Source organism: Serinus canaria, chromosome 1A (genome assembly GCF_022539315.1).
Source record: "Serinus canaria isolate serCan28SL12 chromosome 1A, serCan2020, whole genome shotgun sequence".
Classification (NCBI taxonomy): domain Eukaryota; kingdom Metazoa; phylum Chordata; class Aves; order Passeriformes; family Fringillidae; genus Serinus; species Serinus canaria.
The window spans coordinates 59,543,465-59,615,553 of record NC_066314.1 but is presented as its reverse complement, the minus strand read 5'-3'; the positions used below and the strand labels follow the sequence as shown (position 1 = coordinate 59,615,553).

Sequence of the window (72,089 nt, the reverse complement as noted above, 5' to 3'; positions counted from 1 at the left end):
TGGGTGGCGCAGGCGGGATTCGGCTACGAAGTACTAAAGCAAAGGAAGGAGGAGGGACGCCTGTATAAGTACCAAGGACCTTTTAATGTCCCTGCCCGATGGCTTCAGGTACAGGCGACAAAGACAGTGCTCCGGGGGACGCTGATAAAGGGAGTGGGTGTGAGAGGAGGAGACACAAAGCTTACCAATAGCGAGGACCCGGGGAGGAGCGTGAGTTATAGCTAAGCCACTGAGGATCACACAGGGGAGGGGAAAAACCACAGGGGCAAATCATACATCAAATTAAGGAATGACTGACACAGAGAATTCTCGAGCTGAGAGGGGAGGATCACACAGGGGAGGGGAAAAACCACAGGGGCAAATCATACATCAAATTAAGGAATTACTGACCCAGAGAATTCTAGAGATAAGGGGGGTGGTTACCCTGACAGGCAGGGGAGGGGGCGGGGGGGGGGGGGGGGGGGGGGAGGAGGGAGGGAGGGAGGGAGGGAGGGAGGGAGGGAGGGAGGGAGGGAGGGGGGGAGGGGGGGAGTGGGGGGAGGGGGGGAGAGGGGGAGAGGAGCGGGGGAGCGGGTGGAGCGGGAGGGAGCGGGGGGGAGCAGCCCCATAGGGAGAAACCATTGTGAGGGAAGTACATGGGGGGAACCGAGGACCGAACCATTATTGAGTTACAAAAGGAATAACTGATTCTAAAAACACACAATGCCACACCTGTGGACTTTGCTGGAAGGCTTTTCCCTTGGAGACAGATTTCTTCTTGTTCTTCAGAGCACAGAGGGAGGACAAGGAGCCCTACAGGAAGCCATTAGCATTTAGAGCTGCCCTGGAGTTCAGAGGGGAAGGTCACACACCTCTCATTTTGCTGAGGACTTGTTTTCCACAGGGATGCCACTGCTGATAAATTACTCAATAGCACTGTCCAAGCCCTTCCCTGTATCTCCTCAGTCTGGGGCTGTTTCTCTCTCTATAATTGTGCAGCCCCTGGGAGCCAGGGCTGGGAAGCTGAGGGAATGATCAGATAGATTACTGCAAGGCAAGGCGGGTGGAATTGGAAAAAGGCAGAGGGAGGAGGCAGAAAGACCTGAGCACATAGCTGTTCTTTCCAGCTACTGGCACAGTCCAGTTATTCTGTTCAAGGCCAAAATTACAGCTGAGGCAGAGTGTCCCAGGGAATCCATTATTACTGGAGAAAAGAGGAATTGGCATCAGCAACCTGCAGGCACTTGTGGGAGGGAAGTGAGGCTGGCTGATGACAGAATTCACCTGTGACCTGGCTGGAGAGAGGGACAGAGAATGCCAGGGACAGTGTGGAGCAGGCCTGGAAAAAAAAAGAAAAAAAAAAAAAAAAAAAAGAGAAAAGAATTAAGGAGGAAAAGAGACCAAAAGGGAGGGGTGGGAGAAGGAGTAAAACCACTTCAAAATCCCAAGTGTCTGTCCATTCAGAACAAGGGTACATTGCCTTCTGTCTGTACATACCCAGCTCTCACCTGAGAGGTACAGCAAGATAAGGCCATGTCCTTGGCAAATCCCTTTATTTGCTGTGTGTTGTCTGCTAGCTGGAGATGCCTGCTGGCTGTTCTTTTACCATGGGTCTTGTTTGCCTGACTAGGCTGTAAACTCTGAGGTGCTCATGCACCATGTCTTGCAGCAGTCATGGTCCCTGTGCCTCAGAGGAGCCCAAGGAGCTGCTGTAACACAGCAGTGCACGAGTTCCACTGAATGTCCTGGTGCCCTTCAGCTGCAGGAGCAGCAAGTCCAGCAGCATCCAGTGGGATGTTGCTGAGGCTGAGGATCCTCTGAAGCTGTTAATACCAAAGCAGGGGAGAAAACAAGAGAAGGAATAAGTGAACTTTCATCTTCATGAGTTCTCAGCAGGGAAGGAAGGAAGGAGGAAGAATGGACAAGCAGATAGAAGGAAGGAAGAAGAATGGACAAGCAGATAGAAGGAAGGGACAAGCAGATAAACAGCACTCACATGAACAAGGCACTATGATCTACCGAGGACAGGCAGATCCAGGCCCAGAAATCTGGAGTACAAATAATCAGCTATTTGGTGCTCCCAGAGCAGACCTCTGGAGCAGGTGCCCACACTTCTTGCACAGGCTTTGGTAATCTCAGAAGCTCTCTGTAATTCTTTTCCTTAAGGCCCTGTAATGAGGTGAGCATCACTACTTCCAGTTTACAGATGAGGAAACTGAGGCAGAAGGAGGAGAGGTGACTGAGCCAAATATGCAGCCTGGTCCAGCTACAAGCTTGCTCAAGCCCCTCTTATTATCTCTTCCAAGGAAAAGAGAGCATCATGCCATCCAGGAGTACACAGAACCCAACTTATTTACTTGGTTCATCAGCAACAAATACTGCAACGTCATCAGTTACTGCCAATCTTTTCTGAAAGTTATGGTTTGAAGGGATGGGTAAAATGTTTTCCAAAATCAACAGAGTGCACTAAGAAAGGAGAAAAGAAAATAAGATCTGCTACCAACAAATCTCACATCAGATGCAGAGCTAATGTTTCCTATGAGCTGGGAAGGGGCAGAGCACAATCCTGCTGAGCAGAGGGTGGAGTACAACCCTGCTGAGAGAAAGTCTTGTTATGATGTTTAGTTTAACAAAGAGAAATGGGAGGGGAGGTGTTTTCACATAGTCTGTGGTTTTATTCTGAAGCAATGCTAAGGATGTGGCAGTTGCCAAGCTTGTTCTGATCTCCCTGCAGAGTTGTGACTTAGTGATGGAGATCTGAGGGGTGAAGCACAGCTTTGTGCAGACTGTTTTTTCACAGATTCTGGGTGTTGCCATTCTCTGTTGTGCTGGTTGTTTGGTTTCACCTGCCTCTCTCTTATCAGAAGAGCACGATCTACTCTGGCAGACTGCATAAACAGAATCAGAGCCTTCACAAATAGTATTTTTGGTAATTTTTTTTTCTGGTATGCAAGCTGAAAAATACACATTTCTGACGTCTAGTGCAAGTCAGATGATTCAGAACTGAAGACAGACTTTAACTGGGACATTTAACCTTAAAACACCATTATATCAACGTCATATCATTGACCTAGGGAATTTTTCAGAATGGCTTGTGTTTTTGAAGAGGAGATAGATAGATAGATAGATAGATAGATAGATAGATAGATAGATAGATAGATAGATAGATAGATAGATAGATAGATAGATATCTGTATAAATGTACTTTCTTTTTTCTTAGAAGAGGTTCACTCTCCATACACTGCATGTATGTCAGGAAAAGCATAGTGAAGATGCAATAAGCTTAAATGTGTTGATAATAAGGATGTCACTGCTCGGGCTCCAATATTTAAAGCCAAGCTGGAAGAGAAATAAAATTTGTTTCCATGTAAATTTCGTGGAGCAGTAGAGGGAGTCTGATGTGAAAGGACTCTGGGAAGCAGCAGTAGTGGGCAGGGTGTTGGAAGGGCAAACTCTTGTGAAACCTCTCACCCTAAACCGCAATTGTTTTAATGCCTGTGACAGACCCTGCAGCCAGGACAGGAATTTACTCACTGTTCACGTGCCCTGAAGGTGCCGGTGCAAACAGCTCGTTCCGAAGTGGTTTGCACCCAAAAACATTTACCCTTGACTCAGAATGCTACTGACCCAACAGGAGAGAGACGTTTGGGTATTGACATGCTAATTCTGGTGTCCCACCGGGGAGCTGCTCAATCCATTTTGTAGGAAAACAAAGGGAGAGGTAGTTGCACAATATGCAAAGGCTTTTGTAATTTTCATTAAAGGCTGGAGAATCCCCAGGGTTTTATTGAAGCAGAGAAGCAGCGGACAAAGCTATTTCAAATGCACACCAGTGCCAGTGCAGAATGGGAAATCAACTAACCGTGGCTATAGGTCAGTGAAGGTTGAAACGCAAGGAAAAAAAAATAAAAAGGAAGACCAGATAATTATCCTTTCTTTCCTAATTAACCCTTGTTTTCAGTTTCTGCCTAGCTTTCCAGCCCTGAGGGAGAATGTGTTTGCGAGACAGATGCCAGGTGATCCAGTTCAAGGTGTCCCATCACTTCTGAAGCAGAAGCAAATTACCTGAACTTGAGAATAAGCTGGCAGCTACCACAAAACTTGCTGTCACTTTTTATTTTTAGATCAAGAAAACGAGATATGTGGCCACAAAGGAAACCCCACCTGCACGCTTCTAGTCTAAGGCTGAGGACATGGTTTTTTTCCTCTTAAAGGGCACCACTCCCCTATGTAAGGCAATTTTGACAGGCTTTCAGAAAGTCAGACTGCCCTCTGCAAACCTCTGCAAACTCTAGTGAGTAATACTGAAACAAATTTAGAAGCAGCTCTCTCTGGTCTTTATAAAAGAACCTGTAGAACTGTGCTTTTCTGTGCTTTTTAATGGCTCTGTGATCCTATTAATGGTCATATCTAGCAAGATCATGTTTGTTTGGTTTTTTGTTTTTTTTTTTTTTTTAATGACATAGAAAAGAATTTCTTCCTTGGCATTCTCTAAAAAAAAAAATTCTGGAGGAAAAGTAACAAGCTAATGTGACTCATAATTTTCCAAATCTATATTAGGGAGAAAGCACCTATCCTGCAGGAAGAGGAGTAGTCATAGGTTGACCTAATCCCCACTTATTCCAGACAGTGCATAAAATCTTCCAGCCCCTCCAGAGGTAGATCCTGAATCAGGAGAAAGAGGCGTTTACATGTTTTACACAGCCCCTGACTTCAAAGCATGGAAATAATTCTTCCATGTCACAGAAGATCATAAAGAATAGCTTGAACAGGACATGAAGCAATTACTGCTATGAGCTCTTTACAGCTCTCTGCTTCTCAATCACTCCTCCCAGCCACAGCCTCCTGGAAAAATTTACATTTCTTTTCCATAGCTCGGGCACATATTCTACAGAGCAGGAAGAATGATGGGAAAATTAAATCCACACATTAGACTAAAGTGCTTCCCTGCTCGAGTGAGATGTGCTACATCCACAGGAGAAGAAGAACAAGCAATTGATCACTGTGTCACAGGACAGGATGGAGCTGCTGAATTAGTATTGAGCTGGAGTGTTCCTTCTCTTAGGAAGCCAAGCTGCATTTCACAGATGTCATTTATAATGAAAGATAAGGTTTGTATTCATCTGCATGTTAGGTCTATAAGGAGATTCACTTGTCTGGCCTCTGAGTCACAGTGAAGTGACTCCAGCTCTCCAGCAGGCAGTGTATTAGCCCCAGCCCTGGACCTGCCAAACATCAAACACAAAATGCACAGCAAAGCACCCTCTTTGGTGCCCTTATCATCCCATATTCACCTGGGGCATGGCACCTCCTGTCACCCACAGAGCCATGGAAAGTGTGACACTGGAGCATGACCAAAAGGAGCTGCTGCCTCAGGGTCTATGTCTTTGAAAAGTGCCTAGGTCACCTGAAACCTCCCCTAGAGAAATAAATGGTGCTCCTAAAAGTACTGCCCAAGGGAGAGACATTTCTAAGATGAGGCTTTTCTTCTTTGCAAATGAGTTTGTTGCAAAATAAAACGAGTTAACAAAAAAAAGAGGGCAAAAAACCCCAACCCTGAACTAGATCATGTGTTTGTCGTTTGTGACCTAATCTAGGACTGAGTGTTAGAGAGATGTTAGTTTTTCTAGTGCTCCAGATGCAGGATTTTAGTCAGCACTTCAAATTAATGCAATAGGAAGCGTAATCCAAGCTGCACTTTCTCTTTCCTATTTTTTGAGTGATTTGACAATGTTCCTTAACTCTGTGTTTTGGGCCTCTGATTGAGTGTCTGAATGTGATGCCTGTTTGATGAATCCAAGCACTGTTTCTGACCCACACTTAGCTTGCCATCACTTTAATAACAGCACTTGAATAATTCATTGTGCACCTGCACAGAGGCTTCACATGATCTGCTTTGGAGGTGTCTCCCAGAATCACACAGCACAGCCCTCTCCTTTGCAAAAACCCTGGTGCTGGCCATCAGGAGCAGCAGGGTTGCTTGGCATTATCCTCAAAAAGTCAGAAGTTTTCACAGGCTCAGATGCTCAGCAGCTTTACAGTCTTCTCCTCAATCTGTCATACAAGCACCAGAGAAGGGAGTAGGACCAGAAAGCATGGGGCAGGAGAAGAAGCAGAATTATTGAGCCCTAAAGAAGACTATTTTGAGGTCTCATCATCAAAATCTCTGTCTCTTTCCATTTCAGTCCTTTGTGATGCATCCCAAAGCTCCTAGGTGTGACTTACAGATAAGGACAGTCAGGTTACCCAGAATGGTTTGAAGCTGGCTTTAAGTCATTCTCAAATATTTAATATTGCAGCTGATGACAATGGCTGCCCTCCAAGGGAATTTGATCCACTAATCCAAAATGCAAAGCAAGGAGACAGCAAAATGAAACTGATCACTTTTTTTTTTTTTTTGCCATAGCTGTTTGTGTTATTGCTGCTTATTACTAGAATTGGCTGAAATAAGGAGTGCTGAAATATATACAAAATAAGCTACACTATTTCTAGCCACACCAAAAATACTTGGAAAACCAAAGCTTACCATGCAACACTGTTCTCACTAAATACAGATGAAGATTAAAAGTCAGATTCAGCTTTTGGGAACTCTTACTAGTTCCCAAATTTCTAAGCTTAATAAGGTTTGCTCATTGTCAGATAGTCTACTTCAGCCATGGCAGTGGTGAAACTTCATGAAAAGGTAACCCAGGATTCAGCTTGCATGGAGTACATGGCTCTGCAAATAAGACAAATTCCTCTCCAGATCTAAACATGAGTTGCTTTAAATGTGAGATCACATTGTGAGATTCTTGTGGCTGTCCCATGCAGGGCCAGAGTTGGACTTTGATGGTCCTTGTGTGTCTCTTCCAACTCAGAGTATTCTGTGATTCTGTAATTCTGAAAGTTATTAACAGAGCCCACATGTTTTTTTCCAAGTCTGTTATGTAACAGACTTGTAGAAATAAAGTAAGATCCTGATTCTTTCATATACAGAAATTAAAAAAAATAAAAAATAAATTAATTCCCTAATAGTTAGGGGAAAAAATGACAAAACCATCATCTTTTCTCAATATTGCACCTTTCTAAAAGCAAGTAATGCTAAAGCTGTGAGGTTTTCTAAGGTTTCCTCTAGTCTTCCCCTCCTCCCCACTTGCTTCTTTTTATCTTAGTTATATAAAAAATGTCCATTTTAGCAGGCAGGAAAGTTTACCTTTCCCTAAAGCCTATTAACCAAGTGATCTTTTTATCCTTGAGGTGTAGGAGGTCCCTTCTTCAGTTTCAGTATCTGATGTCTTCTTGTGCCCCCACAGAGGCCTTCTGCAAAGGCAAACTAAATGTGTCCAAGTCACCAGGAAGCAAAAAACCTGGGATAAAAAAGGTGCCCATAGTACCTTTGAACTTTTCTCTGTGTATTTTTAAGAGAGCTCTCTAAAAATAAAAAGGGCAGATCTCATAATAGCTGAAACAAGGCTTCGGAGCCTGAAGACATTTAATATCTCAGCATTAACTATTCATTATGAGGCCATATGGATCGGTTCAATAAATGATGAAATAAGTTATTGAGAAGCCAAACCAAGAACACTGGAAAGAAACATTCTCTTACCCAGCTCAGCCACGGACTTACACATTTGTTGTTGAAGACCGAAATGCTCTTTGCTCACTGAAGCCTCTATGTGTCTATCTAGAGTCTCATAATCATTTTTCCCAGGTTGTGGGAAACAGGTTTCCCATTTTTCTCTTTTTCATTCCTTTTTTGGCCCTTGCTCTGATGATTGATCCCCCTCTCCTTTCTCATCCTCAGAATGACAAAATCTGTACTAAAAATGACACTGAGAGCTAGATGATTGAGATTGTGCACTGATGATTCAGATCAAACCATGTGTGGCATGGGACGTGTACACGAGAAACCTGCATTTTGTCACATCAAGAGATTATAGCTGTCCCAGGTGAGCATAGCACAGCAGATCATTTTTCCAGGAAGGAATATGTCATAGCAGCCATGCTGCTAGGTGCTGAAACAAGTGTTTTATGCGTTATCAGCTGACAAGCAAGGTGAGAACATCCTTAAAATTAGGTACAGTTAAAAGCCCTGCAGAGTCAAAGCTTTATCCCACTTCCAGATATTCTTAGAGCTATAATTATTTGTGTTTGTCTATTGTAACTCAATAAAAAACCTAGTAACTAGAGAAGAAAAAGCATGGATTTGTTTGCAGCACAGTAAAATTTAGAATTAAATATTTCCTTGCAAGTACAGTTGAAATCGCCTTCCTGATTATTTACAGCTCCTTGTTTTCTCCTTAATAATGTAGGACTGGCTCAAGGAAGCCACTTTTATGATTGATATGCTTTTGTGTCTTGGAGTCCTTTGAGATTATGATATTTCTTTGTAAGCAGGGCTGCTTTTCAGGTTTTTATATTGCCTCAAATGTGTTTGCTGTAGACCCTGGCGTTGCTGAAGGACAAGTGGTTTATTCAGTTATTATTTTGCACTGGGTGATTGGAATTTTGCACTGAGTAGTTTTCATATTGCACTAAGTGATTTGTTTGTATCACATGGTTTGTTCAGTTCTCCCCTGTCACTGTCATATTTTCAGAAAAATCCCGTTTGCCCAGGATTTCTTCTCCTGGGAAGCTGAGAAGCCTCAGAGAGAAATGAAAACAATAATTATCTGAATGCTTCTCCCTGTTTTGCTGCTTTGGAATGTGGTCTGGAGATTGTTTACCAGCAGGTGCATATTGATTGGTTTCATGTGAATTGTTTTTACTTAATGACCAATCACAGCCTGCTGTGTCAAGGCTCTGAGGAATCACGAGCTTTCATTATCATTCTTGTTAAGCCTTCTGTCTGTATCCTTTCTCTTTCTTTATTATAGTTTTAGTATAGCCTAATATAATATAATTATAATCATATCAAATCAGCCTTCTGAGAACATGGAGTCAGATTCTCATCTCTCACCTTGTCCTGGGGACCTCACAAACACCACACTCCTCTCTCCCCAAAGCCCTTGGTGGTGGTCTTGCCCCAGGATGGTTCCTTGCCTCGTCCCTCCCATCATTTGTACCCCATTGGCTGTGGCCCCTCTTTTCTGGCCCCCTTTCCCAAGTTTAAAATCTCCCACCATGAGAGATTCTTTATCTTTCTTTTCCTGGACCCCTCCTTCCCAGACTGTAGCAGGCACAGAGCCTGCAATGCCTTCCTGGCGTTCAGCAGCCTAAGATAGGAAATGCCTGGTCATGATGACTGGACCTCAGAAGTGCCTCTTCCACCCTCAGACCCTTGCTTATCTCCCTGTAAGCCTACAGTGTTGCAGTGTTGAGGGGTCCCCAGGATGAGGTAAGAGATGAGAATTTGACTCCAAGTTTTCAGAAGGCTGATTTATTATATTATGATATGATATGATATGAAAATGATATACTAAAACTGTACTAAAGAAAGAGAAAGGAGACATCAGAAGGCTAGACAAGAATGGTAAGAAAAACCAGTGACTGACCAGAGTCCCGACACTGCTGGACTGGGATTGGTCATTTGTGGTGGTTTTTTTGTCACTTGTGGTCACCAATTGTGACGGTGATCACAAGGGTCCCAGGATGAGGGAAGAGACAAGAATGTTGACTGAATGTTTCAGAAGGCTTGATTTATTATTTTGCTATATATATTATATTAAAAACTATACTAAAAGAATAGAAGAAAGGATTTCATCAGAAGGCTAGCTAAGAATAGAAAAAGAATTAATAACAAAGGCTCAGACTGACTGAGACAGTCTGGACACATGGACTGTGATTGGCCATTAATTAGAAACAACCACATGAGACCAATCACAGATCCACCTGTTGCTTTCCACAGCAGCAGATAATCATTGTTTACATTTTGTTCCTGAGGCCTCTCAGCTTCTCAGGAGAAAAAATCCCAAGGGAAGGATTTTTCATAAAACATGTCTGTGACAGCCATTAAGATAAAACAATTCACATGGAACCAATCAAAGATGCACCTGTTGGTAAGCAACTTTCCAACCACCAAACCACATTCCAAGCAAGCAGATAATTATTGTTTACATTTCTTTTCTGAGGCTCTCAGCTTTTCAGGAGAAAAATCCTGGTGAAGGGATTTTTCAGAAAATATCATGGTGACACTATAGGTCATATTCCCCTTGACCCTCACCATTGGATAATTTCCAAAACCCCTATACCCTATAAAAAGCCCAACTTCTGCCCAGTTCAGAAGAAGCTGTCGCTGAGAACCCTCACAGAAGCTGCCAATAAAGGACATCTCTGTGGAACCTCACACAGCACTTCTCCTCTCTCTCCCTGCTCTGCCAAAGGCACCTAGCAAGCTAAAGAGCTGAAATCACAAATTAACTGAGAATCACTAAGGAGGTGATATCACCTGGGAGCTGAGCTTGCTAAGGTTGCCTGTGGCTCTGGAGCCTGCCTGAGGGACCCAGACAGGTCGTGCTTAACTGGACCTCTCTGTCTTGGGCACCCACGGCAGCTGGGGTCGGGGAGACCCCAAAACGCCAGAGCCGCCTCACCAGTCCCTGGAGTGGTTCCACAATGTTATAAATGAATGCTCTGATTTAATAATTAAAGACATTTATTAAATGATCAAAAGTATAAATTTGGAAAAAGACACAAGTGATTCCACCCTGAACTGGGTGGTCGGTGTCAGGGAGATTCAGGACTTGGTCTCTCTAGCACCAGAGCCCCCATGGTCTCCAAGGGCCAGTTCTAAGGGGTCCATTTTTATACAGTCTCTTTGGAAGGAGATCTTCTTTAGCATATTATCATGTTTCCTGGAACCGGAACTGGTGAACAATTGCTAGAATCCTGTCAGGTGAAAAATTTTTGGGAATGTCTCCTGCTGGGGTTTGGTCAGATGAGAGAAATCCCTTGAAGTATACATTTCTGGAGACAGTGTCTTCTTGGTGTTCGAATCTTTATCACTTAGTCAGTTGCTAAAGCCTATCAAAAATGCCTCCTGCTGGGGTCTTGTCAGATGAAATGGGAATGTACATCTCTGGTGGCAGTGTCTTCCTGGTGTTTTGAATTTCTATCACTTAGCTTGCTTGTTGCCTGACACTGGTTTTAGTACACAAAATGCTGTGGTTTTTAATTTTCATTTAGCACAAATTATTTTATAACATATATTACATTATCACACACAATAACCTGTGGGACTTTTAGTCCTGAGAAGAAAGAGCCCCTGCAGTCCTTTGCCTTTGTCCCCATCGGTGGAGCCAGGGTCCAGAGCCAGCCAAACGGACCCCAGGAGGCTCTCAATCCCACAGCAGGACCACAGTTTCCATCATGACGCTTCTCCCTGTTATAAATGAATTAGCCAATTTGATTAATGAGAATTTATTCCATAATTAAAATACAGTTGTAAAAACGCCACAAGCAAAGATTAGATCGGTGCTGACCCAGGCTAACAGCGTCGGGTGAGACAAGGGAGGCACTCTGGCTCCTCTCCTCTGAGCATCATGGAGAGACAGCTCTCACAAAGTCTGTTTTATACATTTCCAAACTCTGAAAGTTGCTGGGAAGGGTTTCTTGGCTGGTTTTGTGTGGGGTTTTTTTGCTCAGGGTGATATCTGGACTGATGGAAAGCATGGTTTTCCTCCTGCAGCTGTGTTCACTCCTGCAGCATTTTTCTAGCATAACAAACTAGTGCTCCTGGTGATGTAGACATGGCCGGCAGCTAAAATGATCGTTTGGTCACACACTTGAAAAGCTCAAAGTCTGCATGCAGACCACGGTGCTTTCCTTTCATTTGCATATCATTTGCTACTAATAAAAAGACAATAATAACACCAGATTTGTAAGCACAAATGAATAATAGAAAATAAATTATCCTGAAATATTTTTCAAAACTCAGGGAATAGTAGCCTCATAGCAGAAAAGAAAAAGGCTTTTACAACCCCAAATGTGTTTATTAAAGGGTAAAACAATACCTCAGGCCATGTTTTTTCAAATTAAGGGGGCCTTTTAACACACATTTCTTGATATATCTTATTTGTGCTGAAGTTATATAGAGCTGTGAAGCATGGCCAGAAGTGGTACTCTGCAGAGAAGTCTCTGCTGGAGAAGCTTCAGAATTTTTGTAATTTCAATTAACTAAAATGAATGGGGGAAATCTCCAAAGCAAGTTGGCAAACGTTTTGTTTTTTTTTAAATCCCATTTTCCTGGAAATAAAGATTCATTAATCAGCAATGATGATTAGTTTAATGAAGGAAACTAAAACCTATTAAAAACAAAGAAACAAAAAAATCCTGTCCAGACTTGTAGACCTGTACAGCTAGAGAAGCACAGCCTTAGTTAGCACTGTAGATGTAGCTAAGCATGGCATGAGTGAAGAGAGGCCAGCGATGGCAGAAATCATATCTGAGTGGGAACAGAAATAAACTTTACTGCTAGAAGCTTTTTCACACTGGAGTACAAATACAGCCAGTGTGTAAAATAAATTATTACACTTTGAAATTAATTAATTACACCAGTACATAGCCTGTGGCTGTGTAAGGCATCAGAAGTGAACTTTGATCAATTGAACAGCTTTGTGTTTTTAACACTGTTCAACATCCAATATGGCTCTCAGAGCCATTTTTGAAATATTTTTCAGGTGGTTTGCAATCTGTTTTTCACAGAGCTGTCACAGTGACTCAGTAGGATTCTGCAGAGTAGTCCGTGTTAGAATCAATACAAACAGCTGCAGGGGATGCATCCTTGGAAGGAAGAAGAAAAAAAACCAACCCCATCTTCAAGATTTATAATTTTCTTTTTAAAATTCCAAGCCTTCGTCACTTTTCTTTTGCCATAAGGTCTACACAGAGATTGCCTTCAATAAGCACAGTATCTGAAAATATCTGTAAAGTACAGATATTTAAATTAATCAGTTTCAGAGGGTACCAAATCCAAAGCCAACCTTTAAAAAGCCCAGAAAGGCAGCTAAATTCTAATTCTCAATGTGATTTTAAAATATGATAATCCATATAAATTGCAAAAATATGCATCCCTTGTATATATTTTTTGTCAGGCATGTATTTTAAAGCTTTTATAAAAAGTATATTTAGCTGTATATATATATATATATATATACCCCCCAAGCAGATGAAACTTCACAAAATTGCTGGCCTAGGAGGAGTTTGGAAAAAGCACATTGTTGAAAAGGTTTACATGAGTAATTCCTTAAAAAAAAAAAAAAAAAGTTTTTAAGAGCATTTAGCGATGGAGACTCCATAGGCTTTCTCAGAAATGCTTCAGAAATTCACTATTTTTTCATACCAGTTTCCTCACTGTAGTTTATACCCATTTTTATCTCATCTGCCACAGCCATGGAGAAAGACAGCTTCCCTTTCTCTTTGCAGGAGTGTTTTACATATCAGAAGGGCTGTTATTGCATGTTTTCAGGACCTTTGACCATTCTTGCTGCTTTCCTCTGCGTTCGCAGCATTCAGAGTTTATCCTACGGGAACTGAGGACTTTTGATCTCTCAGAATTATTTGAAGTGGCAGCTGATGTCAAACATTAGCCTGCTATAAGCTGTTTACCTGAGTGCATTATATCACAGAACAGAGACACCAGTATTTGGCCAGGACTTCTGGACACCACTATAAGGCCCTAAATAGATTTAGTACCAGCAAGCCCCAGAGGAACTTGACTGAGAATTTGGAGACTGTGAATTTTCCTTCTGTTTCTGTCCTTGACCATGGTGCTTTTATCTCTGAGTGTCTGCTTCCTCTCTCAAACCTCCCACATGCAAATGGTGCATAAGAACCAGGCATTACTAATTTTATTTTTCAGCTCTTTGCCCATGCTATCATTGTGCTGGGGAACTCTAGCAAAGTTGATACATTTCCACTCAAAGTATTTCTTCAAATTCCAAAGGACTGTCTATGCATTCACAGACTGATGAAAGTAATTGAAACACAAGACACTCTGATGGCATGTCACAGGCTGTTTGAAGTGTCAGCCTGCTGGAAACCTTGGATTTTCAGTTGCAATGCATTTCTGGAACATATTGCAGAGATACAAGCTCACTCCATTCCAGGGCCTGCAAAATTAATGATCTGTCCCAACTTAGTTTGTGCATCGAAGCTGCCTTAACAGCCACTGGTAATTTGTTGCTTGCTACAAGAGGCAGGGGCAGGGAATCAATTCATTCTTTCAGGGAAGGAATCGATTGCTCCCCCAAGCATATGTTTACCCTTGTAAAGAGCAGTTTATAGAGGAGGATGCTTCACAAGGACTTTGGGGAAAACGAGTATTTTTAATTGTCTGACCATTTACACGTTTGGGATGCTTGCATTCTCTTGCTTCCTTTGAAGTCAGAGTCCAGAGCCCCCAAGGACTGTAAAGTTACAGGATAATTACTGATTACTAAGGAATTGTTAAGGAATTATGCTTTGTTAAGGAATTTATGCTACTACTGATTGTTAAGGAATTATGCTTTGTATCATTTATGCTTATTATGCTTATGCAATCGTTTCTTCTCTATTGCCCCTCACCCAGGTAGCCAATTGATTTTAAAGAAGAGAAACTTCTGTATGGAAAATGTTTAAGTTAGAAGAGAAACTTCTGTATGGAAAATGTTTAAGTTTTCCAATGACTTTTGACAAAATAAAATTTCCCTTCACAAGAAGCTATTGAAGCAATCTGGCAATCAGCACGGATAAAAGTCGTGGCACAGTTTAAAACTGGAGACAGAAAGAATTGGACATCAGTAGCCATTTCTCACTGTTGACAGAGGTTAATACTGGAGTGACCTAGGGACCAGCCTCAGGACTGGGCTGAGCACATTCAACCCATGAATTAATGAATTGAAAGGGAAGGTGAACACCAAGGTGACTGTGTCCCCTTGATTATTCTAGATTCTTGTGGCTACTAGGGATTATAAGAAACTTTGGAAAGACCTAGCAAAGACCTGGGGAATGTGCCAGATATGATGAATCCACAGACAGCTACAATTTTTGTCAGTACTGTAAATAAGAAAGAAAATTTTGCAGCTTCTCCCTAACAGGAGTTAAAATACTGTCTCAGGGTTATCATGGTTTTGCTGTTGTTGTTAGGCTGCAGTTTCTGCTGTTTCAGCTCTCTTTAGGACCAGGTGAGAAGTAGTGCTAACGCAGGAAAAGAGGTTGGGGCTCAAACCACAATGGGGGGAGGGGGGGCAATTCTGCTTTTTCAGCAGCATTTGTTGTTTTAACTGTTTCATTAAACCACAGCACAAATGATTTGTCTGAAGACCAAACTAACAAGCTGTCCTGAATCCAGAGATGGCCACTTATCCATTTGGAACACCATTCTTCTCAGCAGGGGAAAGCACTGAACAGCAATATTCTCCTGGCTGTGTCTCCACAGTGCCTTTTTGTGGGTATCTGTGACTCTCCCACCACTGCTACAACGACAGCAACACATTTGTAGAAGCCAGGACAGCTCATGTCACACCAGTGGCATAAGGATCCTTCACACCAGACCCCTTTGAATAGATTTTCCTCTCCCTCCAGTGTGGCTCCTGGAAGCTCATCAAGCAAGGCGTGCAAGACCATAGAGGGAAAAAGGTGTTCAGCAGAGCTTAAAGCGGTCCTGGAGGTGACAGCTGTGAAAAATGAAGTCATTTGCAGCCACCATACACAGGCACTCCTGCCACTGAGAGGCAGGAAGGCAGGGAGCTGCCTCAAGGACAGCAGAACCCACAGCTTTGTCACAGTGGATTAGCTCACCTTCAGCCAGATAGATTTGTACTTCCCAACCTCCACGGGGATTGCTGGCCCTAGAATGGAGAGAGCTTAGTGCTTGTTTATTGCCTTGAAATAGGCATTTATCTTTGTTATTTCTGTATTCAGGATTACTGCCTTGGGTGACTGGTTCTCAAACTTTTCTGTGTAATCGAACCAGAAGGAAGTTTCACCATCTCAAGCCAGCTGTATATAAATTAAGAGAATGTGGTCATTCTCAAAAAAAGACAGTCTGAAAGTGTAGAGAGCCTGTGGAAAGTAGCTCTTGGTAATTTTTGTTTGCTTATATACTGCTAATTTTAAATAGGCTTTTGCATTTTAGAAGGGCTGCTGTGCTTGCCTGTTTCAGGAAGAAACATTACAACTGCTTTCCTGTGCATTTTGCAATACTATATTTCACAATGCTCTTTCAACTCAGCAGAATATAGTGGTTTTACAGTTCAAGGTTAAATAATAGCACTATTTGGAAAGCAAATATTGAGCCAAAGAACTTCAAAATGGCAACAGTCACTAATCCAGCTTCCATGTACTTATAACTGTAACTACAATAAAAGAAAAAAAAGCTAAATGAAAAATCACAATTCATTGATTTGAAAATATTATAATTAATATATCAAGTTTGGACTCATTGCTTTTGCTCCCTCCCAAATTGCAGCACAAAAAGTCCCCTGAACTTGATCAACTTTTGCCTTACTGTACTCAAAGCTCTCTGCAGCAGAAGCTACTGGACTGTGTAAACATGAAATTTATAAGGGAATGCATTGCAGCAGACACTCATTGCTTTTCTTTCCTGTAGGGTTAAAACTCTTTCTCTTGCCCCAGCCACAAAGAAAACTTTGCTGCAATCATTTTGCCATTTGCATTTTTTTACCAATTTTTTTTGCAATGCACACTGTGCATTATTTTCCTTTTACTATGTTACCTGATAATTTTGTGGTTTCCCTAATAACACTAAGAATTATCCTGCTTTGCCCCTCTTATATATTAGGTCTAGAGCTGTTTTCTGTAGCATCACCTGCCAATGCAATTTCCTCCAAAACTCATCAATTCATAATCAAAAAGAGAGCAATGGTTTGGACACAGCTGCTTTGACAGCACAGCCACATGAATTGCACATGACCCTGCAGACTTCAGCTTCTTGTGTTTGTTAAAAAGTCCTTCCCACCACTGGCTCCACTTTTTAACCACATTTTATTTTCAAGCCAAGCATTATTTCTTGACATGCAAGCAGGACAAACTCAGAGTTCTTCAACTTGGCAGTAATACCCTGGGCAACTGCACTGCCCAGGTTCACAGTGCTTAAACTCACGAGCATTTCCTCCTTTTGATCATACCTTTCCAGAGGGAAATCATACCTGGCAAGGTCAAACCAAATCTTGTCAGGGAGGGACTTGCTAAATAACTGTGAAACTGAGGGAGGCACAGATTTTCTGGGGCCTGAGTTTATTTATATGTTGGAGAACCAGAAATCAACAAAATTCTCTTTTTTCCTCTCCCTACATACTTCTTGTATGAGTCTGAATTCCTCTGCTGCAAAAATAACTTGTTGCAAGAACAATGCTCAGAGTTCAACTTTATCTTTGCAAGAGCAAAACGCCGCAGATAAATACAGTGAAACTATTTAACACCCTCCCTGATATTTTCCCCTGGTATTTCTCAAGTGAGGGAAGCACTACATCTCACAAGAGTAGAAAAGATGAAAGTTTTTGAGAAGAGCTGGCCTCCTGTAGACACTTGGCCTGGATGTCGATGAAAACAGCACCACATAGAAACATTTGCCTCCTGACATGGTGGCAAACAGAGCAGATTGCTACACAAGTCTTTGAGGCTGAGTATCTGATATTTCTCTGATGTAGTCACATAACCTTGGGGAAACCAGTTATAAGATGCTACCAGGATTGGCATAGGGTACCAAAACACCAATAGGAACTTAAGTAAATGGCAGTTTCTCAGGCAGAAACACAAAGTAATTTTTCCAGTTATTTTTGTTCATTGGTTGGTTATCTTCTTTTTTTTTTCTTTATTTTTAAATATTTTTGTAGGGTTTTTTTTTTTTTTTTTTTGAGAGGGGAGGGGTAGGAGGTTGTTTATTTGTTTTGCATTTGGAAAGGAAGTGGCAGAATACCAAGATTATTTTCATACCAGCTTTTCATGTTTCTTACCAGCTGCCTCTCAAAGCCAAGTACAGCCATTTAATTCCTCATTACAAAGAAAGTGTTGGGATTAAACAGCCCTAAATTCTTCAGTTCTCAAGAGGAAATTCTTACATGTTAGGAATCAATTGTGATAACAATGATGTCTGATGTGATCCATTTATGTAGCATTCAGCTTTTACAACAACTTCATCAGTTCTTATTCTTATCTAACCCTGCCAAAGATATAAAACATCAATTTTTAACCACAAAATTTTATCAAAGTCCAGGAATCAGGGAAATTCCTACCTCTTATTACCTGCTAATCAATGCTCCATGAGTAAGATGAATTACCCTCTCTCTTCCTAAAATGAAAGAACAGTAATTAAAGGAAAAAAAATCTACTTCTGTGCTAGGTATTACTCTGACTGTTTACACATACAGAAGGTTCCCTCAGGCAACAAGGGATTATTCTATTTTAATCAAAGAACACACACAACACGACTCCCAGCTTTAAAAGACCCAAAAGAGACAGAATAATGAATTCATCTACCATTACAGGTGGATGAATTCTTGAACACAAAGGAAAAACCTGACTGAATTCCTCATTATGACAAAAGAAACCCTGAAAAATAATCCCAACTGCTGATACCATATTAAAAAGTGACGTTTCTTACTATTAACGTGTCAAAAACTAGATCTAGTATAATTTCAAATCCTCTGCAAGACAAGCTTTGTATTTGTTCTTCGTCAAGTACTTTACAAAGTTGAATCCCTGACTAGGTATCTGCCTTTATCACTGCTGCACTTACACTAAATAAAACTTAAAAATAAACTTGCTGCCCTCTCTGTGTGCATCCACAGTGATTCCTTAATGGGACAAAATTGACAAGAGTGATAAAGCTTCACACTGGGGGTTTTGGCCACAGGCTTTTTAAAGTGGGACATAGAACCCTTGGAGAAACATTCCAAACCCTCAGAAAATCACTGAGGCCTGACCTATCCATGGGTGCATCCTAGCACATGTACCTACTACCTGGCAAAGATTTGAGCATTTCCTTGGGAGAGATTCCAGGAGGATATGCTTTTTTATCTGCAGGAAATTTTCACCAGGCAGGTCAAACTCACATAGGCTCTTTCAAATCAGCGTTTCCTCACTTTGGTATTTTATCACTAGATAAAAATAAACATAGATAAACAATCTGGTTGAAACTTTTTTTTAAAAGGTAACAGCTTTCTGCCTAGATGGCCATGAGATTATTGATGGGTTTTCCCAGTCACCAGTGCATTTGGAGGTCCACAGAGTGTCACAGCTCCTCTCCAGAGTGAAAAGGCTTGTGTGTTCAGCTCTGCACTGACATGGGCCTCTGTTTCACAGCAAAACTGCAGTGCAATAAAACCAGCATTCTCCAGCCCAAATGGCTGAGGAGCAAGAGACACCTAAGATCTTCTGAAAAAAAAAATTTTAAAACTAATAAAACCCAATTCACAGAGAAGACGTTTCATCTATCATTTTGAAGCAGGAAGGTAATAAAAAATATGTTCAGCATGAACACACTCAAGTATTACAAAACACTTAAACTCAAAATATAACAAAAGCCAACAATTTTAATTAATTAGATTATATCTCACAGATGTACAAAAAAATTCTTATTCATTAAATTACCAGGTGCTCAGATTTGTCAAACACAAAACTTGAATGCAATACACCTTTCTTTGCCTTACCTCAACATGTACTGCCCCCTCCAACTCCCTAGTCTACAGCTCAGATTTCTATAATCTTGGTTTATAATTGTTACTGAAAAGCATTTAGTCTCCAATAGAAACTGTGAAAAAATCAGCCTGAAATAGAAACTGGTCTGTGAAAAACTACTCAGTCGCTATGGGATCTTATTTTTTATCCTTCACTTGCCTGCCTTGTTCATTGGTGCAATATTTTAAAACCCTGCAAAGCTCAACTCTAGCTCCTCTCAGGCTCCTATTTTTTAAAGAAAGGATGGCCAATATATATTCAGCTTTTTACAGTGAGGGCACAGCCTCAGAAGCACCTCCTTATTAAGTGTACAGGTTATGCAGCCTAATTGCTGTAGGCTGGATCCATTTTCTTTCAAGCTGCTTAATATGGCTCTGTAAATATTTAAATGTATAGCTACCTTCAGCAATTTAATTAATTTATAATTTTAGGTCTTGTTCTTATGTTTGCAGCCTCTGACACTAGAAATTTGTGTGTGCTTCCTTCATCTGTCTCATCTCTAAATGTGCTCTTCTGTGCTTCTGAGAACATTACTGATACTGACTGCCAATTGCACTGTAAAACCCTTTAAGATGTATCAAGACCTGAGAGATAATCCTCCCATCAGCTTACACCTTCAGTGACCAAAAGAGAAGGAAAGAAGTTGGTAACTGAAGTACAGAGCAGTTTGTGTGATGCCTGGAGAGGCTACCTAGAACAGAAGCTGGACAGTGTGAAAGGAATAAAGCAGGTATTTATTAAAAGGCCTTCCAAGGGTACACCTTGGGCAGTACAAGAGCCCAGCCATGGCTCCATCCAAGATGGTCCCAAGTTTTGACACTTTTTAAAATTTTGGTCCATTTCCATACTGGGGTTGAATATCCAATTACAGCTTCAGGTTATGAAGTCCCATCCTCCCAGGTTGCTCTCCTGTTTACTTTTCTTTGGCCCAAAGCTGTAATGGTGTCCTTGGTTCTCAGGCTGGAAAAGGATTGTTTTGTCTGACTAAACTGTGAAGAGAACTTGCTAACACTTTATATGAAGTTCAGAGTTACACACTAATGCAGTACAGAATCTGGAAAATAAAACTTCCTTAAGTTTTATCTGACTATGCATCATGTGCATAGTCACAAAACGAAAGAAGATATCTGCTGCTGTTGTTATTGATCCCAGTTCTCGTGGCAGCTCACCAGTATCTCAAAAACTGTTCCAGATTTATCTACACATAGATATCAGTAGGAGGTGCAGCACTAACTTTTCATAGCAATCTGTCAAAAGTGTAGATGTGAGGTATCCTTCAGCACCAATGTTCTTGTATAACAGGTACTCACAAATACAGGCTAATTTTTTTTTTTTTTTTTGGCCAAAATATTGTAGAAGATAAATTTTTGTTGTAAAAGGTGAGATTATTGCTTCATGCAAAATAGTGATGAAAAAAACCCTTCAAAATAGTGTTGCAAGACAAAGCCCACCAAAATATTTATAAGTAACAAGAATAAACTTTGGGAAAGACTTCTGGAATGTAAACCGAAAATTTATTTGCCATACATCTGGTTTGGTGGCTGCACTGAGAAGCTGGCAATAACCAACCAAGCACCAAGATATTTTGTGTCAATCAAAGAGATCTGCTGGTTTTCCACTGAAAAGAATACAAGAATAAATAAAAAGAATAATAAAAGAAAAAAAAAAGATGGCTGGACACGGTCAAAAGATGCTGCCACTCAAAAAAAAGGCTACATATCTCAATTAATACTGGATTTCAAAAGGAAAGAGGATGCATAATTTAACTTCCATGATGAGTTACATACTTTTCAAGACTTCCCACCTCCAAATTCTTTTCAGACAAAAGAGTTAAAACAATCCAAACTAGATCTTATTTATTTTACTTTGAGACAAAAGTTTTAGTTGAACAAACTGAATGTTCTTTTGACTGTAATGAGGAATTACTTTCATTTAGAGGAAAAATAATAAGAAACACAGAAAGAAATGTTTCAGAGGTGTTATTTAATATATGCACCAAAATTGAGCTCACTGGCCAAGAAACTATTTTTGAGACTGAGTTTTGGACCCTTCAGATTTATGTTTAGCTTGAGACAACTGAAATAAATTTTCCTTTAATTAATTTTGATAAATGGATTGAGACATGCAGTCTGTTGTGGTTTTGGCACACTGTCCTGCCTCTTAACTTGAATGGCCACGAGATGAACCTCAGTGCATGAATGCCTCTATTCTTAATTTTGAAATGTTGCAAAATTGTGTAGTAAACAAGAAGTGACCGAAAAGCACAAAAGAATCCTGTGTTCTGTGGCAGCCTGCAGTGCTGCCCAGAGACATTTAGGACGTGGGAGAATGGAGAGGTGCACTCAGGTGCTCTCCAAACACCACCTGAAGAGTGAAGACAAAGGAGACTCCAGGATTTCTATTTAAAAGAAGGCTCTCCAAAACAGCATTAGGTCACAATAGCAAGCAATGGTATTTAAATGCAACACTTCCAAGTTTAAAATTAAAAAATGCTATTTTGACTGCTAAGGTGGGAGGAGGGGAGCCTAGGAAAAAAATGTTCATTTACTTCCCAAGCAGACAAAAACTGCATGGGTTTGAAGACTCTGAAGGCACTGCATGAAACCAAGTGCTTTTCAAACACTCATCTAGGAAGTTTATGGTATAGCTTAGAGTTGAAAGCTGTTTCCAGATGTCAGATCACAAGTAAAACAAATATTTTGAGGAGAGCTCTGAGACTATAGTGTTCTCCAAACGGAGAGAAACCATCAAGTGGTGCAATTGAAAAAATTCTTTTCTTGGGCCAACATCCTTTCAGATGGGAAACCATTCTCTTTCAAAAGATCAGCCATAGACAGATAAATATTAGAGAGTCTACCTGCATGGATGAGTTTGGTTTGCCAGTCACTGAGGAATGTGAGTGAAAGAAATCTGCATTTTAAACCAAGAATATCTCCTCCTGTAGAAAAAGTGCCCATTAACAAAAGCCCCAAAGTCACACCAAAAACACTCACACAGAACAAATCAGGAATATGAATGCAAGAACCAAAGCCCACACACATCACTTGCCACTGGCCATTACACCATTTGAACTGCTTTGGCATTCATAATGAACACACACTGGATCTCTCCAATATTTGACTGAAAGGTTGTGCATACAGCAAGAGAAGTTCTGTAAACTTTTCAAAGTTTAGCAGAGAAAACCAGGGAAATTTAATTTATTTTGAAATATTTCTTTGATATTTATAGTTCTTCTACTCTGACACATCTTCCTGTACTTTTCTTTATAAGTGTCTATTTTAAAATAAATCCTATCAAACACTTCAAGCAATTAGATTCAAATCTCTACTGACAAGCAAAGTTAAAAAAGGAAGTTCTGACAAAGTCAGTGTTAAGATGTCACAAGAATAATGAATAAACATTTCTGTACAATTTTATTCATACTTCAGCTGCGATTTCTGTTAATAACTGTTTTCAATTTCTTTGATGAAGGAGAAAGCAGTTTGCTTCAGTCTTCACAGGAACATTCCTCTCTCTACAGATTGTCTCTTAGAATTTAACATGAATAGAAGATCTTCAACCATAACTATTTAAGCAGGAAAAGCAGACTACATTATCAAAATTATCAAAGGGGTGGATGTACTTTAAACCCCCCCAAAACAACCACAAAGAACATTATCTATTTAGTTTTCAAAGCAGCTTCCATTTCATGTCTCTTATAAGCAGCAGCTAAACAGTTTAATCACCGTACATGTGAGCTGGAACTTAGATGCCTTCCAGGCAAATAGAAAGTTCAAGCCTGAGGTTAATAAACCACAGGAACAGAAAGAGAAATGAAACTCCAAATTCTCATATCGCACAATTCAAGTTTTATTCCATTCATTCTTGCAACACAAACTTAAAAATACAGTATCATTTAGCATTCTGATGTCCATGAACCATGGTAATGATGAACCCAACTGCGTCAAAACAGTTAACAATGGTGAAAAGAGAAAGTCAAATATCAAAATGCACAGAGCACTAATTTTTCTTCTGTCACTGCGTAGAAAGATGATTGTTTATCCATTTACAAAATATAATTAAGACAAGTTCGTTTTGAAATTTTGCATGCAACACTGCAATTGCTTGACCTAGGACACTCTATTCTTGCCAGCCTCTTCTACAAATAATCAATGTTATGTTCAGTTCCATTTAACTACTGTACTCCTTTTTTCATTTGCTCCCTGTAAGAAAAAGGGAACAGAGGGTACAAAATTGAAAATATACTTAAGTTTATAACTTATTCAGCAAAAATTTAAAAGGAAAAGGTTTAAGAACAGAGTGGATTTCCAAGTATATGCAATCCCAGTCTGACAAAGTATTTAAATTCTGTTTATAGAATGAAAAATAATTTACAATTTGGTATTTTTATCTAGTTAGGACCTACTCAAAGATAGAGGAAGCCACCCATTATTTTTTCCACAAAATAGCTAACAAGAAAGAAACAAATGAACAAGCCCAGGCTTGAGAGAATTACAAATGTATAAGCTTTTAATTTTTTTTTTTTAATCCTGGGCAAAATGATTAAACACCTGTTATGTAGTGCAAAAAGCAGAAAAGTATTTCTTCTTTTTAAGCCAAACATTAAATGCCATCTTTTTAGCTATCTCAAAAGGCAGCTTGGGTATATATTACAGCCAAATTAACACTTGACTCACTGAAGTCTGTTTGCTTCTTTTCCCCCCCAGGGTGAAGTAAGAAAAAATAAGGTGTCCCCATAATTGTAGAAAAAGGGAGGCAAAATTGCCTCAGTGAATCTCCAGAAGAGTTAGTACAAAGATGATGTTTCTTTGCTCACTTAAATGAGAGTTAAAGGGAAGGGCAGGAAAGAACACAGAAGAAAAAAATAAAACCCAACAAAAATACAAAACCACTATGGCCAGACAACTTGACAGTAATCAACAAAAAAAACTTGATTAATCAAGTTCTCCACGTAAAAACAGATTGCAGTTTTCTAGACTAGTATTTGAATAGCTAAATATTTAACAGCATAATATGGAGGCAAATTGATGCCAAAGATTGTTACTTTCATAGCTGAATAAAGAGTTAAACCTATAGTCTGTGTTCACACTATTACAAATGACGTGACAATCCAGCACTGATCAGAGATAAGATTAAAGAGTCTTATAAATAGTTATTAAAAGCACTGTTCACCAAATATTCTTGTTCTTTTATCAGCAGTTCATCAATTGATTTATCACTGAATTCCAACCCTTCTGTTCTTCCTTGCCACCCATCTCCAAGAAATAGAGTAATTGCACTGTACAGTTTATGGCCAGAGTTGATTGTTTTCTCCATTGCTTTTCTTTTGCTATGTGTAGATGTAAATCAGTTCCTGCTCTCATTTTATACTCTCAATGCAATGCTTTTCATATCTGAGACATTCAATCCTAATATGCAACATTATTCAAGTAAAACTAAATCTCCATTAAATACGAGTGGTAGTCACCAGTCTACTCCTATATATCCTCTCAATTTCAACAGTAATATCAAAGCAATATCAGCTACTTTTGTTTAAGAATTCAGCATGACACATTATATAAATTTCTTTTTCCGTATTCTTTTTCTTATCAGAAAGTTTGAAATCTGTATTTTCAAAAGAGAGGAATATGTATAGTTTGTGGTATAGAACCTGTTACTCAGTTTTAAGTGAACCAGGAGTCTAATGAAAATTTTCAGGATGAAAGCCAGCAGCTCAGATATTCCTGAGGACCACAAGATGTGACAGGAGTGCCTACAACATCATTAAATACCTTCCCATGAATGTTCAAGACTGTCATACTAGTATAGTAAATCTTATCTAAAAGTCCATGGTTAACGTGGTATGGTCACACTGGGAACTTCCAGAACAAGCCTCATGCCTTAATGGAATTTAAGACGTTCATCCATTTGACAATGAAACACTGATTTGAAGATATGCACAATTAAAAAAAAAATCTGTAGTAGTTAGAGCAAGTTAAGACTTCTGCTTGTACATCTTCCTGCTTCTACATCTATACTTAGAAAGGTTCTATGGTTACCAGAAAGGCTTAGCAAAAATATTCACCTGACCTGAATGTCTAAATAACTACTGTTCATTTTCCACATTTGCCTTGATTATCCTTGTGTACCAAACAGCCTGGAGCTTTCACATGTGACTAGGAATTTTATGCTGATGTGGTGAGTAAAGAAATTTCATCTTACATTCCTTGTGGAAAAAAACTACAGTGAAATTCTGACCTCTCTCTCAAAAGCAGTTACTTAAAATGTCTGTCCTAGACTGAAACAAACATGGGATATAAAGATTTCAAATTCAAGCATCCAAAAGTACCTTGGCAGATATTATGGAGTGTAACACCACCATGCCTCAACTGGTCTTTCTTGGTTTGCTCAAGAGTCAGAAAACATTAGTGTGACATCCAATTAGTCAATATAAAGAACAGCTCCAATAACTAGTATCAAAAGTCCTCAAAACTGCAACAGAAGCTTTAGGCAGAAGAAGAACAAAGCTACCCACTGAGAGAGAAGAGAGAAGAGCAACCCAGCCACCTACATTACTACACTTCAGATTATGGCAGACACTAAGAGCATGGGACTATTGCTCCTTCACAATCAGTTTCAGGTACATAGCACAGTACTTCCATCTAAAGGAAGCACTTCCATCCATCTAGAAAAATCTTAGTACTAATCTAGGAGGCTTACAAGCCAAAATATTTAGCATGGTCTGTCTTCCTTCTTCCATTTTCACTAGAAATGGGAAGAGATTGTGCACTGGAAAGAAGTCCTAGAGGGACACTGTTTATAATACTTTTCAACCCTCTCCAACCAAATTATCTTTGATACAAGCCCCTAACTAGTCTGACTCATAAAGAATTTCCCTCCCCCCAAAGTTTTAGCTGAAGAAGCTGGAAGATGCAAAGAGTGACAGACAGGCAGCAGTGTGAGGCCACAGGAGAGACATTTAAGATATCAGTCCATCCGTCACTGAAGAAGAGTCTTGATTGCCTGGTTGTCAGTGGCTTCAAAGGCAGTTAGTCCATCTGGCCCTTTCACAGTCTTATCAGCACCCTGGAAACACAATGAGAAGGACTGTCAGTTCATAAAGCCAGGCTAAATCAGTACAAAGTGTGTCAAAAGATATATAACCTGAATAATTATATTGATTACCTACAGCTTTTCACTGCAGTGCCTTGTTTTCATTCAGAAATCAACCAGACAAGATTGATGTACAGAACTTATCAGCATGAACTTATCAGCATGCAGCTAATCTGAGCTTCCAACTTTGTCATTTAAAAATAAGGAAAAAAAGCCACAATTTTTGTTACACAAATAGTTGCAAGTCCAACAAATTATCAATCTTAAATGTATTTTTTGTTTCCAGCAACTACTATCTTACAAAAGCAAAAATTCAGTGTTACACACTTCTACAAAATCTATGGTGCAAGAAAATATCACATTCTAAATCACACAGGTAATACCTGGAAGAGTTGATTTACTAACAAATCATGCTATATTAGTTTTATAGCATAAAATTGCCACACTCATCAAGGATTGTGCTTCTCTTTCATTCTGAAAAAAATGTCCCTATTGATACATCAGAAAAACAACACCACAAAATCATTCCAAGTCCAAAACTGCTCAGGTTTGTTTTGAAAGAGTTATGTCTACACATAAAAGGCAACCAAACAGAACAGGGGGGCAACAGGAAAATGAAGGGTAACGCACCAACTGGATAAATTGGAGGATAATGCACCAACTGGATACATCAAAGAATTAGAATAAACTGCTGCAAGTAAGCACAAGCACCATGCCAGATTTATGGGAGGAGAACAAAAGAAGGGAAACAGAGTGATTAACTAGTCATGTTTGCTTTGAGCACTGTGTAATCACATTCATGAAAGGGAAAACACAGACTAAACTGTAAATAGGGTAGCTAAATAAGGGGACAAAAGTTATTAGAGATCACAGAACTGATTTCAGAACAACTCTGCAAGATGATATGCAAATCAGGAAAATGACAGGAAAAACACTTTGGGTACAAACACATTTTGTCAAAAGTGTGTACAGCAGAGGGTTGTCTTCAGTTTATGCATAAGCTGTCCACAGAGTACGTACAAATCCCTTCTCAATTTCAAGGAAGATTGTTAGTTACTATTAAGGACACTGAACAGTTTAAGGACATAATGTACCTAGAATTTCCATTGCTTCTTCACTAATGAAACACACAAATCCCCACTGAACTTCCATACATAATGCCATGTCTGTTCCCAAAACAACTCTCACTTCCCTAAACTTTTCTAACTGTCTAATTAACTGGATCTGATACCACTGTGATTTGCTACCAATGCTACTTTTCACAATGCAGCATATTTCCCTCTCTGAAACTTGTGCACTCTTCACTTTCATGTACTCAACCTGTCATTTGGAAAAGATGGTTTTGCAGTGGTTTTTATGGCAGCACTGCCAGTCCTGTTGTCCACTGGCCAAACTGATCCTCTTGGAGCTGCTCATCTTCCTTGTGGTCCCTAGAGACTCTCAGTGCAAGAGATGCATTGAGTTTGCTCCAGTGACAGGAGCAATTTTTAGTATTTCCTCTCTCCTATCACTGCGTAACATCCTTGGCCCATCAGTACAAGGATGTTGCAGTTCTCTGACATATGAACATGAACTGAATTAGCCTGTTCCCAACAAATGATAATGTGGTTACTGCAAACACACACCTGGGCTAAAACCACAGGAACATGGCTTGTAAAACATTTATTTTTCCCCTAAGAAAACCCCCAAGAGATTTAGCAGGTATTCAACATTTATAATCTTAGTTGTCCAGGGAAAAGAAAGGCAAGTAAGAGTACAAATAGCTTCTTTTGAAGGTGTTGATTATTTTTACTGCTTAGATAGCACTCAGATTAGAATCTATGTGGAAATCAAGAAGGCTTCAAAGCTGTTCATTGATGGAAAATCCTGATTTGAAGAAAAATGGAACTATGCAGTAATTGACCTGACAGAATTTAAGGAATTTTAATTCATAAAACTCTCAGCCAATGTACCAGCACTTAGGATACCAAAGATAACAGTTAACTGAGGTAACTTTGAAGTATAAAGAGAGGTTTTGATCTTAACATAGGACTGCTCTCTCCCCCTCAGAAAAATACTTCAGAAAAATTATTGACATTCAAGACCTGGGTTCCTAAAACAGCTTTATTGAATGTAGGATAAGAGGGTCATGACTACCTAAGGAGGACACCATTTATTAAACCTAGTGCTAATAAATTTAGAAAATTGGCCATTAGCTAGACAGAAAGACTCCTGCCTACATTCAATAAAAAGAGAAGGAAATAATAAAGGTCAGGTCAAGAGGACTTTAATTTGTAGAAGTACAACACTGCCTGGAAGCAACTTTATTAAAAAACTCATAGAAGTACAATGATTTCATAGTATTCTCTACTTCCCCAAAGTAAAAAGTTCCTAATATTTGTGTTATGTTCTACTCTGAAAATACACACACACAAATAAATATAAACTCTCTCACCCGGGCAGGGTAATAACAAACAAGAATGTTTGCCCACGGAAGTCACCAGGCAAAGCACAAATGTTAAACAGGCTTTGAGAGCCACACATGAGCTACTTGGCTCCAGCTGCAGTTCTGGAAAAAACCCAAAGCAACAAGCACAGAACCCATGATGAGAGCTGAGCTCCCACCAAACTGTGAAACCAGAACTGGGGGCACTTAACGAAGCTGGGAGAAGATTGGTTTACACAGCAAGCAGCAAACTGCTAAAAAGAGGTGCCAGATGACACAACAGAGGCAGATGTCTTCTTGTTCAAAAAGTACATGGATGAAGTCATGGCCAACAGATCTGCCAACACTTCTGAAAAGGGGACAGATGTATGCACCTCTGAAATCCCCAGTACAGCAACCGTGAATGAGGGAAATGAGTGAGCAGATGTGGTCATACTCACAGCTCCTCCTTTTGCTACTGTCAGAGAAGAAAAAAAGAGGCTAAACTGCCCAACTTAACAGGATATTTCTTGTAAAACAAAAGCAGAACTATTTTGGAAGTTGAACAAATGGATGAAGTTCGTTGCATCCTATGCAGCAACTCTCATTTTCTAAGCTTTCAAAACTGTTGTCTATTTTAATGTACCGGTTTCTCTGACACTAAAGAAACCACAACTTTTTACATTAAAAATCAAACACCAGATTATTAAAGAAAAATATGGATCAATGTCTGAAACATTTCTTTAAATACTCCTCCTTCTCCTCCCTTTAGTAGCTTAAGAGTCTCACCTAAAAGGTTTCAAACACCTCCACAGTCCATCCACCACAAAAAACAATGGAGAATGTTGGCTTAGTAACTGGGAAGAACATTAAACTGTCAGGAATTTTTAGATCTTTCAGTAAGGGTTGACTCCTGAGTCCCAGGTATCTGCTACCATAGAACAATGGTACAAACAAGGCATGATTAGTTTAAACTAATGTTTAAACAAGGTTCATAAAATAACTGTGTTATGAGACAGAACAACCTCTACATATAAGCACTGCCTCAGACAGAGCTGATAAGCCAACTTCCAGTTTATAAATATTTCATCAGCTAGCCCATGTAAATGGAAACAATCAACATTTTACTTTGCATGAAGAAATCTGAAAGTAATTTATTATTTGAACTAACCTAGGTTGGAAAACCCTCCAAACCAGAAATGGAAATAAATCAACATGGGATAAAGGATACCTTATTTTTTGATGATCCTAAATGAAGGATTAGTCCTCACAATAAATTTAAGCAAGTCGGACACACCATTCGAATCATAAATTAACAGTCACTGCATTTGTTTACAAAAAAGCATAAGTAATATCAGACAAGATCAAAGTTAAGTGAAATTCATGCAGCATTAAGGCAGTTAAGGAAAGTTTTACCCTGGAAGTGGCACATGAAAGTATTACATGGCAAGAATTCCTTTGGCCAAATGACGTAAGTGTAATCAAGAAGGAGTGCATGTGAATGGAGAAAAAAGATTGCTTGAATTAACTACTGGCTCTGTAAAACTGATCACTTCTGTAATTTAAATCAAAGTGCAAACAGAGATAGATTAAGCTTATTCTCCTCAGGACAAAATTTACAAGCTGTAGGACAGAGAAAGCTTGGCTTTTTACTTTTATTTCCCTTCCCTCTGCCAGCCCAGATGGGTTCTCAGTCATCTGGCAAAAGTTGAGGGAAACCACACCTCTGAGCAGAGATTGCATCACATGAAACACTTAAACAGCTGCCAAAGCCAAATCCACTGAAGGAATGCATTTTTTTTCTTACTGATTTGCAGCTCTGCTCTCTAGCTGGAGCCCACAATGCTCTTATGGTCACTGTTACTTTTGCTACACAACAGAAGTCCTTCAACTTTGTCTTTCAGCTATCTTTCACCATGATCAGAGCACCCTCTCTGTTTTAGCTACACAAATGGCATTTGTTTGATATTCTGAACATATCATCTGGAGCATTATAATCTTATTGCAAAAAAAAAAAAAAAAAATCCCAGTAATATGCTTTGCTAATGGAAAACTTGTTCAAAACATTCCTATCTCACCTTTGACAGAAGCAATTTCACACAGGAAACGTGGCCCTCATAGACTGCTGATAGGAGTGGTGTGATATTGTGTTTGTCTGGAGCCTGCAAATTGAGATACAATTACTTGAAGGACTATTTCACACAGCATCATAATGTTTCACAGAACTTTTTTATTTTCTTTAATCAGTAAGGGAATAAAAAACAGTAAGGAAGTAAAAATTTAAGAATATTGGCCAGAAATGCATTCCACAGAATTTTTCACCTCTTTTTTAATACAGAAAAGTTATAATTTAAATAAGAGGTAATAGCAAGATATATCTTCCACAAGACTTCAAGGTATCCCAAAGCTTGTCCATAATTTTAGGCCAATTGTGCAGTTTCAGCTGACAAATTTTGCCCAATTTAAAACCACTACTCCTAATTCTCCCATTTCACAGCCAGCATCACTTCAGAAAAAAGTTTTGGCAGAAATATACTTTTGGCTGTCTTCTCTCTAAACTACAGTCCTGGAAAGAATAAGAAATAGAGCAACTGAAATGCTATTTTTAACTCTTCCCCAGCTAGAAAAATTCCCAAGGAAGAGATAATCTTTCCAGACATCCAGGAGCAAAATCCTAGCATTTTTCTTATGAACTAAAGCTAAGATGTCTTAAATGTTAACTTTTGGACAAGCATTCTAAGGCTTGTCAACATCTGGGGTGTATGGTTAAATTATGTAGGAAGTTAACTTCTGGAGGGCTGGTATAGCTTAGTCAAGTCTTTTCAAAACAAGAAGACACACATGTCAAGCTACAGCAAAATGTCTTAAAAAGAAAGAATGTCTCCAAAGAAGAGACACAGTTTTCCCAGTGTATCCAAAGAGAATTAAAACATTTAGTAAGCATAATTGTAAAACTTCTAACCTCCAGAATCCCACCTCTTGAGTAATATTAAATGCATCAAATTGTTTAGTTTGATTTACATCTTTCAGTGACCATTTAAGCACTTACACCAATCTCTTTAGTGTGTGTGGGAAGACTTTAAGACTTGTTTGCAAATACCATAATACATACATTAATGTCAGCTCCTTTCAAGAGCAAAAATTCCAGAATCTCAAGCTGGCCACAGTCTGCTGCATAGTGAAGAGGCTTCCTCCCACCTTCGAGTGTCCTGTTGACATCTTCACCCTTTAAAATAAACATAATCTCATCAGCAAAATTTTAGAGCTAACACACGAGGAAGAGCTTGAAAGAAATCCAACACCTTTAAATATGCTGAAGAATGTTCCACCCAAATATTTCACTCACTGCCCAAGAAAAATGAAAATTAAGTAGTTCAATTTCTGTTCCCTCACATTTATGACTGTAAGACAATCTTGATTCCTTGTTCTGTACTGCATCTCAGGTGTCCTTGTGCACAAGGTACAAGTGCACTAGGTAACTCATGATTTGAAAAAATCCAAAAACCAAACCAATAAAAAAATCTTTAGAGCTTGTACAAAATGCTCCCCTTGGCTCATTTTGCTTCTCTTGCCCCACAACTAGGATCACAGTTATCTGGCTAAGTTCCTTTATCTGCTTCTATGAATACTGAAGCTTTGCATAATGACAAACCAGCTGCATAGAAGTAAGTCAGCATAACTACCAGCAAGTGAGTCCAGGCCATCCATAATTTAAAACTCAATTATGAAACTGTCCACCCTGTTTTATAAATAGCACTTGCCAATTCTACATGATACAAACAAGTCTGAAGAGTCAAGCAAATCAGGCCACAGGAAGTTGTACTCTAATGCCTCTCATACCAGTGGATTGAGACATCTCTTAAGGCGTAAACAAAATTTAATTTACTGAGTACCTAATCAGCTTTCTTTCCTCACCTTGGGTTGTGCAACTAAGGATAAACTGATTTACTACCCTTCATTAGTGACAAGAAGTTACTGGAAACCAACTAGAGATAAGCTGTGTGGTAAGTGGCCTCTTGTTCTAATGTGCAAGGCATCTTAGTATTTTAGGAAGTGGCTAAATTTTGCATCATACCTCAAGCCCTGTATCTCCACAGAAAAACAATTAGAAGAATTTCAGCTGCAGCACCAATTCATACTTCTCTATAGAGTCCCTGCAGTTCCTTCACTCCTGTCCCAAAGTTTTATAAAGTGCACAGAATAGAGGGGTTGACATACATCTTCCAGACATTACTTCCCTTCTAAGAATGGAAGAAAAGATTGCCAGAAGGAAATCTTACTCTGCTTTTGATGTCCTATATAATCAGAGTTTTACACTGCTAGTCAAATAACAAGATGACCTCATTATTCTCCTCTCTTCTCAACAGAATATTCAATTATTCATCATATACCCTTGTAGCAGATAGCATTGTGATGTAGCTTCTCATTTGCAGAATTTCATTGACAATTAAGTTCCAATTAAAAAAAAAAACCACCCAGATCAAAGCAGGCTAATAGCACATAAATAGTCTGGGAAAACACATAAAGAAGCAGAGTATACTTATGTTTAATATTAAACTCTACCCATACTTTTATTTGCACATGGACTCCACCCATAATTTTAAAACAACTGGCATTTACATAACCCATCATGTTTGCTGATACATTAGGGATTGGGTGCACAGGTTTGAGAAGCCAACCACATGAAAGCCACATAATCCAACCCAAACCAAAACAATCTCCAACAATCCTTGTAAAGCCTCACACATGCCAAGACACAGTGTGGAGCATGGGAGAAGGGCAGGCAAGCTAAGTCCTGGGACAGCACACAGTCAAACCATAAAGATCACAGTCCAAAGGAAAGTTAAGAGTCATCACTTCAAGATTAGGACAGTCCAGCAAAGCTCTCACTTCCTTAAGCTTATAAATATTATTTGGCTCACTGGCTTATACTATAGTGACTTTTCTTTTGTTTTTAAAGAATAAAACAGAGGTCCACTGTTCTCTCCTAAGCTGGCTGTGGAATAAATTCCTGCTGGATGATGAACTTTCAGAGAAAAAAAATAACCAAACACCCAAACTACTAATTTTTAAGATCCCTGTAAAGATAATGAAAACTTGTTTATAGGGGAGTACCTAGCAAAAGGTTTGCAAATAAAGATGTCCCAAACACAGATTACATGGTATTGAATATTGGCACTAAGAACATGTATCATTAACATTTAAAGTTAAACATCAGAACATTTTAGTCTGAATTAACAGAACACAGACATCACATAAGTTGCAAAAATTAAAAAAAAAACCAAACAAGTATATATATATTCTATACTCCTATATTCTGCAGTAAACCAAGTCAAACATCCAGTTGTTTCCCAGGTTTAAAAAGCCACTGTAAAACACACCACTGAATGTCATAAAGCTTCTCCTGGCCTATCCTACTCCCAGTCCAAGAAATACAGAAGTAGGAAGGAAAGATAAACCAATGCATTTAATATAAAGGGATCAAACCCGGGCAAAACTACTTGTTTCAAATGCAGTCACCAACATATATACATGAAAAAACTTACAGGACTCTTCACAGGTAATTTCTCTCAGGTCTTTAGATCTCCTATTTATATTGCCTAGGGCATCTCTCTGCAGGACAAGCAGTGGTTTCCAAAGTGAGATGTGAAAACCCAGAGAAGGGTGCAAGACAATCCACTGGGGTATGAAAAGAAACTATATTTTGTACTATTAATAAAATCTAAAATAGCATTGATTTCATCTTTAGTTCATCTTTAATTTCCATTTTGGGGGTATATTTTGGGGGTATAAGATGCACATTGCACAGTACAGGAGTACATCCTGAAGCTGACTTAAATATCAAGTTCCAATCCACCTGCTCAGGGCCAGGCTGGATGGGGCTTTAAGCAACCTGGTCTAGTGGAAGGTGCCCCTGCCCATGCAGGAGGGTTGGAACTAAATCTTTAGGCATAAGATAAAAACTTGAGCCCCTGCCTCAAAAAAGAGACAGCTCTGGTGAAGGTGTGGCTAATTATACCAACACAATGAGATGAAGTGATCTCTCAAGCCCTGTCATAGGTTGGGGCAGGAAACAGCACACAAGATTCAAAATAAAACATTATCTCTGTATCAAGTTTTCGAAATTTACTGTGGTTTTGAATAATACTGGCCAAACATGCCATAAAGAATGTTATGAACTTGGGTATCAGCAACCTTATGAGGTGATGATGCTCAATATAGAACTCTGAGACAGCAAAGTAACCAATATATTGGTGGGCTAAAACTAAGCTGCTGAAGGTTTACACTAAAACTCACCATCCCCTGCAGCGGCATAAGGTCAGAATCCACATAAACTAACAAAATGGACTCTAATTTTTCCTTTACACCCACAGGACCAAAATCTTCTGTGCACCAGACCAAAAGTGACAGAATGATTCTTCAAGGAAGTTTTATGGGACTTCTGCCATTTTCTAGAGTCTAACAGAGCAGCAGGGAGGTTAACCTATGTATTTGGAGGAGATAAAATTAAGCCAGGATCAAGGAATCATATCACACTCAAAATAAAATGTAGCTTCAGTCAAAGGTCAGGCTTCTCCTGAAAGAAGATTATTTATTTTCACTTTCTAGAGTAGACCCCCACATTCACTAATAATGGTGCAAATATTTGTGCACAGTTTCAGAAAGTAATTTGCCCATGCAAAAGAAAAGACATGATCACCTCTATAATGACCTTCCAGAATACACTGAATTTACTCAGTCAGCCATTTAAGGCTAACTCTGGCATAAACCACATTAGTCACATTTTTCTTTTCAGATCAAAGACCCAGGGCAGCAGCTATGCAATAGCATTAAAAACCCGTTACACTCATGAAACATCAGAAACAGCAGTTCCCAGGTATCTTAATCCCCTCTATTAAAATCTGATTATGAGTAAAGAAAAGCCTCTGTGAATCTCCAATTACTAAACAAGATGACATAAAAGAAGACTTTTGTACCCTTTTTCAAAAAGTCACATAAAATGGCTAACAGAAGAACTTTAAATTAGGAGATCTTAAGGTGTCAATGTCTGTTGAAATGTAGCTTTCAATTTTTCACTGCAGGACAAGAAAATAAAAACTGGAAACTCCTTTCCAAATACTTTTAGAACTTTACTTTTTAAGTAACTAAGAATAGGATTCATTACAGCACCCTGTGAAAGCAACTATCACCTACTTTCTGTAAGGGAGCAATGTAATCCATAAAAACATCTAACTAATTTCTTAAGTGACTACAGTCAAAAATAGTTACTCTTGAACTTAATTCTTTCATTACCCTCTCTTTCACACATTTTCCTTGCTTTACTTTCTCTTGCCAATATACCTACACAAAATTCCTTCTTATATCCCACGTCCTTTTCCAGTTTAGCTCCAGTCAAGGCTTTGGCTTTTTTAGTTCCATCCCTGCTCACCCTGGGGAAGTGCCTATGTTCTTCTTGGGTACCCACCCCCAAATCCCATTTTTATGCTCCCCTCTTTCTTCCTGAGCTCAGACAGGAGATCCTGACAGCCAAGCTGCCCTCTGCCCTCCTGTACACCTGGTGGATGTCCCAGAGTAATCTGGAAGGATCTGCACCTTAACAGCTGCCCTGAATAAGTTGTGCCAAATTTAATTACTTTTTCTTTTGCAGCCCTTGTTAAAAGAATGAACCAGAGTTTGCTGACTTTGTCCCTAATGCACGTTATGACATCAGCTCCATGAAAATGAGCAAGTTTAGTCATAAAGTACATGTTCTGAAGCTCATTATTTTCCAGGGAGATTACTTAACCACACCTAACTGACTCCATCCTTCAACTGCTCCTGCCTTCCTGCAGCCTTTATTGCACAAGGCTGTATTCAATGCCTGCCTTGGTCTCCCTTTATCTGCTAACTCCCTCTTTTCCCAGCTCCTGCCAGTTTTAGAAGCATCAACACTTGAAGCCAAATGAGCTAAACTCAAGTTTAACCTAATCTAGGTTAAACTTCACCATTAACATAATCTAGGTTAAACCTAATCACCATTCTAACACCCTACAGCACACTCCAGGTGCTTCAAGCACAGGCTTATTTTGCAGTGGCACAGGAACTGAAACCAAACCTGAGCCAGGTGTTCACGTGAGCACTGTGGTTTGACAGAAGTGTTGTTCTAGAACATTACTGCCAGGCTACAAATGTCACAGCTCATCCTTCACTTCAGCACCAACTTTTCTTCTGTGTGGCTGCAACAGCTTTGCTACTTCCAGCCAAAGTTTGACCCTTCCCACCCCTGCACCAGAATTAGTGACTGAATGATGAATCCAATGAGGGAACTAATCAGTGTGAGAATTTATTTGATAATTTCCTTCATCTGTTCCATGACTTGGCATCTGAACACACCAGCAATTAGTAGCTGGGATTTACACTGCAGTGCTGTCACAGGAATAGAAACTGACAATTGTGGCCTCATTAAATCCTATTGCATAGGTTAACTGTATTAGTAGAGCAGTGCCTGTAATACTTATGGCATTAAAATGCTCTTTCAGATTTAGAAACAACTCCATATCCCCATCTGTACATGCAAAAATAACTGCATCTCCCCTTTTCATGCATTCCTTTCATTTCAGTTTTAATGAAGGAAAGCAGATTCCATGCAGTCAGATGTCCTTAGAGGGCAGGGAAGCCTCTTGCAGGAGCTACTGTGTAATTCCTGTCTTCATTATAGCAGGAAAGAAAATAACTCACTGTACAGTCTGTTGCATTACTTCCATCTCTTTGCACACAAGGGATGGCCACCCTTACAGTGTATTAGATAACTCTGATATTTTAAATATAGCAACAACTTTGCTGTCTCAGTGGGAAAGAGGAAGAGTAAAAAATCCTCTTTCTATGAAGAAAAGTTTAAGCCCTATGCATGAGATATTTTGACTATTTTGCTACGTGTTGAAAATACTACTTCCAAAAACTTCATATTTACTGTTTTCTCCACAGGCTTTGTTTATGTTGGTTGCATTATTTGTTTTAAAAAATTCAAAGAGTTTGAATGAGATGGCAGAAGTAAATTAATGATGTTGGATATAATCTCAAGACATTTTGCTATAACAGATATTATACTGGTATCCACTGAAGGAAATCTTTCTCTCCAATATAACTAACTTTTAGTTTTTAAATCAAACTAAGTGCCTGAAATGTTAAGTTCTGTGTTTTGTAGGGGAACATATATAAACTGAGCTCTGAAATCACTTAAGAACAATATATGCCTTAGTCTTCTGAAGGAAGAGCAAGCTTGGATAAATCAAACATCTAGAAAAAATTATTAGCCATATACTCAATCAGTTTAGAAAACAATCTTGCACTTCCACAGCGGGGAGGGGCATGGATGAACTGATTATGACTTAATCTTCCCCAAACACTCTATTTCATTTCCTCAGAGTTTAAGTCTGCTCACACCCCTTCAAACATTCTCCACTATAACTTTCTCCAGATTCATTCATCACTGGAAAGACTACTAAAAAAAGCCACAAGCCCACTCCCTCACCCCTCAAAAATCCACAAACACCAGGTAAGTACTCTGAAAATGAAAATACATTGTTATTTTTGCAATTCTACTTAAATTCTCAAAATGGTTGTATTTTAAATACAGAAACCAAAGCACTTTACTGTTTAACCTGTGTTTGTTTCAGTTGTATGTTCACAGAGTTTTCAAGTGTTTACTGCTGCCACATGGCAGCTCAGGGGCTCATCTAACCAAAAGTTACCTCTCTAGCAAGGAAAACGTAAACACCTTGACATTGAGAATCCTTAAGAACAATACAGTACAAACAACTGAAAAAAACACCTATTTTCTACACACAGGTCAGTCATTCTACAATTTCTAAAATAACTGTGAGCTCAGAAATATTGTAAGCTAAGCACAAACTTCGGTCCATACTCAAACAGCAAAAACAACATGATGTTTTTTATACAGCTAATCCAAGGGTCATAAACACTGGTGGTAATGAGGGAAAACTTAAATACCACATTCCTGAAATCTGACTAATAATCTAAAAATATAAGGAGAGTTTAATTCTACAAGCTTGTCAGTCTAGTGACTCATGCCATTACAGACTATTTAATGCTGAAAGAGAACTTTGGAGGTTATGCAGTCTACCATTTGCTCTTAAGTAGGTCCAATCAAATGAGGCTGCTCAGCTGAATTCCATAGACCTCCAAAGACTGAGGATTCCAGGAGTTCTCTAGGCATAAGCCCTTTCCATGGTTTGATCATCCTCACAGGGAGTATTTTTCCTCTTACACCTAGTCAGAATTTCTTGCATTTTAACTGGAACTGTTGTGTCTTTCACTGTGCACAACTAAGCAAACTTCTCTATATCCTGCCCTTTGTACAGAAAGATAAATGTAAAATCTTCCCAAAAGGAAAAAACCCAAAAACGAAAAACAAAACCCCAAAAAACCAAGCTACCACAATTCTCATAGCATCAATTTGTACATCCTTCACCTACCAATAAAACAAGAGGTAAACAAGCTTTTATATTTTTTTCAATAGGTCCTTTGCTCCATAAAGGAGTTGGTACAGATCTTCCTATGCCCTCCAGACTCCTAACTAACTTCAACTGACTCCAGCTGTCATACCTCCTCCATAACTGCATGTTTGTACAATGTTTCTAGATTCCTTCCAGTGGACCATTTTGCTTTCCCCTCCTCAGTAACTCAGAGTATTTGTTATAAATTCCTCAAAGTATGTGACAAGGGATGCAAGCTGCAGTATTGAAAAACACTCAGCATTTCTCCTGCTCTCATGTAAGAGAGCTCCAAATTCTAAAGAAAGACCCCTGCAGGATCTTGAGCTTCTTCACTTTAGAGAGGCTGCAGTGCCATCCTATGTGGATTCAAACAGCAAAAGGACAGCTAAGCACAGGTACAGTCTGGGCAGAGAATGGATCAAGAGCTGCCCTGGGGAGAAGGACCTGGGGGTGTTGGTGGATGAGAAGTTTTGACACATCCCTAAGAGCCCAATGTACCATGGACCCAATAGCCATGGGGCCAGCAGGGCAATTCTACCCCTCTTCACTCACCTGGAGTGCTGTATTCAGCTCTGGGAAACATTTAGATGAGGTATTAGGAAGAAATTCTTTATTGAGAGGGTGGTGAGGCACTGAACAGGTGGCTCAGAGAGGCTGTGGATGCCCCATCTCTGGAAGTTTTCAGGGCCAGGGAGCTCTGAGCAACCTGGAATAGTGGAAGGTATCTGTGTCCATGTCAGGGAGGTTGGAGCTAGATGATGTTCTAAGTTCTTTCCAACCCAACCATTCTATGATTCTATGAAATAACACAAAAAAAAGTAATCTGACCTTTCATCACAGAAACAGAACTTTATATATCTTTCCTCCTCTGAATTTTTCTTCCACAAATCAGTTGTTCAAGCACAGAAATGGAACCTCAAATACTCTGTTTTTCAATTAACTTTGAAGATTTGAGAAGAAGCGAGTTCAAACACAAAAAGTCAACACAGTAGACTGAGTTTTACCAATGAAGACTTGACTGCTATTACCCCAATTTTCTCACTATTGGAATTTTATTGAAACAATCCTTGGGCTTATGTGCAGAAGTACTAGATTTCCCATATGACCTGAACAAGAGTGCTTTCCTGCTCCTCAGTCTGCCTCTGGAATGATTCTGTATAAATTCCATTCTGTAAACCTTGTTCTCACCTAAAGCACCAATTCACACACTGCCAACCTTAACTGCAAACTGGAATGAAATACACCTACACACCCAAGAGATGCATTTTTATAAAATATGTTGAAGAAACCTGACAGCATTGTAGAATACCAGCTTGCTACACAAAAACAGTCACCTGGTCTGCCCTTTAGGCCTTCACTTCAGTGATCCCAGAACATTCCATCAGTCCAGAACAGTCTCAGAGTCTAAAAAGCAGCACTGACTCTGAAGAAATAGTTTTCATTCTTGCCAAGACAAACTGATTTAGCCAACCAAAATCCATGCTAGCACTTTCACAGGTCCCTGGAGATTGCCAATAGGAAAAGACTTTAGGTATTAATTACTGAATCCACTTTAGGGTGTATCTAAAAAAAATATTTATTGTTTTCAAGTGTAAAATTAACATTACTCTAAACACCTTTGACTAGCAGAGAAAATAAATTAATTTCTTCTTCCAAGCTGGTTATAAAATTTCCTTCAAGTACTTTCTTATGGTAACTGAAATGAGCACCAGCCTGAAGCAGTTTTTGCTGGGTAGAGAGGTTAAATTTTTGCATCCATGACAGGAACTGAAACAGCTTTACATTGATACAGCGGACAGATCCTCACATCATCTGCCTTAATACAAATCTGAAGGTAACTGAACCACCAGTCCAATACTTTAGACAAGGAAATAATTTATGTAAGCCTTTGTGTATTTCATCATAACACTAGTCCAGTGTGCTGATTTCACATTTTCATCTGTTTTAACTAAGAGCAAGAACAACTCAAATGACCAGTTCAACACATGTGTCAGTGCAATGTAACATTTAAACTTCTGTTCTTTTTTTTTCCTATAAATGGAGAAAACTCTTGACATATGATGCCTCAAGGGTTGCAGACCTAAGAACTGGGAAGAGCAGATGGAAAAGATAAATTTCACATTTCCACTCAACCTGTTTTATTGAAAAAACTTTTAAAACAATGCAGGAGGCCTAAGAAAAAGCAACAGTATTTTATCATTTATGCCCAGCAAGTTTATCGAGTCTCAAGTTTTCTTGTCTCTATCTTCTGATTCACAAGAAAAATGACCACATTTCACTAATAGTCACTAAATATTCCAACCAAGAGCAAGAGTGGAACCTGGTGAAATAACTAGTAACTCAAAGTCTGGGTTAAGCCAAAGAGCAGAAAGGGAAGTAAAAAGATTAATGCTGTGAATTGTTTATGATTTTGAAGCTGATTTCTTCAGTTAAAAACTTGCAATAGGATCCTGCCAGAGCCGAGGAAATCAACTCACTGCAACTGAAAGTAGGCAGTTTCCAATGGCAACTGCAAAAATTTTGTGCCAGATCCAAATTTTCACATGAATCCCCTATATTTTCAAAAATTACTTACTTTCAGTCCACCCCAAAAAAATCAGTGTAACCCAGCCTCACTCAGCCTGCACAGAGACAACTGCTATTGCTGCTCAGTGGTTCAGCATATTGCAACCATTCCAGGAGTTTTCCAACTGCAGCCTGAGTGGACTGCAGTTGCCTACAGACAACTGAACTGAAGCAAATGACCTAGATTTGTTGTGTGGGATAACCACTTTGCACTTGGAGAATTTCAGAAAACCCAGAAGTTTGTTGGTTTTTGTTTAAAAGAGCGTGACTGCATTAGCTAAGCCTTCCTACTGATTATTTCTGTGTTTACCCTCAGACATATTTAATAACATCTTTTCAGCTCCTCTGGGTATTTTATTCCCCGTCCTCTAAATTTTATAGCTTGAAGCAAAAAAGAATTTTCTCCCAGATGTCTTCTTTCTACCCTGTACGCTTTGGGAATATATGGGACAAGCGGATTTTACACCTCCCCCCTATCACATCTTACTGAAACAAACTGAAATAGCAAAAACATCCACAAGAAATCCTGTAGAGATAGTGATCAAAAACCAAATCCAAGTTAACAGATGTTGAGAAGGGAACTTGAATACAGAAAGTTAAATCCCTGTGGAAGAGGCGGAAGACATGAGTATCAAATTTTCATTATTTTTCTGGATTCATTTCTAGTATTTGCCATAAGTTTATCCTGCAATATCCAACTGAGCTTCTGTTTTTAAAAAGATGAAACAAAGGCTACTCAAAGAATTGCAGCACAAGATTCCCCCGAAAAGACCCTCATCAGTTTATCAAAAAGGGGTTTCTGTTCTGAGGATAGTGTGTGTCTCCAGCTGGCATTCTGTAGGAAGTTGTACAACCAGAGCAGACAGATGTAGATGTCCATGTAAAAAATGGATATCTACTTTGCAGTTCTCTCCTTTAGGAGAAGCCTCAATTGCTAATAATAACACCAATACTTGGTCTATAAAAGTTAAGAAAATGAATTATGAACCTGATGACTAATATGCCTGTCTTGGTATCATATCTAAAGTACTCTGAAAAGCTTATAAAGCACTGCTACACTTATTCTGGCTTAAACTAACAAAAAGGTGCTTAACAAGCATACTTTTCAGCTTTTGTTGGTGGTAAACAAGTATCTAGCTTATCCACCATAATCAAATGCAATCTGAAGTCCTTTGTCTCAGTCAAATGAATACAATTCCAGAAACAACTGCTAAATAAACTGAACTACTGAGCCATCTGTGCTTCAGTTGTATCAGCATTTTGGGAGACAAACAAACCTGATACATGACTTGTTCTGTAGAACAGTAATGAACTAACTGTTTCCTAGCTACAGCTTCTAGAAGCTCATGCTACAATTCCAGCTTCAAAGATGTGCCAAACACTGTTATTGAAAACAGTTTTACTCCCCCCCAAAACTGCTTAACCTGTGTAAGATTTGAGTGAGAAATAATGTAACCCACTCATTACTTGCACTAGCAAGGGATGAAACAGGAATGAAGGGCCCAGTCGTGCAGCTTCTCTTACCTCCTATGAATTTCCATTTATAAGTTTGTTTCTTAGTTAGGGAACAGCTCAGAGTAATGGCAGCAAATAGTTCTGACAGAATAAGCTGCTGCAGACAAAGGTATCATTGCTCTCTGTTCAGATGGCCTCTTTAACTGATAAATGTTACTGCACAAAATATTCTGGATGACAAACTGAAACAGCCAATGACTGGACACTTACCAAACTGTCTCTGCTTAGAAAAACTGTTAGAATTCAGAATTAAAGTTAAAATGCTTTAGTTCCAGCATCAGGACTCACCTGTCAGCCCTGATGTGGCGGCCACAAACATCAATAAAAGCCTTTAACCATTAATTCTAAAGAACTGCAGATCAATCTAATGACTTTATACCCTAAGTTGACATAAACCTAATGTTCACTCTGAAGAGTTGTGTTAAGCACTGCATCTACTGCACACAGTGCAGTGTCCATTTTCAGAGGCAACAATGAGCTGGCCTAAATGGGTTGGATTTTATATTGCCAGACTTCATGTGTTACCAGTGTCTTTTGGATGATGTGATTTGCATGATACCTATTCTAAGAGAAGATATTTCAGCTCACATGGGTGCCAGATGATTGCTAAACAGGAGCCATCAACCATACATAAACCAGGAATCAGAGCATTAATTCTGTCTCAGTAATTGACCATCATCAAACTGACAACAGATGACACAACGAAAACAGAAAAATCTACAAAAGAACACCTGTTCCTGAAAAAAGGAATTTTTTTTCTCCACCTTAACATGTCAGAAACTGCTCCAAAAGTTAAGCAGCTGAGCAAAGGATCCCAGCCATTGCCACATTCTGCATTGAGTTGTTAACTGCCAATTAAAACACTTTCAGTTTCTGGAAGAGCCTCACATCAAGTTCTGCATTAAACTGCTCAGTACATGTTGTCCAAGGAATGAACAGGAAGTGGATGTTTTCCTTTGAGGCAAACACACGGCGCCAGCTACTGGGTTTCAGTTTCAATAGATGCCAGCTTGGTATTTTGAATTCTCTGCATAATCTAAAGACACTAAGTAAAAACCCCTGCAATAATAATAAATGTGAATTCTCAAAGCTCAGGTTGTACTGTATCAGGAAGAGATGAGAGAATAAACAGGAAGATGAGTGTATCCCACAAAGATTATTGCTATGGTTAAAAATTCCCTGAATTTAAGTGCTTTAACTGAGGCTTAGCACCAAAAGCAGGAATTACCTCTCCAGAAACTGAACAAAGATATGTCCAAGGCAAAATCAAGTGTTCTATCAAATCCAAAGCAATAAAGCTTAGCTTCTAAATAGATTTTCCTATAAGATTAACAGGTGTTATTTTCTGGTGCACAGTGAATTTACATTTTCTTCATTCAGCAATGCATAAAAAGATATGAAATGTCAAAAGCAGCATTAATGAGTTCTAGAAGTTTTGTGCCTTAATGCAGAGTTTTGTTGACATGATGAAGCAGTTGGTGATTGGAGTCATGCAAAAACAAAACATGGAAGCAAAAAACTCGATCAGAAAAGCTATTTTTACATCCATAAAATAAATGCTGCTTTCTAAGCAGTATAAACTTAAAAACATATGCATTAGCAACTACTGAATGGCTCCCTAAACCAATTATACACACTTGGAATATTCAGCTTCACTGTAATACTTTCCTTAAAACGTATAAATATTGGTATTGCACTTTAAAGTTTGAAATAATCCACCTACAAAAGTTAAGCTATTTTCTCCAGGAATTACTGTTGAAAATGCTTTAGTAAATACAGCCCATTAACTTTTCATAGAAATGGAACTAAACTGCATCTCATGTTATACTCTAATTAGAGGATCCTATTTTGAAAGTAATTATATTTACTGTCATTATGCCCAAGATAAATTTAAATAACAGACAATTACTGTTTTTATCACAAGCCAAATTCAAGTTTTTTAAACTTTGCTAAATATCCATGACTTTATCCAAGAAACAGTTAACAACATTACTGAAGTTACTGAGAAGTCAGCAATCCAAGAAATAAAGTTCCTCACAAATGCCTCACTTGAGTACAAAGGATTCTCTGAGTTTTTTGGTGAATTTGTTTGGTTTTTCTTTATACAGGGCACAAACAGAAATGCAGACCACACCTCACAAGAACTTTCCAGGCGTCTTTCTTATTTGACTTGAAATCTTCTACTTTTAATTGCATTACCTGAATCAAGCACTGGAAGTATTTTTGAACAAACAGAAAAATACTTTTTAAACATTTATTGCCTATGGTATTTGCTTTCATAGTGTCATTAACAAATCAGTTTAAATGAGAGATGCTGATGGTAACTGTTCTATGGACAGCTCTCTATCTATTGTCTCAAATGGCCTAACAGCTCATCTTTCCTGCTTGAAACTAATCACTAATTTATAGGTCACAAGTGTGTTAAAAAGCAAGTTCATAAATGACCAGAGTTTGGGAAATGAAAGAATGAGTCATCCAACAATAATTACCAAGACTTCATCTTAGCTCATCAGAAACTCTGACACACAATTTTGTTGTATAAACTGACTCAGAACATTCTCTGAACTTTGGCTGGAAGTGTGACAGGGCAATCTCAAGAACACCTATCTAGTGATGTTTTGGTCTGCTCAGCTCATTAGCCACAGCATGCAATTACTCTCTTTGATTTCCAAAGCATAGCTGAAGGCTAAGTAAAAGGATTTCACCATTTCCCTTCTGGCCTGTAACCACCGAGGAAGGCAGAAATGTCTGTAAGCAAAGACAAAACTGCAGACCATATTCTACTTCTTGGTGCAGCAAGAAACACACAAAAATTCTTTATTTGAAGAAATGCAATGCCCTTGGCAAAAAACAATGTATCTGAACTGAGCTACAGAATTACACTGCATAAGAAATACTAATAAAGAATGTAAAAATGGGCAAAGTGCTAAAAGCACCAAATCCCAACTCCCTCAAGCTACTTCAAAGCCATATTCATGTGCATTATGAGTTTTCAAGTCCATATTTTTCTTTCCCTTCCTACTGTCCCTCATCAGAATTTCATTTGCTTTTGGGAAAACAAATTATTTGCTACCCTAGTCTTTATTAAAAAGAGGAAAAAAACACAACCCCAAACAAAAAACCCCACACAAAACACACCAAGTACATTCCAATCAAACAGAGAATTAAGACAAACACTGTAGCTTGCTCAATAGGACTTATTAGTACTGATTGCATTCCAAGTCAAAATAGCAACACTACAGATAGCAGTTCCTTAACCATTTAAATGAAAGTATTGTTTCCTTCCCCATCTGTGGCCTGTGACTAGAATCTGCCATCACCGATCACAATCAACATAGGCTTTAACACCAGTTTACTATAAAAAGAAGTCAATCTCCTACCCAGCATCCAATAAAAGTTTAAAATTCACTTTAATACGAGCTGTACTGATTTGTACCTACCCCTCCTCATAATGAGCTAAAGCAGAAGAACATCTAACTGTTCAAAACTGCTGAAACAGCAACTTGTAAGAAAAACAACTGTTGTATAACCAACTGGTCAGTTATTGGCACTTATTAATTCCAGCTCATGCTTTTGTCCTAGCAATAGATCTGTCTATGGAAATGACAACTTCTTTCCACAGAATTGTACTGGGAAATTGAACATCCATTTTACTATGGAGGGTATTAAAAATTAGGAATAATTTAACACAAACCTTCAGCTTGAGAAGTGGGAAAATTAGGCAGAAAGAAGTAACTTTGTGTGGACACATATTCAGAAGTTCAAACAAGCATTAACATGAAACCATAAAAAACATGCTAAATTCAACAGATACTTCACATAAAACTGTATCCCCATGACTTCAGCAATACAATCATAAACATCCCCTGGTTTTCTGCATCTTTCCTAAATTTTCTCTTCTGACCTTTAATCAGACATAAAAATTCTTGGACATGAGAACCCTCAGCCCACAATGTTCTCCTTGAACTTAAGTAGAATATTTTATCTTCAAATCCTTTTATATTACCAGCTGAGCCTGTGGTCCTTCAGGAAAACTACATAGAAGTTGTTTTGTCTATTGAGAACTACCCAAAGGAATCCTTATTTATGCATTTTGACACTGCTACAAGCTCCACTCATTCAGTATTTTTTACTTATGTGGCCTGCATGAGTCACCAACCCCACGGCACCCAAGTCAATATTCACTGCATCTCACATCTTCACATGTAACTCAGCTTTCCACACATTATTCCAAATGGTTACAGATCCATACCACTGAAGAACTGTTCTCTTGGAGTTCTAGAAAGCATAGCTCATCTCCTGTAAGCCTTCTGCTGAAGTAAAAATTAGCTAACTGAGCTAGGCTTGAAAAACAAGGATTTATTAAAGATAAAACTGATACAAGAGGGAAAACTGTGGTTACAATAAAAGAGGGAAGAAAGAAGAAGAGCAGTAGTAGAATTAAATATTTTCCTCACACCACCAAATTCTCTGCTTGTTATTCATAACCTATTTCCAACTTTGACTGTCATACTTAGGAATGCATATGCTGTATACCACAAACTTGGACAAAACAGGATATATTTCAGAGATAAAATTTGCTTTCAATTTAGGGAATGGAATACATTAGTACATCAGCAAAAAGTAAAAAGATTAAATTCAATGTTTTATTATCTGGTCTTAATAACTCTACTTTTTGCAGCAAACACTCATTAGGCACAGGACAAAACATCACAGTAAGAACAGCCCAGACAGAATCAAGTAAGTAAGTACTTAACTTGGGTTTTAAGCATAGAAAGGTCAATTATGAATCACTTAGGCAGTATGTTAAAGCCACCAAGATTTTCAGAGCACAGACACGAACTCAATTAATAAAATTACCATAGCCTGACATCAACATCCCAAAGAAAATATTACATTTAGCAGTCCCAGATTCATGATCATTCAAATGATCACAGCTGGAATAAGCTCTATTTACATTTCAAATTGAAATGGCTGAAGAATCAGTTCTATCTGTACCTTCACAAAAAAAAAAAGGGAGAGATTTGAGAATTCTGGGATGTTCATTCAGTCAGTGAGTCACATATTCCATCACAATGCCAGGTTTGCAGGCAAGTTTGTTACTCCATGCTGCTCCTATAAACTACTTAAGAACTGATGCACAAACTATTAATATCTTTGAATAATTCTTTGCCACATGTCCTAAGACTCTATTGGATCAGACTGAGGTAATTAATTAGCCATCCTGAAGAGGTGGTTTTCAACAACCTCATTCATTTTATTGTGCACACTACTAAGAAGTGGCAGCTGTGCTGTGTTTTTCTGGATGTTCTTCTAGCACATTCCTGGGATTTTGGTTAAGGGCAACTCCACCATGAAAATGGAACCTGCTAATGGCAGGTTACAGTAGCAAACAATTATCTTGCCCCATAAAAGAAGGATTTAGGTCATCATGTTAAAATTTGCAAAATGTAAATTGAACACCAAGTTTAATTAGAACTACGCAGTAAAACAAAATTATCTTTAGCAATCACACTTCAGCAGACTCGACAGTAATCAAGTGGAAAATAACACAACTCTTAAAATCTGCAGATAAAGACAAATCCTCATAGTAAAAGTGCTGGCAAAACACTGGGGAGTTACAGAGATATCCAAGAGGCCCCAGAGGGAATAAGCTCAGTCCAGCAGCTCCCAGATCAGGCTAGCTCTGATATGCTCCTGGACAAGCTAGTGAGGTAGAGCTGCCTGGCACTGTAATCCAGACAGGCTTCCAGGCTGTCACTCAAGAGCAGGAAACCTGTTACCTGACCAGAGGCAATTCAGGTATCAAGGTAGCCATAATAATAATAATAATGTGCACTTCAGCATTCAGCATAATGAGATAAGGGGAATTTCAATGTATCCATTATATACTTTATCTGTAAATCAAGTAATCCACTCGTTTACAGCAACCATTTAAGCACACACTTTCATTTAGTTTTAACTGAAGGTGTAATAGTCATTGGAATGGACACTGAAGAGAACAGAGGTTATCCCCAAGAATTAAAAGCTACTTATTACTCCATGTTAATCTCTCTTCTTGCAGATATATTTAAGTCTCCTCTCTTTTCCACAACACTTAACTATAGCCCTGACTGCTGCTTCTTGTTCAAAAAGGTACTTCTAGCCAATTTTTTAAATTTTAGCCTCCCTAGTTAAGCAGCAGTCAAGTTTTATGCATTTCTCAAGACATGTATTCAAACTTCACCATATCCCAAAGAACTGCAGACTGCAGCATCACAGCTCTGTCAGGAACACACAGGTGGTCGCTGTTGTCTAGATGAGTTATGGCAGGTCCTCCAGGAATCTGGTTTTGTTTGTTTCATTATTTAAAAAAACAAGACTCCACACCAGAAATGCCTATGAGACCACTTTCTAGAAACATCCATTTCACAGCCTACCATAACTTCAACCTCCCAGTCCTCTGACCAGTAAAAATCTGGTGCTTCCAGCTTTGTTGTCTGTCCTATCTTCTTATGGTATTAGGTTAGTTGACTTACCAAACTTAAATGCAAGCAGTGGTAGGTTTAGGAAACGATGTAAGGGATTAAATCAGCTCATGGAAGTAGGGAATTCTCAGTTTAGCTACAGGAGATAAATTTACTTCAGAACAAACATTTATTGAAGCCTCTCCTACAAAGCTAAGTTTATCTTGCCAAAAACTTTATGCCTAGTGAATAAAAGAAATTGTACTTCACCTCAGAAATCTACTGCTGATTGGAAATGCTATGTGCACATGGTGATAGAAGAGTCCTTCCTAAGCAAATGCACAGTTTATCTAATTCCACTGGGGAAGAAGGCTAAAGAAAAGGAAAAAGAGCAAACACCATTCATGTTAAAAAAATTCTGTAGGCTTAATAAAACTTCTTCTTCTTCTAACTAGTACTTTTTAACCCACTCCCTACCTTGAGGGAGGTAAATTTCTTTCAGCTGCGTGGGTCCTCATCACCCATTAAACTGCACATTTGATTCAGTTGTTCCCATGGAAGTTTCTGCTTTCTTGAGGAATTTTAAAAATTTGAGTGGATGTATGTGGGAAGAGTGCAGAATTCCTTCAATCCCTTAGATTCCTGTAGGCATCTCTGAAGCTAATATATGCTGGCTATATTAAAAAGGAAGACATCAAAGGAAGAAAACAGTAAAAAATACTTTTAAATCTAGTCATCATAAAAATAGCTGACACTGTACTTGCTGTCATAACGCACTAGATACACTATTCCAGGAGAAATTTACATTTACCATAAAGAAAAAGTTGACACTGTTTTAAGTTGAGAAATGTAGACACTAATATCATGTCTCTTACAAAACCAGAATTAATTACATGGATATTCAAACTATAAAAAAAAAATCTTTCATATTTTAATCAAATAGAAGCCACCAGTATCATTCAAATGCAGACTAGCAACACTGAGATCTCTTTTGCTAAGCAACAAAGCAGTATCACTTGGCATTGTCTGTTTCATTGGCACCCCTCAGAACTACTCTTTCTGTCAAAAGTTTTCCTGAATAAAGTACCTTCAGGAGAATGCAAAATACCTATGTAGAAAAATACCTAACGCAAATGGAGACCCTTGCTTCTGTTTCTGTAGCCTTTCTTTGTCCAGGAACTTTTGAAGTGGCAGAAACATTCACGTTCTTCTTGGTACTTACTAGCAAAACCTCAGATTTGAGGAAAAAAAAAAAAAAAAATTTATGACTTCACAGACAGAACCTCCATAGCTTATTACACACAAGTGAAGAAAAGTCCAGAGTGATTAAGGGAGTTCAATTCCTACAGTCCCACTGATAGCATCCATTTATATTTTATTAATATTATTTTTAGAGCACCCAGGGTCACCTAATTTGCATTTCAAGCCCTGCCATTCAGATATGAAAATCAGAGTTCAAACCCTTCATGTGGTAATTGGTGGCAAAACTGCAAGATCACAGTTAAAGGCTGTATTGTTTCCAAACAAATAATGAGGAAACAAGACTAGAACAAGTAACAAAACAAGAGAAGCCGGAAAACAAAAGTTTCAGGAAGACAGAAAAGGAAGAATTTTATGAAAATGGAGACTGTAAGATATGTGACTGCATCCCCCTTTACTGGGAGAGGAAATTTATGCCATGGCAAAGTTTATATAAGTAAAATTCCTGAACATTAAATCATACTTAGAGCAGGAAAGCAGCAGGGAGCAGAAGCCATGTAACTGATAAGGAAGAAAGTCAGAAAGAACATAGAGCACAGAAGAGATACTTTCCTGAGAACTCTAACCACCAAAGCATGATTTGCCTTCACATATTTCATTAATCTCAGAACTGAGAATGTGAAGTTCCAGCAGAGGCTTCTCCTACATTCGGATGATTTATGGAGTTCTCTTGCCCTCCTCAACGTGCATTTCCTGTTACACAGTAAAACCTAAACTCCTCCTTTTACTCTTCCCTTCCCTTCCTTCATTTACCTTACCCAAACCAACCTACCTGCACCTCTGTAAAACTTACAAAAAATCAGACAGAAAAAAATTTACAAACCACTAGGAAGGATAAGGATCAGCCAAAACTTGCTTATATAAGCTCTGTTTCCACAGGAAACCAGCCTAAGAGCTTACTAGCCCACTAGTCCGTCAAGGAAACAAAAAGGACTGAAAACATTTGACTTCTTGTAGGTTGTTTAACAACTGAAGACACAACACATACTTGGAAGTGTGAGAAAAGTATGAATAAGATTAGATCACAAAGCAACAGAAGACACCCAGAGTTTATTCAACTTCTACATCAGAAGCAGTTCTACAATGTAAGAGTACTCAAGGATTGCAGACTCTTTTTACACTAATCATCTAACTCCAGTGAGTATCTCTCTTTTAAGGATGTCTGCCTCATTAGTGCAGTTAGATGACAGACTTCAGCCTCTTTACTACAGCAGCATCCAGGCTGGCTCAAGCCTCTTTGAGTAGCAGATGGAACCAAGTATTTGACTCAGCACTGAAGCAGATGAAGAGTGATCACATAAATCCATTTGCTACACGAGTTGCAGTGACACTCAGGGAGAGTGGGAATAGAGAAAAAGCTCTCTCATTGGCACTGCAGTGAACTTGTAGAGAGAAACTGAACCAAGACACTGCCAAAGCATTAAACTTTGCCTCAGCAAAAGATGCACTAGCATGCAGTGAATTTTCTAGACATGGAAACAATTTAAAAGCAGTAGGAAAAATCCAAATATGCTGCTAACACGCTCTGCAAGTCCCCAAATCTGAGAAGATACTAGACATACCAATGTACTACCCAACTTTATTACACAGACACAGGTACACAACCCTTAGCAAACAGTTGAAGTGGGATAATTACTTTGTTCCCAGTTATTTCCTCTAGAACTTTATAGGCAGAGCATGTGAGTGCACAGCCACTTTGATGCAAAGTCCAGAAGCTTAGTTGAAACTGTCAGAGAAGACTATTCAGGCTAAGCTGTTGGACTTTGTACTAAAGCAGCTGGAAGTACTTGCACACTTTTTGCCAGGAGCACTACGAGTTTGAAAATTGACAACTGGAGTAGAAGAAGCCTAAATCATCACGGCAAGTTGTGTCAGCATGTGTCAAGCTCCCAAAGACAATCATTAATTTGTTTGGAGATCAAAATAATTACAGGTAAATTAGATGTACATCTCTGCTCTGATGTAACAGTTCCCAGACAATCTTCCTGAACAGTAAGGATTCGCCGAAGCAGGATGTTGCCTTTGTGTACTTCTCCCATAAACCTCAGTGACAAGAGAAGGCAAACGAGGACAGAATGCAGCTTTCCAATCCTGCCATGTACCTGAGGACTGTTCAGCCATCACACAGGTGTCTGCTGCTCCCGAGCACTCGCCCTGACTAGCTATCAACACACTTCCCAGAAGGTTAATGAATTAAGCCTCAGCACACCCGGTAGCTTAGCATCACCCTATTAAGGATGAGCCTTGAGGCACAGAGGGGAAGGATAACCAAACCGAGGCCACAAATCCACACAAGATCAGGGACCTGGATCGTGCCTGTCAATCCATTAAGTTTCACGGAGTGACACGGAATGACTCCACCGGCATGCGCGAGGGGCAGCCGGGGGCAGGAGAGAAGGAGGAAGCAGAGGAACCGAGTGGCCCCGAGGAGGGGGAGGGGGCCCTCAGCTCCACACGGGGCTCAGCCCACGGCCACGGAGCGCCCGTACCCGCCCAGGCCGCGGCTCCCGCTGCCCTAGCCCCATCCCGGGGGCTGCGCGCACATCCATCCATCCCTCCCTCCCTCCCTCCCTCCTCCGCCCGCGCCATCGCCCCCTCCTACCTTGGCCACGTAGTCCTTCACCTCATCCAAGTCTCCGTTTTTGAGGGCCCACATGAACTCCTTGTCGGACATCGCGGCCGCCGGGCGGGGGGACGCGGGCGGGCGAGGCGGCGAGGGGCCGGCGGCAGCTGCCGGGAGCGCGAGCGGCGGCGCGGGCGGCGGGAGCCCCTCCCCGGCTGCCGGGCGGGGCGGGGCCGGGCTCGGGGCAGCGCGGGAAAAGCGCGCGGGCAGCGCGGGGCGGGGCCGGGCCGGGCACGAGGCAGCGCGGGCGGTCCCGCCGGGGCGAGGAGCTGCTTCTCTTGCGCGCGGCCGCGCTTCCGCTTCCGGTTCCCGTGCCCGGCCCCCACTCCGCCGAGACGCCCACGCGGGACGGCGGCACACGGGGCGCAGGGCGCATGCGCGCGCCGCCGGCGTCCGCGCGTTCCCCGGGATACCGTGGGGGGAAAGAGGAGGGTGAGCAGGGTGGGCTGCGCATGCGCCCTGCACCCCGCCCGGGCCCCGCGGTTGCCATGGAGACGCGGCCTAGGCCGGGCCCGTGCCATGCCGAGCTCGGCCGGGCACGGCCAGGACGCGGGATCCGCCCTCACAGTCAGTTCCCGCTGCGGGCACCACGTGTCTGAATAGCTGTTCTGCCAACCCCGAGGCTCTGAGCTGCGGATAATTATCATAATGCTTCCAAAGCAGCAGCGGGGAGACATGAAAGGAAGGATGTGGTGGTTAATTAATATGTTGGCACTCGGCGGTTGCATCTGTTTAACGAAGCCACATGTTTTGCGTACGGAACACAGCCTGCTGTGTGACTCAGGCTTGTCTGCCAACAGGCAGCCGCTCTCCCTAATCCCCCCTGGCAAACAGCACCCCAAACAACCTCAGAGCTGGAGCTGCTCTGCAGTGCCTGTAGCCGGTCTGAATCACAGAACAGTTTGGTTGGAAGAGACCTCTGGGATCATCCAGTCTGACCTGTGACCCAGAACCACCATGCCTGCCAGACCATGGCACTGAGTGCCACATCCAGGCTTTTCTTGAACTCCTCCAGGTGATTGGAGGCAAGATGAAGACACACAGGTTAGGAGGAATTTCCTTACTGTGAGGGTTGTGAGGCACTGGGACAGTTGCCCAAGTGTGAGAGACAGCTGCTCACTTGAAAAGTTAAACCAGTTTATTAAACCTTAACAAAAATACAACAAACAACTACATAAGGAAAAAGCTGCAGCACTGGGAACTGCCCTCATGGATTCCACATGGCCAGTCCATCTTCAAGATGGATGCTCAGCCTTTTATACCCCTGGGGTTGCATCAGCCAGCCCTGGCCCCTCCCAAAGTCTGTCAGTCAGCTCTTCTTTGCCATTTATCAGTGGAGACTGCTTGCTTGTCACTGGATTAGAGGTCAGGTGTTGCCATGCTGCACCCCCTGAGCTTTTCCATTCCCACCTGCCCCATGCAAGGGACACGTGTGCAGCCTTCTTTGTACCTGCCCTAGACAGCCCTGGCTGTCTGATGGCAACAATACAGGGGGGAAAGGGAACTGTGGGGAGAACAGAGGACATCTGAACTACAATAACATAACTACACATCACTAAAGCTTTTCTTAATATTCACACAATAGTTATCTTTTAATTGTGAGAGCCAATCATCTCATTATCTAGCTATAACACCAAGGAAGTTAACAGATGCCCCATCCCTGGAAATGTCAGGACCAAACTGGACAGGGCTTGAAGCAATGTGGTCTAATTTAAATTGTCCCTGTTCATGGCACAGGGCTTGGAGCTAGATATATCTTTAAGGTCTTTCCAACCCAAACCATTCTATGATTCTGTGAATCCATCATTCTATGATAATGAGTTAAAGTGTAGGGAAACTGCTGGATTAATGAACTGTGCCTTTTCTGGCCTAGTTACTCCATTTGAGATAAAATGCAACTTTCTCCTTACTGGTTAAGGAGAAAGTTTTGAAGTCCTACCTTACTGCTAGTGTCCCAGTCTGTTTTAATAAATAATTTGGAATTCATTGTTGCAGTCCATTATACACTGTTGGTATTCTATAATGTATCTGCTTGTATTAATCATAAATACAGCACACAAACAGTCTAGAATAAAAGATAATCTAATTAATTCAGCTATCCACCTAAAATACCAAACCAAGCCAACAAAACCCAGAGAACAAACAACATAAAAATCCAAGGAGGAGACTTGAATACATATTGGTCCCATTGCAGGTTTGATTTAAAATCACGAGTTTGATCTCATACTTGCTATATTCCCTTTGTGTTATCCTGAACAATTCATACACAATAGCTGTTAGTTCAGCAACAGCAGCCAAGCAGTAATATAAAATACCCTCATATAGAACTCAGTCTGTTGAGGAGAAAATAATAAAGGTGACAGATAACAGCCTAGATAAACTTATGGAACTGACACAAGAGTGACAAGTGAAAACTGAACAATTGATTTTCTTTCTGTTTATTAGCTTGTATTTATACTGAAGAAAGAGGGAGTGGAAAGGAAAAGGAAAGAAGGGTTGTTTTTTTCTTTCCCAAGGTCAAGCAAAACTTGCAGACAAGGAAACCCAACACTTACTGACTGTATTCATTCTTGGACTTGAAGCAGGAGGGGAAGCAGACAAAGTCAGACACACACCACCCATTCTTTGTTGCTTGTTAATGAAACCCAGTGAGGCTGGGCCTCAGAAAGTCACTTGGGGCCAGCCTTTGGTGGTGCGGAAGGGTGTCATTCTATGGAGATGTGTCTTCCCACAGAGTGGAAATGCCTTTTCTTTGGACACTGTATCGCAAACACAATTAGGAATTACTAAACAAGAGGCTGGCTCTGAAAACTAAATCAAGGGATGATTCAATGTTGACAAATACTCTCAGCCAAATCAGAAGATGAATAATGGTTTGGAAGTTTGACCCATAATACATAATCAGGCTGGACTTATTTATTAACACAGAGTCCAAATCTCCTTTTTGGTTTCCTTTCTTTCATTATTATAGTTTTCATTGTTTATTTCACATCTAAGTGCTGCTGTGGGTACATGGTTTGTGGTAATTGGGGGTGGGGCTGCAGCAGAGCCTCATCCTCAATGGGCTGCAGCTCTGCAGGACAGGTGACCAGCATTGAGGGTAATGAGTCATGGAGTGCCCAGGTGCCCTGACCAATCTCCAAAGGGAACAGAGGGCACACAGGTGCAGTGCATGAGCGTGAGGGGTACAAAAGGTTGGGCTAAAGAGCAAGAAAGGCAGATACCTGAAGCCTTCTGATGTGGTATGGTATTGCTCTCTTTGGGTAAGTTCTTAAAGACTTCTGAAATTGCCTGGTGATGCTCCGTGTTTTGTGGCCATCTCAGCTGTGATATACTGCACTTTTTATTTACAAGAGCATGTATGTGAGTTATTGTTGCATTATTTTATTACCCATGACTAAAGCAAGCTAAAATCTTTGTGCCTTTGCACAAAGCAAGTTACCTTTTATTTCTATAACTCTATCTTTTCAAGAGTAGGCCATAGAAAATAGATGTTCAAGAAATTATCTTTTGATAATCTCTTTATTTCTTTAAATCAAAGTCATTAAATTCTAGACACACAAAATAATTTAGGTGGGAATGAACCCCTGGATGAATGAACCTGATCTAATCCCTGCTCAAAGCAGGGCTAATTTAGATGCCTCAGGGCAACCAGCCGAGTTCTGAATATCTTAAAGTGTGATGAAGCCACAAGTTTTTCTGGTAGGTTATCCTGGTGTTTGACTGCTTTCACAAAACAAGAAGTCCTTCTTTTCTAGTCCCAATTTCACTGCTGTAACTTTTTATTTGTTATTTCTTGTCCCATTTCTACCTCTTCAAGAGTGTTTGTCTTTCCTCTGAATTCTTATGAGATAGGGGAAGACAGTAGTAAGATCCCCCTACCCCAGCCTTGTCATCTCAGGGCTAAACAAGCCAATTCCTTTGAGGTTTTTGTCACATGTCAATTATTTAAGCCAGCTTATCACTTTAGTCATCTTCCAGTGGACTCAATCCAACATGCTGCTGTCTTTTTACCCTGGGAAGTGCAAACCTGGAAGCAGCACTCCATCTGCAGCATCACAAGGGCTGACTAAAATGGGTCAGTCCTCAATTTTCCTTTGGCCGCTGGAATTGCCTTCAAGCAAACCTTTGAAATGAAGGGTTAAGCATCAGGGTATCTAACCCTGCCATGCTGCCTGTGAGTGTCAACACATCCCTGTTCCAAAGCAGGGGACTGCTCAGGACAGCTGAGCATCACAATCAGGAGAACTTAGCCTGTAGCATTGCTGATGGGCCAGAGGCTGAATAGGTTGCAGTTTGGGTTTTTTTCCACAACAGCTTGGGCTTTGCAGAGCTGACAAAGGTGAAATCTTCTGCTAGTAAGCGAGAGTTGGATGCATTAGAGGCTGATACTAACAAAGAGGAAGTGTAACCACGTTGTTTCCCTCACAGTACTCATTGTTAAAGCAATAAACAATTGACTGCTGAAAGTGATACCCATGTGATTTTTTTTTTTAGCCAAATGAAAATAAATTATTATTATTATTATTAATTGCATTTTCTCAGCTGCCTAGAGTAACACCATAAGTGATATTCTAGAATTTTACTAGCACTTAGAAAAGTGGAAGTTCTTAGCTCTTTATGGAAGAATTGGATAGCCAAGTTCTGTCTTTTGTGGAAATGGTGGCCATTGAGGGGGAAAAAAGGCTAAGGATACATGCATAGGTGTAATTTCTAATTCAGAAAAGGTGTTTGTGGGAGAATTGCATTTGGAAAGTGAACATAAATATATCTAATTTATGCATTGGGTGAAAGAAGGACCAGAGAGGTTGGGTAATACCAGGAGTAGGAGAAAAATCAAGAAAGTTTCCAGAAGTTTCAAAGGAGCTGCCTCAGGATCTCTTGCTTGCTAGTTCTGCAATTTTCCACTCGTGAACTACGCACTTCATCGCGTGTTACGGTTTCCTTACTCTTAACAGGAATTTTCTGAGACCCTTTATTCGTGGTGGAAAGATTTTGCAAGTGGGAGAGTGTCGTGGTTTGAAAGGAAATGAAGTTTTTTGTGATGGTGTGGGCAATCCAATCAGTGTTCAGATTTAATATTGGCACCTGGTTTGTCCACTGAGGGCAGGATACGCCTCTGAGAACACAGGGGTTAAAAGCTGTGATCTCCCAGGGGAACTTCCTCTTGGAGTCCCGCTTGAGAGTGAGTAGACCCCCCTGCCCAGCTCCTTTGGCTGGGCAGGGGGGGAGGGGAGCCATGTGGCCGGAGAGAGAGGTAGGCCAGGCCTGGGCCCAAGGGTGGAGGAGAACATTGCAAGGGCTTCGGGCAGCCATCCTCCATTCCCCCACCCCCCCTGCGAGGGAGAGAGAGACAGAGCCGTGCCTGTGGTGCCTGTGATAGTGGCCCGGCGTGAAGGAGAAGGGGGGGGGTGCCCAGCAGGGCAGCCAAGTGTGGGAGTTGATGAAGTAAACCGGCAGAGAGAGAGAGCTCGGGACTTTTAACCCCTCTGAGGAAGATGAGAACCTTGCAAAAGCTGAGTCCTCCTGAAGTTGATGAGATTGAGAAGCTGTTGAAATTGAGAAGATGTTAAGAAAATTCTAGGTGGGAGGAGATGATGGAGTGGCTTTGGGCTGGACTTTTCTTGTGTAGCCACGGCAGAACCACTGGTGTTTCTGTGCCACAGAGACTGCATTCTAGGGGGAGGCGATGGCTCAAGCCAAGAGAGTGCAGTGATGTGGAGGAGTGAACAGAGACGACGGGTGAGGAGGGTGGTGGTGGTGCCCTCCGTCTCGAAGAAGAGAAGAAGACGATCTCTGTTCAAGAGACCCCTCGGCCCCAGGGGGTGAAATTTGGGGGGGACAGGTGTCCCAAAAAGAGAAGGACTGTGCTCCCTTTGGAACTGGTCAAAGTATCCTTAAAATGGAAAACCCTAGAAGCAGCTCTGATCCATGTGCAGTGGTGAGAGCACTGGACATGGAAGGCGTGTGGCGCAAGAGGGACTCCTCTCTCCTCGAGAGACTGAGAATCGACTGTCTGAAGGGTGGCAATGAAATTGGAAATTTGGTGGGGGGAGGAGGAAGAATTTTGGAAGGTTTTCATCTTATGTTCTATTGTGTTTTGTGTGTCTTCCTTTGTAGTTGTAGGTTAATAAATGCTTTTTTTTTCCTTTTAACCTTAAGTTGGAGCCTGCTTTGCTCTGTCTCTGATCATATCTCACAGTAGGTGCCAGGCTTAAACCATGACAGAGAGACATTGACTGCTGGCTTCCAAATCTTGCTATTTTTGAAAGAGTTTCATATTTTAAGTGTACTAAGGACTGTCTGAAACTCTACAGTGTATATAGTCTGCATGTGTACTATAAGCTGTCATTGTTCTAGAAAACACAGAAGTTATGATTACAAGATACAGAATAAATCTGCTTTAATCAAACCAACAGTTTCCAAGTTCAAACTGTCCAAATTAATCATACAGATTATACACAGGAGTTTTATTATTTGGGCATCTGAAAACAGTGATGGAAAATTAATGCTCATAGTCCACTCAGTATCATCTCTAAGTTGGCACCACTGAGGTACCGCTCAGGGTTCCACCCTGGGATCTGTGTTTTCAGAGCAGTGTGGTCCTGGATTTGTGCGGGCTTGTCACAGCTATACTGGTTGTCCTATAAGCATCAGAAGATAAAAAAAAACCAAACCAATAATCTGAAAACCCTCCAACCAATCAAAAAATTTTTAAAAATCCCCAAAACTACAAAACCCCCTTCATTCAGTTATGTGTGTTTGCGCTAATTTGTATAATCTAATACTTTGAGGAATATTTTGAATATTCCAATGTGTTTGATTAGCCAAGTATCTCCTTTTAATTATAAAGGCAAGGACAGTAAATTCCTTATTTTCTTGGGTTTTGCCTTATTCACTAGTGGTATTTAACAAACAATAAGCAATAACAGTCACACTCACAGTGCCACAGGGGGACTCCATTGTCCCAGCTGTTATTTTTTATGCCTTCCTTTTCCCATCCATAATCCAATATTTTTCTACAGTCATGGACAGCCTTGAGAAGCTCAGGTGAAGAATGTTGTATCAGTGAAAAATATTGCAAATATTGATGTAGTTTTTTCTGACCATCATATGCTGAGATGCAGAATAGAAAAGTCTAAGGAATCAGTTAAAGTTATTACTTGCCTTTGTAGAAGCATTTGAAAAAAAGATGCTTTGATGCATAGATTTCTTCACGAATTGGAACGTATCCTGTTTTTTGAGACTTTGTTTCAAAAAATAAATATGTTTGGAAACAGATGCAAGAAAGACCATAGACACACTACAAATTTTTTTGTGGTACAGCTCTGAAAATGTTTAGTTTTCTACATTAATGATAATGTTCTTGTTTCACATTAACTAACCATAGTCTTATGTGATTTGTATTTCAGTTGTGTCTCCAGTTGTGTTTTTCCTATAAAAGTCTGACAGGTTATATAAACTGAAAAAACTGTGCTTGAAAGCCAGTGTTTTTCAGCTGACCATAATGACTTTAGTGTCCATTTTTAATCAGCCTTTTCCTTACTTTGAAGCAGCATCTTGGTTTTTAATCTTTTTTTCCTTCTTTCCTCTCTTTCCTTATTTTTCTCTTGTCCATTTCCTATTTAATATACGGGGCATCCCTTTATATTAACAGAGGCAGAACTGTGATAATGCTCTTACCATAATCTATGTAAGAGTTTGTGCCTCCTTTTGCAGAAAGGAGTAGCTTCCTTGAGTGGGTGTATCTTTGTCTTGCTGCATTGATTGTATGGATTATGAAACATTTGGCTCTTAGTATGGAGTGCATCTCTGGTACAGTACAGTCTGGAGCAATGTTGTGTTGCAATGCTGCCCCTTCTATCTTCCCAGGGAATGTTTTTGCTGCATTCTTCACGGTCCTAGCAGGCAGTGGAACGACTAAATGCCATCCTAAATTGAAATGGCTTACAATTTCATCTTTCACTTTAATAGTGCAGTTACTGAAGGCCCCAGCAAACCTGTAACATTCATTATTCCAACATTTTAGTGATTACTGCAGGAGTATCTCAAGAGAACAGCTAAGTATTGCTCAACTGTCAGGTTGCTCCTGTTGTGTGTGTCACACTCCAGAAGCACAGCTGCTGATGTTTGTAGTGACAGGCACAGTGACAGGGTACAGCCATCACCACTGTTAACAGACTGCAGCTCTCCATCACCGTGTGCCCTTTGCACAGAAACATCTGCATTGCTCTTTCTTGTCCTAGGAGATGTCTGCTGGAGCAGTGGAAGCAGCTCAGGTGCCTCTGCTCTGTGCTGTCCCACGCCTCCCAAAGTGCCTGCAGTACCCCCAGTAATGGAAAAGACTGGCTACCTGATTCTCATGGTTTATTTCACCTTGTGCTAATAGGATACTTCTGTTTATTTCCTTAGCAGGTTAATGAAGTTATACAGTCAACCTGGAAAAGGGGAGGGAGGGTCCTATGCCTGGAATAGCTATAGATAATCTTAAAGCTTTGTTCTTATCGCCCATGAGTTGGGAGAGCCACTTTTTATCCATGCTTTGCTCCATCCAGCCAATATGCTCGGGGGCTCTGTCACTGTTTTTGTGGTGGTGCCTACTCTGTCTCTGCCACAGAGGATGGAGTATTGGAGCAGTGTGTTAATATAGCTTTTCTGGAGAACAAAACACATGCTGTGTATGCCTTATCCCATATCTGTTCCCTCTTTCTGGAACATCTTCCTTATCTTGCAGAATCACTAATGGCACCTGATTGAGTATTTAGAGTGTTTTCTCACAGTTCCCGTAGGAAGGGCAATTGCAGATTACATTATGTACATGCTAATAACAAAGCCTGTGCACAGACATGTGACATTTTTTTCTCTATCCATCCACCAGGTGTTACTGTCTAATTTCCAGCTGCTGTGCAAGGTGAAATTCAGGACATTGCAGTGGAGGTAAAATACAAATAAGAGAAAAAGAATGACTTTTCCTATGTCTGTGTTTCCTTGTTCCTCTTCATGGAAACTGAACAGTTGGCCCTCTGATTTGTTTGTTTGGTGTATTTTGGTTTGTTTGTGGGGTTTTTTGAGGGGTGTTTTTTTTTTTTTTTTTGAATCTAAGGAAACTGAAGTATACATGGATTTTTGACTATGCCTATGGTTTAGAAGTACTAAAACAGCTAAGCCATGTATATATAATGTATAGGGACACAGGATCCAGAGCTGACTACAGCAGCAATTTTCAATTTGCCTCTGTAGACCCTGTTCATAGTGGTAAGAGGCAAATAAGTCACTGTTAGCCACAGTTTCAGAAACAACTTTAGATTGTTACAGGCAGTAATTAGACATTAATTTTTGTGTGCCTATTTAGAAATAAATCAGAAGAGTTCTCAGCTTTTTCTGCTTTGTGTAAGTTTGGTTCTGAGATTGAAGCAGCTAAATAGAAGATTTGGGACTTACTTTTTAATATCTGTTGGAGATGACATGAGCTGTCAGTATTAAAGGATTAGCAAATTCTCTCTTAATGAGTAACATATGTTTGCATGTCTTGTCTTTATTTCCCATCATATTGTGGCAAGTATGTGTAAATTTTTTTCTTTCTGTTTTTGCCTAATACCATTAAGGACTCACTTCATACACTTATCTGAGTCTAGTAGATGGCAAGTGCCTATACAGATTTTGGCTAACTTGAATTACATGATATTTCTCCTGGATGTGCTGTTTTTGACAGAACTATCAGACACAGGTATCACTAAATATAGATTTACAGATCTATTGTGAATCAGGAATGTAGGAGATACAGTTAGATGTGAAGCTTAGAAAATGTTACTGAATTTTCAATCATTTCTTCTGTTCACTGAGGGTATGGTAGCTGATAAAATAAATATGGCTATTTGCAAGTGGGTAAACAAACCATAGCTATTGTGGCCTTCTTTTTGTTTACTAAGCCTACTTTAATGTCAGTGTTGGAGGAGTTATTTTGGCTGCTTCCTGGGAAATAAGCTTCCAGGAAATATAGAAGTAAGTCCATAGCTGCAAGTCAGGCAGGATGATGAGTGCACCAGGTAGTGAAGTGGCACGGGAAAAAGAAACCTGATTGTTTAAGGAAACTCTCTGAAGTACAAAATGCCACCTAGTCTTTGAGCTTACAGCCCTGTAGAGGATGCAGGGGAATATGAGTATCCATATCAGAGGGGAGGGGTATTTTTGAGAGAAGTAACAGTTTTCCTGTGGCCAGGAAAACCTATGAGGCTAAAGGAGGCTGTGGCAGCTGCAGGTCAGCTTTCCCACTGAGTGGTGCCTAATTAGGCCTCTGGTTTTGTGACAGGGAGTGGTCACCTGTGAGCCTATGAGCTTGAGTCATCTGTGTCCACTGAAGGAATAGATGTCCCTGAGGACATCCCAGAACAGTGAGAACTGCCTGGGAGATTCAGGGAAGCAGCTGCTGAACAGTTGTGCTCATTTCAGTATATTCTATGTGTTTTGAGACTGGGACTGCAGCTCTCATTCAGAGGAGGAAAAAAGAGTGTTACAGTGTTTTTCTCTATATTGTCCTGTCCAGGCACCTTTGTGTAACAACAGCAATGTGGAAAACCTGTTTCAGGTGGCAGCTGAAGATAAAGTAAATAAGTAAACTTTGGGTAGATTTGAGCACTTTCTGAGTTTGTTCAGCAGCTGTGTTTAATGTGAACATCTTCAGTTTATATAGAATGCCTGTGTTTACCTGCACACCTTTTTTCTATCTAATAAAACTGTTTCCTCTCTGATCATTTCATACCAGTGCATGTGATCTGTCTTGAATATATCATTTCAAGTATATATCAGTTTTGCTTCCTGACATGAAAAGTAGACAATATTTTTTTTAATGTGTTGCTTTGGTCCCTCATTTCTCTTGCTAATGGCAATCTGAGCAATCTCTCTTCTCATTGTGGCCATGATTATATCCCGCCTGACCTCTAGTGGCTTCTTTCCGAAGTGAATCTCCTGCGTGCAGAGAGTGCAACACGAAGACACGCTAAATGGGATTTCAGGAGCATGCCAACGGCATCCCGGCGTGTATCAGACGGGATGTGGCCAGCGGGACCAGGGAGCTGATTGTCCCCCTGTGCTGGGCACTGGTGAGGCCACACCTCGAGTGCTGTGTCCAGTTTTGCACCCTTCCCTACAAGAAAGACAGGGATGTGCTGGAGTATGTCCAAAGGAAGGGCAGTGGAGCTGGGGAAAGGTCTGGAGTACAAATCCTATGAGGAGCGGCTGAGGGAGCTGGGGGTGGAGAAAAGGAGACCTTATTGCTCTTACAACTCCCTGAAAGAAGGTTGTGGCCAGGTGAGGTTTGGTCTCCTCTCCCAAGGAAACAACCAATAGGAGAAGAGCAAATAGGCTCGAGTTGTGCAGCAGGGTTTAGGTTGGATATTAGGAAAAATTTCCTTACTGAAAGGGTTGATGAGCATTGAAACAGGCTGTCCAGGGAAGTGCTGGAATCACCATCCCTGGAGGTATGTAAAAGACATGTAAATGTGGCACTTAAGAACATGCTTAAGTAATTTAAGGGCTTTACAGCATTGGGTTAATGGTTGGACTAGAATGGTTTAAGAGGTATTTTCCAACCAAAATGATTTTGATTTTTTCTCAGGATTTCTGCATGGAGGGTTGCATGGTTAGTTGTGTATGATTAAAGACTTGAAACCTCCTGCATGAGTTTAGTCTTATCTTCTACATCTGTTGAGTTAAAATAATACCTGTCCATCTTTATAAAGTGCTTTAAGATCTATGGATAAATTTTTCATGGGTTTAGGTTGACTTTATCTGGCAGAGATAAAGAGGTTGGGCACAAAATAGAAGCTATCCTGACCTAATGTTATAAAGCAGGAATGACCTGGAGCTATGTAAAGGTGTGAGTACTCTCCGTGTATTATGTTCATATTTATCACACACCTGGATACTCAAAGATTATCTCTTTGCTTGTAAAATCAAATGAAGCCATCGTTGTAATTATAGGTCTTATCCCTTTGCAGGTCTGTTTGCATGCGTGTGTGTGTAGATTATGCAGAGAAGTGTTAGAACATATTTCTGCAGGTTGAATATTCATGCAGATTTCTACTTGCTTTAATCCTGTTTCAGTGGGTGCACAATCAGTCTGACGTCCTCAAACCTGGTTTTCCTATGAGGATTAGTCATGTTCCTGTTCTGGGAATTTAAGCCTTTCGTAACTGTCTGCTTACTTAAAAAACTATGAATGAAGCATAAATAATTCATATTCACCAGAACAGACATGTTCATAACCAAGTCACCAGAGAAAGGTATGGGCAGGTATTCACACTGCTCTTCCAGTCACTTGTATCTCAGCAGCTCAGCTCTGCAAATTCCCAGATGCTGCTGCACTTTTCCATCCAGAATCTTGCTGGCTACATTTGCCTTGCTAATAAAAAAACGGTTTTGTTTTTCAGTATGTACCCAATTCTAAAAATGATCCCTATGTATAGTTTTTTCTCCCAGAAGAACGAATGTGGCTATATAATGGTTAACGTTGGTGCCTACACTAATTTCTCTTGGTAACGACTCTAACATAAGCAGTTCAGCTTAGAAATGTTGACATTACTGATTTCTTTTAGCCTGATATTAATGTTTGCTGTCTGTATTGCAGATATTAAAATTGATAGGATAAGCCTTCCTGCATTTGAAAGGGGTTTCTGGTTGATAGATCCACCAGACTGGGCAATGGTGTAAAATCCCAGTGCATAATAGTCTGAACATCTGAGAGGGAATAAGTTTCCTGTGCAAGTAGGGAGAGAAAATAGGAGAAAATGTGGGAATGTACTCTGAGAAACAGTAAACAGATTTTTTTTCCCTTTTCTCTGGAGCCTGTTGTACCTAACTAGTTCTTTAATATATTACATTTTAAATTTAATTTTGTGTTATTGAACCTTGCATGGTTGATGAACCAGCCATGGTATTTGAAGCATTACCTTAGTAAACTGCAGGTCTGGAGCTGAGCTGAATGTTCTCCGTAATATTCCACAGTACCATCAATGGGTAACTGTTCTATTTGCTAGCAGTTAGGGGAGTATTACTCCATAACATCTGACATCAAAAGGGTAACTAATGCTTGAAGTCAGCATCACAGGAATAGAATCTGAATTAAAACTCTATTTAATAAAAAAAATTATTGGATGAATCATGACGTTAGAGGCATAAAACTGATATTAGTGACTTTTATAGCCTTGGGCTAGTAATAGTAAACATATTCTGTCAAAACTTTCTGAATCTGGAAGTTATGTAATTGAAATAGCTGTGCAGAGTTTTGACCATCATAAATTGGCTTTACCTGCTCAAGATCATTATTGAGAATAGATTAAAAGTGCAAGGTCAAGCACTTCTAAATTAGGGTGTACCAGACTTATTATTGTCCTCTTTATGATTATTAGCCAGTGCCTAAAATTTAGCAAAATTAAGAAGAATTGGGATAATGAACAGTCAGCCTTAATTAAAACCACCATTTGCAGCTGCTGTAAGAAGAAAAAAATATATACAGGAAAAGGGTAAACCCAGCTTTAGCCTTGCTAGCTAGCAGTGATCACAACTGTTTGGTTTGGTGGTACTGAGATTCACTTTCTAAGAAGCTAAGAACTGGATTTAATCTGACTGATGTTTTGAAATGATTGCTTATTTTACTAGTGAACATCATATAAAGCATAGTATTCCCAGTCCATGATTCATTATGTATCTAAATTGATACAGTGCCCTTTATTTGGCAGTCATATATATGTTACTGCTATCCTTAAAGGAGCAATTCCAATTGGAGGAAACAGGAAGGGTTAATTTACAGATGTCAGTGCAGCACCTGTAATGGGATGCAGATGGAAGCTTTGTTCTGTTATCCTGTCAGTAAACTGCCTGTGCCTCCTGCAAAAAGACACATTCTGCATTACCTTCCTGTCAGAGTGGATGGAGGTGGCAGTTAGCTCAAGCTCCCATCCTTAATGCAATGTTAGTGTTAATTCTGGAGGAGTTACCACTGTGAGAAATGCTTGGAGATATTTTTGGGGAGTGGCATAATGATTTTGTGCCCTTTTAAATGAGATGATACCAGACTGTGTTCATCTGGAAGCTGTTCTGCATGGGGGTGGAGAGGTGAGAGAAGAGAGGGCTGGTGCAGGATCCTCTCTGAACCTCAACAGGAAAAACAAATGTTTTAAGAGAACTTCTTTAATCGGACAAAATAATAGTAAGAATATAGAAGGAAAGTAAATCTCATTTCCCTTCAGATTTTTGTCATGCTGTGTTTGTGGATCATCTCATGGAGCCTGGGTAGATTTTCCCACAGCATAACACAGAACAGGAGAGAGAGAAATTTTTCCTTTTGGTCATTCAAGCTAGTATATAAGAAAAAAAAACCTCTATTCCTACAGGATGCTCTCCTGAGAACTTCTTGCTGCACTTGTGTTAAAGGCAAGGTGTGGAAGGCAGGTGATACCAGGGCAGACACCACATGGGATCTGCCTACAGGTTCCAATGAAAGGAGGGCATGGAGCTGCTCAGAGAGCTGGAGCACCTCTGCTCTGAGCGAGCTGGGGTTGTTCAGCCTAGAGAAGAGAAGGCTCCTGGGAGACCTTAGTGCACCTTCCAGTGCCTGAAGGGAGCTGAAGAGAGAGCTGGAGAGGCCCTTTTTACAAGGGCATGTACTGGCTTTGAACTGAAAGAAGGCAGTTGTAGATTAGATATTAAAAGAGAGCAAAAGATATGTTTAAACTCTCATTGCCATAGCTTCTTTCCAAACATGCAAACCTCAGCAGAGACCACAGACAAATTAACATTGTTTTGTGTAGTGTGTTGCCAGCACAGGGAGTGAGTAACTGACCCCAGAGGACTGTCATTTCTTTCCCTGGTTTTCTCATGGCATTACAGGAAGCAAATTTTTATTTTTCTCACTGATACATGCACGTTTTCTTCTGTTTCCTGGCTTTGCTTTATTGGTATTTGCTATGTCTAAGCCATGTTTTTCTGACTAAGCCTTTCAGATGCAGAAGAATCTGTAGAAATGCTGTTTTTCTATAAAGCACTTCTGACAGGCTATAGAATTTTCATGCAGTGTTCTATAGAGTTTTAATATTTTTTTCCAGATCAGAAGCTAGGTTTTCACTCCATGCATTGCAAACTCTAACAAAACTTCAGGCATAGACTTTGGAATGGATGGAACATTTAACATTTTCTTTGTAATATGTCCAAGGAGTGAATTCTCATGAAAAATGAGAGTGAAAAAGTGACACTTGCCATTTAAAAAATTCCATTAAAATAATGACAGTTTTAAAATTAACTGTGTACAAATTTTACAGTCTAACATCCCTAACGTATTAGGGGATGCAAAATCCCTCCTTCAGCTTCTGCAACTCCAAGGTAACTTTTCAGTTCTTTCTATAGGAATGGAAGGGATCAAATAGCTGGAAATGACAAGGTACATTATAAAATCTGTAGTGATGGCCAAATTTTAGACTTCGGCTTTCTAGAAAATCCATATTTGCTGTCAGGTTCAAAAGGAAAACCATTGTGCATGAGTGAGCCAGGTTGGCTAGAGCCAGTTGGAGAAGGTTAAAATAATACTCTGTGTTGTCACTGTCACTTCTGGTGCATTGCAAAGAGCTGACAAGCAGGCTGTGTGTGGAGGTCATCAGCACCACTGTTTATTTTGTCCTAAAAGCAGCAGTGGTGACTCCATCCATACATCTGTCAGGTCTTGGCCACTGTGTGAGCTTCATCCATCTGACTTCTCCTTCACTGCTCCCTGCACGAAGGGCTTTTGTCTCTGTTTGACAGAGCTTGTCTCTGACCTTTTCTCCTGATAAACTTACTGAGGGCAGCTGTCAAGGAGATCACCTGTGGGGTCATGGGCTGAGATCACAAAATGGAGAAGAAACAGGGACCCTGTGTTGCTGTCAAGGAGCTGGTTACCCATCAGTAAAACATTGAGTAAAACATTGTCCTGCCAAGTGGCACAATCTGCATACAAAGACCAGGGCTGGGGCTTTTCCCAGCTACATGATCTGAAGCACCAGGAATGCCTCTTGTCTGATGGGAAGATGCATTGTGCTCATGCACCTCAGAAAAAGGAATCTAAAATGTCTCTGTGTGCTCAGCAGAATGGTTGAAGGCATTTGCTGAATCTGGTTTCTAGCATGAATTTTCTTAACTAAAGCATTTGCTTGTGTTTCCCAACTGAAATGTCATTTTACATGTCCCTGGAATCTGAAAGGATTCACATCCTGCTTCTGGACTGTGGTTGGAACCATCTCTAGTCACTACAGATCTTTAATCTGTGATTATTTTTTTCCTCACAGGTTTATAACTATGTCATATGATAGCTGTTAAGGTTCAATGTAGAAAACAAAGCTCAGTTTTTAAATAGGAGCTTTGAAGAGGGTATAAAATATGTAATACTATTTTGTGAATCAATTTTTCATTTAATACAACTCTTTATGTATGGACAGGCTTCCTTTGATCTATATTTATTATCTGTCACTTGCCTTGAAATGAGAAATGTAACTACTTTGATAAATGGGTTTGAAAGGTTATCTAGTTTCATGGTAGCTTCTCTAAGTTACCATTACATGCTTTGCTGAAGTACTGTTTGCAACTTTCTGAAGGGATATCTGCATGCTCTGGAGTAGTTATAACTTTATTTTTTTCATTGTATGGATATATGTGAGAGGACATGTGAAAGGCAGGCACAATTTCACTTTCCTCTCTGCAGACAATCAATTATTAAAATAGTCCAGCACTCTTTTCATTGGCATGTGAGATCACTCATTTCTAAAGGTCTTCAGACCTTTAGAAAACATCTTATGTCACTTCTTTCTTAAACTTAACATGATCCATGACATTAGCCTTATCTGGGGCTGAATTTCTCAAACAGAGAAAAAACTTACATGCTTGCTGCTTTGCTTATTACATGATATATCTCAGGGCTTCTGAAAGTGTCTGTATGACCCAACCCAAAAGTTCATGTACCAATGGGAGTCTTTCCTGCCCCTTTGGGATGAAAGAGCCTGTGAAGATTCCATATGCAGATTATGACCTCTGTACTTTGTCATACATCCAGAGACTTGAACCTGACAGTTTAGGAGAGCACTCCCTAAGTGCTTTTATTCCTTCAGCCTTCCTGTCAGGAGGTAGAGGATTGGGAAAAGTAAATAAGGTTTTTATCTGGGGAAACAGTCCAAAAAGTAATGCTTTCAGGTACTTTCTGTACTTTGTTTCAGCCAAAGACACTGTTGTTTTGCTCCCTGGTAGGAAAGGGCAGTTTTTCCACTGTGGCAAATTACATTCTCTGCTGTTGACCCACCATTTATCTTATGCACATAGTTAACATTTTTATATATATACATTGCTACTTTTGTCAGGACAATTTATTCTTCATATGGTTTCTTGGACCTCTTTTTCTTCCTCTTCACCAAGATCCATTGTACAATCACTGGCTGAAACACCTATCTCTATTAATCACAGCTAGGTGTGCAGATTTATAGTGCATCAGCTGTACTTTTATGGTACTTCCTTTATTTTTGAGTCATCCATCTCAAGACAACTGACTGAAGCAGGACAAAACAAAAATATAAGTACTATTATAAGCATTCTGCAACTGAAATAATCCCTTCTCAAAAATGCTGAAGGAGATTGGCAAGGATAGGCACCGAAATATAAATTCATTGTTGATCATGATGGAGAGAACTGAGAGGGGAAAAATACTGCCTTGTGTGGGTGTATTCATATATAACAGGCAGGAGGGGAAGCCAGGCTTCTTAAACTGAAAACAATAAGCTATTTGTTTCTGGATGTCTCAAGTGGGAAAGAATGGGAAAGAAGATTCAAATTGTAGACATAAGTTTTTTGGAGTGAATGTATTGTAATTTCTTTTTTCTTTTTGGTAACTGATTCTCTGCAATTACTTTGCAGTAGCAAGGTTATTTTCTATAGTCTTTTGTTTTGCTTGCCTATGATATTTGTTTGAAAGCTCCTTACTTAACCATTTCTTTCTGCAGTGCCCAGTGGTTTTTCTGTGAGGAGAAAGGACTGTGCTCTGGTGGGCTCTTAAGCTGCTGCAGCTTAAAGGGCAACAACAGGGCCTTTGTCAGACCTCAGCT

General features: G+C 39.9%; 1 protein-coding gene across 1 annotated transcript; it reads right to left on the bottom strand.

The window, feature by feature from the left end:
- Positions 1-23,408: 23,408 nt before the first annotated feature.
- MTPN (myotrophin) lies at positions 23,409-54,150 on the bottom strand. The gene is made up of 4 exons (XM_030238474.2): positions 53,956-54,150; positions 32,184-32,297; positions 31,150-31,233; positions 23,409-26,640 (listed from the first exon to the last, which is right to left on the bottom strand). The coding sequence occupies exons 1-4, from the start codon at positions 54,025-54,027 to the stop codon at positions 26,554-26,556; spliced, it is 357 nt and encodes a 118-aa protein (XP_030094334.1). The 5' UTR covers positions 54,028-54,150; the 3' UTR covers positions 23,409-26,553.
- Positions 54,151-72,089: the final 17,939 nt, after the last annotated feature.

Excerpts from the sequence above, each read along its gene's own strand:
- MTPN (XM_030238474.2), bottom strand. The coding sequence starts at position 54,027 with ATGTCCGACAAGGAGTTCATGTGGGCCCTCAAAAACGGAGACTTGGAT. Across the intron at positions 32,298-53,955 it reads TGAAGGACTACGTGGCCAAG|GGTGAAGATGTCAACAGGAC; the intron begins GTAGGAGGGGGC and ends TTTATTTTAAAG. Across the intron at positions 31,234-32,183 it reads TGAAAGGAGCTGACATTAAT|GCTCCAGACAAACACAATAT; the intron begins GTATGTATTATG and ends CTCAATTTGCAG.